Source organism: Vulpes vulpes, chromosome 14 (genome assembly GCF_048418805.1).
Source record: "Vulpes vulpes isolate BD-2025 chromosome 14, VulVul3, whole genome shotgun sequence".
Taxonomy (NCBI): Eukaryota; Metazoa; Chordata; class Mammalia; order Carnivora; family Canidae; genus Vulpes; species Vulpes vulpes.
Window position 1 is genome coordinate 14157405 of NC_132793.1, and position 60948 is coordinate 14218352.

At 53.3% G+C, this 60948-nt stretch overlaps 1 long non-coding RNA gene across 1 annotated transcript; it reads left to right on the plus strand.

Annotated features, from left to right (window-relative positions):
- Positions 1-8014: 8014 nt before the first annotated feature.
- Positions 8015-59289, plus strand: LOC140595345 (uncharacterized). The gene is made up of 3 exons (XR_011996882.1): positions 8015-8382; positions 51110-51197; positions 57046-59289. It is a non-coding gene; the product is annotated as an uncharacterized lncRNA (long non-coding RNA).
- Positions 59290-60948: the final 1659 nt, after the last annotated feature.

The window sequence follows — 60948 nt, forward strand, 5'->3', positions numbered from 1 at the left end:
TTCCCAAAAGGGGAACCCTTCCTTCAACACTCCCTGTGACCCTCTCCTGCTCAAGACTCTCCTTAGCACCATCACCATCTGACGTACTATTTATTTTACTAATTTGACTTGTTTATTGTCTTCCCAACCTGAATGGAAGTCCATGAGGATGAGGGTATCCCCCGGTTCACTGCTATATCCTCTGCGTGACACAGGGCACAAATGTAGGAATAAATGCTCAACAAATATTTGTTGAATAAATGAGGTGGGAGTGGGATGGGAGGGGGCAGATGGGGCCCAAAGAGTGACATGATACCTCACTGTAGCTTATCAGCTTGCGCCACACCCCTGAGAGGCAGGCAAAACCAAGGTGGGAAGGGGGTGGGAAGGTGACTTGCCCAAGGTGACACCATGGGTTAGTGGTAGAATGGAGACTAGGCTCTTCTCTAAAGCAGCTCAGGCCAGGAATATACATCTCACAACAATTCTCCCCGGGGTGTGTGTGGGGGTGGTATTGGAGAAACTGAAACTCAGGGAAGCATTGTGACTTGTCCAAGGTCACACAATCATTTATTCGATGGAATGACTGAGTACCTACTATGTGCCAGGTGCTGCTCTAGGAGGTGAGGTGTCCAGTGACCAGGTCAGAGAAGCCCCTGCCCTTACCAACTTTACAGGCTAGAGGGAGAGTGAGCGATGGACAAGGTAACCAATAAATGTCAGGGGCACCTGGGTGGCTCAGTGGGATGAGTGTCTGCCTTTGGCTCAGGTCACGATCTCGGGTCCTAGGGTCAAGCCCCGCTTTGGTCTAGGGAGACCAAAAGTTCAGTGGGGAGTCTGCTTCTCCTTCTCTCTCTTCCCCTCTCCCTGTTCGTGCTCTCTCTCACTTTCAAATAAATAAAATCTTTGAAAAAAAAAGTCAGTGTCAGGAAGGGACAAGAGCTAAGAATATAAACCAAAATGCAAAGCTAGAGAGTAACGGGAGAGTGGGGTGAGGAGATGCTACTTTACTTGAGTGATCAGGGAAGTCCTCTATAAGGAGGAGCCTGAGCAGAAACCCCTTCCATAAACCTTGTGTGCACAGGGCAGGGCCAGGGTTTCCACTCACATCTGTGCCAAAGTGTGTGTACTTCCCCAAACTGTGTTGTCACTAAGAATGAGCATTCACAGGGGTGCCTGGCTGGCTCAGTTGGAAGAGCATGAGACTCTTGATCTTGGGGTCATGAGTTCTAGCCCCATGTTGGATGTAGACAGTACTTAATAAAAACTTTTTTAAAAATGAAAAAGAGGGCAGCCTGGGTGGCTCAGCAGTTTAGTGCCTCCTTCAGCCCAGGGTGTGATACTGGAGACCTGGGATCGAGTCCCACGTCGGGCTCCCTGCATGGAGCCTGCTTCTCCCTCTGCCTCTCTCTCTGTGTCTCTCATGAATAAATAAATAAAATCTTTTAAAAAGGGGGGGGGTAGGAAAAGAGCGTTCAGGGAGTGAGTGAGCATTCAGGGAGGAGTGAGGTGACAGGGAGAAGTCTGTACAATAAAGCAAGAAACCCTCACTCTGAGTGGGACATCAAAGTTGGAACCTGGCACCTGGGTGGGAAATAACCAGTAACCAGGGATGGAGCAGGGATTTCTCAAATAGGGGAAACCAGAGGAGTAAAAGCCTGGAGGTGGGAGAGTGGGTTTCAGACAGAGGTTAACTGGCTCTGGGAAAAGACTTCAGGGAAGCTCTAATTTGCCGTGTTTGCCAATTTTCATGGTATAAATACTCTGGATATGGCCAAATTCAAGGGCTTGCAAAACTGGCTTGCAAAATTCCTGAAAAACCTAACAATTGGCTTTAATGAGCCAGTATGAGCCAGCTCCAAGCCCAGCACTGTTTCAGGTATCAATAAGGAAGCTGGCCAGGCCGCATCCATGTGGGGGAAGAGCAAGAAATGGCTTGAAAAAGTGTGTGTGCAGCAGAGAATTCTGGACTCTGATAACTGGAAAGGCCCTTAGCCATTGTGAAATTAGCCCCTGCCAGTCCTCTTTTACTTTACAGAACGGAAAACCAAGGCCAAGAGAGAGCCAAGGGCTTGCCCAAAACACAGAGAGAGTTGGGGCCAGAGCCAGGACTGGGAAGAAATCTCAGACTTTTCAGGGTAACCAGTTCCCTTTCCACTGCTTCTTACAGGGATATGATTGGTGACAGCCCAATCGGGGCCTGATAGCCAAGGATTCCACCATCCCTGTGGGGTGGGAAGAAGACAGCAACTCCAGGTGCAAGGGGAGTGCCCAGGTGGGAGAGCCTATGCCAGCTGGTGGGGTGAAGGTTCAGCTGGGTTTTGAAGGATAAATAGGAGTTTTACAGCCAGCCGAAGGAAGAAAAGAGATATCCTAGGGGCAGGAACGGCATTATCAAAGCTCTGAGTGTGTGATAAGAAAAGTAAAAGCCGCTGGCATTACCAGGATGTGAAGTACGAAAAGGAAGGAGTAAGAGGTGAAGCTTGAGAGGCAATGCCCTGCCTCTCATGCCCAAGCAGTAATGGGGGGCTTTCAGGCCACTGCAGAGAAGCTATTTTTAGACGGGTCCCCTTTGTCTCCTCAGAACCAGGGGAATGAGCTGCTATGCGGAGGTCCGCTGCTGCCTCCGGGATGAGGGCCGGCAGGTGAGGGAGGGCTCAGGTTCTCTGGCTTCTGGGCCTTTCCCTACTAGTGCTCAGGCAGTCACCCCACAGCTCCCTGCTGATTCCCCTTCCCCTCCTGCTGGCTGCTCTTCTCCTGGCCAGGAATAGAACCTCACATCTGACAATCCTCAGCGGTGTTTAAATTTAATGGGCCTTCCTGCTTTTTTTCCTCCTCAGCACCTGGGCTGGGCGCTCTGCAGCAGCCCTGGGGAGAGGCAGGTGAATAATTCAGGGAGACTCAGTGTTTGAAGTGTGGGGGTGGGGGTGGGGGTTGTGTGTGGTGGGGCTGTCTCACTTTCCCACCCCAGGGAAGGGGCTTCAGGAGGGATGGTTCAGGTACTCAGGCCCTGTTCTCCCTGAAATGCAGCTTTAGGGCTTTCAGGAAAGCTCAGGGGCGTCCTAGCTCCCTGTCCTCACAGCCACCTGCAGCGCTAGGCCGCAGGACCAGGAGGCTTCCAGGGGCCGGCAGGATGGAGAAGGAGGAGGCCTGCCTTTCCCGGTGGGCTGCCCTGGCTTTGGATCTGGGTCCAGACAGAGAGGAGGGGGATACAGTGTGGAGGGGAAGGCAGAAGGTGGGGGCCTGGTCCCAGGCTGAGGTTCCATGAGCAGGGGCAGGGTGTTGGGGAGCTGTCAGGGCTGGAGGTGCAGCTGGATAACTCCTGGTGTGACACTGGGCTGGGGTGGGGGGCGGGCTGGGGCTGTGTCTGCAGCCCCAGACTTTCGGCAGCTCAGGTCCTAGATGCACAGCTCTCCTGGCCCAGGAGTTCCCTAAGCTCTAGGCTCCTTTTTCCGCCTCAGCCCACTGCGCCCCTGCAAACAGCAGCCTTTCAGTGTTCTGGCTTTGGCACCTTTCCAGTGATTTCCCTCGTCTCTCCCTTCCTCCCTCCTTCATTCACGAACAAGTATTTATTGAACATCTACTATGTGCTGACCCACGGGATACAGCACCAAACAAAACCTACTCAGCCCTTAACCCCCAGAGCTGTGCTGCCTCCTGGTGCCCACCCCCTTGCACAGGGGAGAGAGGAGAGGGACCCCAGGCTTGGTCCTTGCTCGGGGCACTTGTTCTGAGTCCTCTGGCGAGTCACTTCGCCCTCTGAACCTGGGTTTCCCCGGCTGGAGCACCTGGCTGATAATCCCACTTTGCCGACTTGCTGTTATTAATTACAGCAAACACTTACTCTAAGTGTCTTACACGGATCCGCTCCTGCAGTCTTCACCCAGCCCTTTGACTGGGTGGCTGGCGGCTACGAGGACGCTGGGACCTGGAGGGGTGAAGTCACCTGCCCAGAACGTCGGCGCTGCTGAGTGGGTGACGGGATTTGAACCCAGACAACCTGGCTGCGTGGTGCGCGGGAGGAGGTGTCTAAGCGCGGCAGGGGGAGGGGGGGAGGAGGGCTGGGTGCGTGTGGCTGCCCTGCAGTTGTGCACCCCCCTCCCCGCCTCTCGGTGAGTCGCCTCCCCCCCCCCCGCCCCTCCCCGCCCTGCGGGATGGGGGAGGGGGGAGCCAGCTCCGCAGACACGGAATGCGGGGAGCCCCTGGAGGGGGGCGGGAGCCCTCCAACCCCGTCCCGGTCCTCGGCCCTTCCCGGGAGGAGCTGGGGTGCACCCTGACCCCCCCAGCCGTCCCCCCAGCGGGCAGGCGGCCCCAGTCGCCGCGCTGACATTTCTTTGGTTGTTCATGTCACGGCCCTTCAGTCTGCGCAGTTTTACAAATGTGCTGGCGAGATGAAAGGCGCCGGGAACAGCGACTGGAGAGCAAGTTCGGAAAAGCTTTTAACTTCCAGCTCCCACAGACAAAGGGGAGGAGGAGGAGGGAAGGAGGGAGGGAGAGGAGGGGAGAATAGAGGGAGCAGAGTAGAAGGATGGAGCGAGGAAAGGGGAAGGAAAGAGGGAGGGAGGGAAGAGAGGAGGAAAGAGGGAGGAAAGGAGGGAAAGGAGGAAGGGAAGAGGGAAGGGAGGAAGGAAGACAGGAGGGAAGGGAAGAAGGAAGAGAGGAAGGAAGGGAGGAAGGCAAGGAGGAGGAAGAAAGGAGGAAGAAAGGGAGGAGAAAAGGAAGGTGGGAAGGGAGGAGGAAGGAGGGAGGAAGGAAGGGAAAAGGGGAGAAGGGAAGGGAGAAGGGATGAGGGAGGGAAGGAAGGAAGAGTGGGGAGAAGAAGGTAGAATGGGGGAAGGGACGGTGGGAGAGAGCAGGAGGGGAGGGGAGGAGAGGGAGAATGGGGACAGAGTCCCAGTAGGCCAGGCAAAGGGGAGCCAGAGGCTGAGCGCCAGAGGTGACCAGACAAAGGAAAGGGATAGAGAAAGACACACACACACACACACACACACACACACACACACACAGCCTGGGCTAGGGGGAGAGGGGGGAGAGGGGGAGAGGAAGGGGGTGAGAGGGAGAGGGGAAAGCCAGCCTGAGAGAAGAAGACAGGGACAGGCAGAAAGAGACAAATAAGGAGACTGAGAGAAAGAGGCAGAAAGACCCGGAAAGGAAGGCTCACGGAGAGGAGGAAACCGCGACAGCAGTGGAGGGTGTTGAGGAGACAGCGGCCTGTGTGTAAGAGACTACAGACAGATGTAAGGAGATGAACAGGGGGACAGAGACACAGGCTGAGGTGAGGACAGGGAACGGAGCACGTGTAGACAAGGAGGGAAGAGGGAGGGAGAAGGCAGAGCCAGGAGCCTACAGCAGCCTGCCCCCCCCCCATCCAAGCCCTCCCCTGACACCTGGTCCAACTCCCCAGGTGCCCTGGGGCAGGCCCTGCTCTTAGGGCTTCAGACTAGAGCAGTTGTTCTCAACTGGGAGTGATTTTGCCCCCAGGGGACGTTTGACAATGCCAGGACACATTTCTGGTTGTCACAAGGGGGGGCACACTACTGGCATCTAGTGGGTAGAGGCCAGAGATGCCACCGAACTTCCTCCTGGGTATACCACAGCCCCTACAACCAAGACTCCTTCTGACCCCAGATGCTAATGGTGCCGGTTCAGTGCAGACCCTGGCCCCAGCCTGCCTCCATTTGAACCCCAGCTCTGCCACAAACAACTTGTGTGAGCTTGGGCAACTTTTATAGTTTCTCCATGCCTTGGTTTCCCCAACTATCCATGTATAAGTTGGTTGCTATGAGAATCAAATGAAGTAATCAGTGTGAAACACTTGGCACAGGTCTGACACATGGCATGTGCTCTCTAGATGTTAACTACTGCTATTATCGGCTCATTTTCCCTGCACAGCAATGCCGAGGAGGTGACTTGTCCCACATCACACAGCCTGCGTGATGGCTGAGCCCAGTGCTCCTACACAGGCTCTTGCCGCCCCTGTCACACTACAGGAGACGTCCGGGCTCACCGTCTCCCAGCCCAGAGTGTACAACCTGATTTCACTGCTTGTCGGCTGTGTGACCTTAATGTTTCAACACCCTGTGCCTCGGTTTCCTCATTTGTAAAAGGGGGCTCGTCCTAGAATCTGTTGAGAGAACTTAAAAGCAAAATCACAGCCCACAGCAAGTGTTCAATAATGGCTGACGTAGACCTCAACGTGTGCCCAGAGACTAGCATAGTGCCTGGCACAGGGTGGGCACTCAGAGACTTGTGCAGGAAGGAGGAATTAGGGAGAATGGTGGGAGTCTGAGAAGAGGAGCCTCTGAGAGAGGAAAAGCAGTGGGAGATCTAATGAAGAGTCACAGGGAGAAGAGAGGAGAGAGATCCAAGGAAAAGATGTGCGAGTAGTTCATCCTACAAACATTTATTGAGCATCTACTGTATGTATGCAGATGTGAAAGCAGCGGGAGTCCCAGGCCAGAAACACCCGCCACCTGCGGACTGCCCACTAAGTAGGTGTGACTCGGTGTGAACAGCACACACCAGGCAGGGTCCTGGGGAGGAGGAGACAGGGAGGGAGGGCAGCTGGAGCAGATGGCCAGAGCGAGGCCAAAGTGGGTCTGAGGGGAGAGAGAGAATGGAAAGTGAGGAGAAGCTTCTAGAAGGGCCAGCCTCCAGTCTCAGAAAGCCTGAAAGAATGGAGGCTAAGAATAGAGAGGAGAGAGGAGGAGAGAGTAGAGGCGATGGAGGGCCTGACAAAGCAAGGCTGGGAGAGATCAAGGAAGGGGAATAAACCAAGAGACACGGAATGACGCGAGGAAACGAGCTGGCACGATGGAGAAGAAATCTCAAAATAAATAAAAGTGTGATGGAGCTTAGAGGGAGGGGCACCAGGGGACGAGGAGATGACACCAGTCACCGGGGAGGAGAGGGAGGCGGGGAGAGGGACGGGGCTGGGGCTGGAGAGGAAAATTAGAGGGAGCAGGATGGGAGCAGGATGGGAGTGAGGTAGAGCCTGGTGGGGGAGGACCCACAGGGGCCCCAGCAGGTCCTGCTCCCTTTTTGCCCAGAAATTCAGCAGCTGATCAGACCGTGTTGTGTGTCTGGTTGGTGACAGCACAGCAGGACAGAGGTAGATGGTGGTCATGTCCCCTGTTACCCTGCGCCCACCTACCCGACAGCCCTCAGGAATCCCCCCAACTCAAGACATCTATGGAAGTTGCTGGTCCTAGCGGACTTCATGCTGAAACAACCTCCTACAGAGGCCTGGGTGTGTGCATGTGGAGGAGGGGGTCTCCTCGATTAGGCTGCACCCTAGAGAGATGGGACTGAAGAGGAAGCCGGAGTAGCCGGGAGGAAGAAGCTGGGTGGGGCAGGAAAGACCTCCGGCAGCGGCAGCTCCAATTTCAAGAGAATGGGCAATCGGGCCTGCTCGGAGTTCGGGGCAGTGGGGAAGGTGGGGGTGGTTATTGGGAGGCTCAGGGGGCCAAGGGGGCACTAAACTTAGGGCTGTCTTGCCTGCTTACTTCGCTGGTTGCAGGTAGGTCCAGCATGGCCCCCCCGCCCCCCGCCGCAGGAAAAGCCTCAGGGGTCCTCCTGGGAGACCCGACCTAGCACCTCCCTGGGGACCGGCCCCCGGCCTCTGTCCACGTCCAAGCACAGTGGTTGCATCTGAAACTGGCGGCTCTGTGCAGGGGCCTTTCCGGGCGGCCACTGGAGGAGCCTGCCCCCACCCTCCCTGCGCCCCCTCTCTCTGAAGCCGGGCTCCCGGAGCAGTGGGAGGGACATGGGGAACCCTAGACGCAGGGAAGTCAGGTGAGGGGGAAGGGTCGGGTCTCCCACCGGGACCTCCCGGGAGCTGCCTGGCGGGGAGGGAGACGGTCCCCCCTCCTGGGGGCGCTCCCTCCGCGCGGATCCGGCGCCGAACGAGGGAGGGGCGCCGCCCCCCCAGGGGTTTCCTGCGTCTGGGCCGCCCCGGCGCGGGCGAGGCCGGCCCCTCTCGGCGGGGGAGGGGCGCGATCGGGGCGCGGGGGCGCGGGGGGGCGCGGGCGGGGGCCGGGGCTCCCGGGCTGCGGGGTCCGGGCCCGGTGGCCGCCTGCGGCGCGGCGCGGCGCTCCTGCCCGGCGGGCGCTGCATTCTCCGAGTCTCCACCAGAGGCTGCGGGAGGAAGGAAGGGATCCGTCCCTTGCACACTTCCCCCCTAGTCAGACACGCACACTCCCTCGCTCCCGCTCGCTCACTCCCTCGCTCCCTCGCTCTCTCGCTCACACACACGCGCGCACACGCCGCCGCGGCTCCCCCTCTCGCGCCCGCTCTCCCTCCGGCTCCTCCGGGCGGCCGCCGGGCTCCGGACTCGCCCGCCCGCCCGCCGCACGCAGCGTCCCGAGGCGGCAGGACCGGGGCAGCCCCGGGCCGCTCCCCGAGGTAAGGGCGCAGGGGTGCCGCGGGAGGGGCGGCCGGATCGCCGCCCGGGGAGGCTGGCGGGCCGGGAGGGAGCCCCCTGGCCGGCGGGAGCGGCCCGGCAGGCGGCGCAGGGGGCGAGCCTCCCCGCCGCAGGGGGAGCCCGGGTGCCCGCGCCCGGCCCCCGCGCGCCCCCTCCTCTCGGCGGGGCGGGCGGGAGGGAGTTTCCCACGTCCAAACTTTCCCCGGCGCGGAGCCGAGCCGCCTGTCGGCCCGGAGCCCGCGGCCCCCCGCTCCCACCCCCGCCCCGCCCGCCGCGCGCCCGGAGCCGCCGGGACCCCCGCGGGCAGCAGGGGTCGGCGCGGGGGGCCGAGCGCGCGCGTCCGGAGGGGCTGGGGCGGGGGCGCGCGGTCCCCCGGGGCCGGGCCCCAGGCGCTGCCCGCGCCCCCACCCCCTGCGGCCGGGGCTCGGCTGCCGGGCCCCTCCCAGAGGCGGGGTCCGGGGCCGGGAATACCGCACGGCGCGAGCGCGAGCGCGCGGTGTGTGTGTGCGAGGTCGTGCCGCGTCCGGGGCACCCGGAGGCCGACCCGAGGCGCGGCGACACGCACGGCTGCGGCCACCCCGTGGGGCGGGGCGAGCCGGCCCCCCCGCGCGACCCCGCTGCCCTCGGGCCGTCGGACCGGCCGGCGGACCCGCGCTGCCCTCTTCCTCCCTGGGACCCGGCTCGGGGAACGCGCCCCCCTCCTCGGGACACGGATCCGGCCCGACGGCCTCACGTCCAAACGGAGCGCCACTGGGGACTGACCCCCGGGGGCCGGGGCGCTGAAGGGCAGTTGGGGATTTTGTGGGCGCGCTCGATGCCCGGCCACCGGCGATCGGCGCGGCCCGGACCCGAGACTTGACCTCCCCTCGGCCTCCTCTCTGGCACCGTCAGGCCCCTGCCCCAGCCGGGGGCGGCTGGAGACTCCAGGCCGGCCGGGCTGCGACCCGAGGAGCTAACCCGGAGTCCCCCGAGGTCTCCCCGGCTGCAGGGCACCCCCTGGTGGCGGGCAAGGACGCCGCCGTTGAAGCCGCCCGAAGGCTTCCTACCCTCGCGCTGCTGGGAGGGTTCCTGCTTCCCAGTCGGCCCTCCCAGCCCTTTAGGCCTGGCCGGAGGTTGCGCGTGGCAACTCCGTTCTCTTTGGGTCTGATTCCAGCTCTGTCTGGGTCCCTGGGGCTGGCCAAGCTGCACAGGACAGGCCGAGGCCCATTCGAAGGCTCAGCCTGCTGCCAGCCCTCCCGTCGGCCCCTCCAGCCGGGTTCTGGATCTTAGCCGCTTCCCCCTCTAGTCAGTGCTCCTGCCCATATCAGCATGACCATGGCCTTGGAACCCATAGGCTTCCCACTAACCATCGTGCCCCTCCGCTCCTCATTAGTGCTTGTCTGTGAGTGCCCCCAATCCTACTTACTCCTATTCTACAGCCCTATTTAGAATTTGGCCTCTAACACCTACACTGACATCCTTTGGTCCTTGCTCATCTATGACCATATCTCTTCCACTCATCTTCCATCCTGCGTGCCCCAGTTTCTCTCTGTAGCAGTCACCTGTTCCCTAACCCCCTGCCTGCGCCAGCTACTCTCCACTCCACCCCTACTCCTCTTTCTTTTCCGGGTGTCTGGGACGCTCCTCTTCCACTCCTCCTGGCAGGGAAGGCCACTGTCAACATTTGAGCACTGCTTCCTGAGGGTGTCTGTGTGCCCTTCTGGGACCATCTCTGCCAGCGCCTCCGGGGAATGTACTTTGCAAAGCCAACCAGGTCTCTCTCAGCCAAGGGGCAGCTAAAGGGCCCTCTTAGCTGACTCCTGGAGAAGAGAAACCCCTTCTGCCATCACAGTGTGATCCTGCCATCACACTGCGGTTAGGCTGGGAACTTCTTGCTTCCTCATTCTTTGTGACTGTGAGCACCCCCCACCCTGGGCTCTCCTCTTTCCCATTTTAAGGTCTGGCAAACAGAGGCCTGGGTCACACAGTAAGCTCCAATTGGAGCCAGAGTGGGTACCCAGGAGCCTTGACTTCCAGGCCTCACCAGCTCTCATATGTTGGGCAGGTCTGCAGGGCTGGGGTGGGCTGGAGTGCGGGGGAAGTGGGGCAGTTTCTTGCCTTTGAATTGCAAGCAGAACAAGAAGATATCTTGCTTAAAAGCAAGAGGTAAAAAAAAAAAAAAAAAAAGCAAGAGGTATTTAAGTTAGACCCGCAGTGCTCCTGGGCCAGTACCCAGGAAAAGCTGTCAGAGTGCCTTTGGTGGAGAAGCCTAAGGAACAGACATGGAGGACACAGCCCAGCCCCTAAAGATGTGTGTGGCCCTGTGCCAGTCACAGCCTTTCTATAAAGTGTGTGATCTCAAGCGTTTCTGGTGGTCTGGAATAATTGTGCCTAGAGGCAGGACTTCCAATCCCCTAGCCACTTCTTTGCTTTTCCAGAAGCCTCTGCAGGAGCACTGGAATTGCAAAGCTGTCAGAGGGGGGTGGGCAGGGACCCCAGGAGGGCCTATGTCCTCCCAGTAAGCAAAGTTTGGAGCAGCCACTTTATTTAGGAGTCAGCCAATTAAATTTCCTGTCCTCTCTCTGTTCTTTTTTCCCCCCTTTTTTTTTCTTCCATCAGGAAGCTCCATTCGGAAATGCAGCCTCAGGTATTCTGAGAGAGAGAATGATTCCTGTTTATATAACTCGGGCAGCAGCCGGCTCTCTCAGCTCGGCCTGGGAGGGGGTGGGGGCTGAGGATGGAGTCAGGCGCTTCTTGGGGGAAGAGGAGACCCTAAGGAGGTTGTTTGAGCTGGGGGCTTCCCCATCCTGCCTGGGAATTGGCCCAAAGAGGGCGCTAGGGGTCAGGGACGAGCCTGGAAATCCACTCCCATCAGGCTGAAAGAAGACCCAGGCCTCAGGCCAGACGGGAGAGAGAAGCCTTGTGCTCCCAGTGAGGGTGGGCATACCCTCCACCTCCCCGGAGGCCTCAGAGCGCCCTTAAGATGGAGCTCTTGAGTAGAGGCCTCTGCTTCCTGGAACCTTGTGTTTTGATAAAAGCCTCTCTAAAGAAGGCCTTGTGTGGTTTGTTGTTATTTTTCACTGTCCAGACAGTCTCCTGCCTCAACTTTTTCATCAGGGCAGTGGGTATAATCAGACTTTGTCTTTTCTCCTATGGAGGAGGCAAGAACTAACAAGAAGCTTGTCTGTAGAATGGTCCAAGCTCTACATATCTGCCAGAAGGAAGGTTTTCTCATTGAGGATGGTGCAGAGTGGCTGCTGGGAAATGGATACAGGACAGAGTGGTTGGAGGTACAGCTGTCATGTACAGTTGGGCAGGTTGCTGAGTGTCCGAAGGCACTCAAAGCAGGAGGAGAAAAGAGGCTGAAATCCATCGTAAGCTCTACTCAACAAATCAGGGGCTGTAAAGGCAGACTGTGTCCTCCTGGAGAAAGGAACATTTTCCCTAATTTGCAAGGCAGTCTTCATGTACTAACCAGCCATGGGGCTGTAAGGCTACAGGCCTCGCAAGGAAGTTGCCTTTTTTTAATGCCCACTAAGGTGGCCCAGCTGGAGGTTAAGCGCGGCTCACTCCTCTCACACTCAGTGCTCACGGTTCTCCCACGGTGGGGACACACCTTTCTCAATGTGTGAGTCTGGGTCGGAACATTTGCAGGGCAGGGACCTGGGCAAATTCCTTTACCCGCTCTGTTCCTTTCATGCCTGGCCAGCAGGCCCCTTCGTGCCATCACAATGGGGTTAGGCTGGGAACTTCTTGTTTCCTCATCAGACTCACAAGCCTTCGTCATCCATTGGCTACCAGCTCCCTCTGTGTGTATATAAATAACTGACTGAGAACATGGCCTTGGGAATCAGGCCAGCCTGGATTGGTGACTTTCTGGCTGTGTGACTTCAGGTAAATTACTTTGCCTCTCTGAGCCTGTTCCTTCCCTGTGAAATGGAAGGGGGGGGGAAACAATGCCTGTCTCATTGGGTTGTGTGAAGAGTAAATGTGCAGGAGTATGTCTGGTGCCTAGTGTAGTGCCTGGCACACAGCATTCTCCAGATGAAGCAGTATTGTCACTATCATCCCTCCATTTGTATCCCTTGGTTCCCATGGGGCCTACCGGTGATGTTCCTCTGGTTTTGTGTGTGACTTTGGCCGCCTGCACCCCTGCGGGAGAGTGCAGTTCTGTCAAAATCACCAGGATCTGTCTCTGACCTCAGGATCCTTTAAGGGACTGCCTGGTCCTTTCGTGCAGCTGAGGTATCCGGATGGGGGCTAGATTCCCATAGATCCGTTGCACCCCGGTCTCTCCCTTCTCTCCCCTTCGGTCCGTCCCATGATCCTTGCTCTGACTCAGACCTCACTGACTTTGCCTAAACCGCGGTGGCAGCCTCCTCCCTGGCCTCCCCGCCTCTGATCTGCAATCCCTGCTGCAGCCAGAGCGATCTTTCTCTAACGCAGGTGGGATCGTGTCACTTGTTTGATTAAAACCCTTCCATGGCTCCCCATCGCCTACTGAATTAAGTCCAGCCTCTGCACCGTGACATTCAAGGTCCTTGTAATCCGTCTGCATCCTCCTTTATCTCCCACTGTGCCTCCAATCCGACACCACTCCCGCTTTCAGCCACACCTGCCCTTCTACCTGGACGCCCTTCCCTTGAAGATCTTTCAAAGCATTAAAAACCCAACTCAAACAGGACCTATTCTTTGCATCTACTTACCCGGCTGCCTGTCTGCCGTCCATCCATTCATTATCCAGTTAAAAATATATATTTGCACATACATGCTAGGTGTTTACTGTGTGCTAAGCATTGTACTAAAGCCTAGAGCTACAATGGTGAGCAAGGAGACAGGATCCCAGCTAACAGGAGCCCAGTGATACCAGAAGGGAGACTGATAAACAATTCCCAGAAGCCACCATAAGAGCCAGTTGTGGCTCCCGGGGGTTGGGGGGGGGTGAACAGCTGATGCTTCCAGGAGGAAGCGGTGTTTAAGCAAGGACCTGCCTGTGTGTTAGCAGCTATCTAGGCAATGAAGGCCTGGAGAGAGGATGGAGGCAGGGAAAGTGGGCTGTGGGGCCAAGAGATGAGAGGTACCAAGGCCCAGAGGTGAGGGGGATAGCGGAAGAATGGCAAGTTCAGTTGCTAAAGAGGAACAGAGTTTTGGGTGCAGGTGTGGGAGTTACAGGAGATGAGACCATCAAGGTGGACAGCAGCCCGGTCCTCTGGGTATTGGAAACTACAGGGGAGACTGGACTTCATCTGGGAGCAGTGGGTGCACTGGCGGGTTTTCAGCAGGGGAGTGGCCCAACGGGCTTTGCCTTCGCCCTTCGGAAGCCTCGCCCTGCGGTTGGGCTGGGCCTGGGGAGCACAGCAGAGCCTGCAAGGGCTGGTGGAGTAGAATGGGCAGGGCTTGGAGACTTCCTGGATGTTAGGGAGCCGGGGAGCCCTTGTTTTGGATTTGAGAGGCTGTGTGGGTCCTGGGAGGAGGGGCTTTCAAGAAGAGGCAGAGGCCACGCAGCTGGGATGCTCAGTGGGGATCCCGATGGACACTGGTGCGGAAAAGACAGCGCCCATCCTGGGAGCTCTAGGCCGGGTGTAGATCTTTATTTTTTTATTTTATTTTTTTCGGGTGTAGATCTTTAAACCCACAGGATGGATGAGATCACACAGGATAGGTCCATAGAATGACAAGAACCTCGAGGGACCCTCACATTTCAAGGGCAGGTGCACCCCGGGAAGCCTTTCTGACCCATCCGGGCACGCGTGACTGCCATCTATACTGAGCCCCGTAGCAATTCCTTTAGATTTTCTTTTGCTCCCTCCTTTGTATTACCCACTAGATCTGTGGTTCTTGACCAGGGGCAATTTTGCCTCCTACGGGACATTTGGTAATGTCTAGAGACATTTCTGTTTGTCACAGCTGGATAGGAGGCTTCGACTAGCATCTAGTGGGTGGAGACCAGGGATGCTGCTAAACGTCCTGCAACACACAGGACAGCCCCCGCAGCAAAGAATTGTGCAGCCAAAAATGTTGAGGTTGAAAAACCCAGCCTTAGATGAAAAGATCCTGAAGGTGGGCACTGGGCTTTTCCATTTGGGTCTACCAAGCGTCTAGCACGGTTTATGGCACAAGGCAAGCACTCCCTACCCTCACTGATTTAAATGGGGGCTTGGGGAGGGGGGCCTCTGGCCACACAGCATGGCAGTCTGCAATACTTAAAGCCCAATCCTACCCTGGGATGCTCGCTCGTTCCCTCCCCAGCAGGCTGCACCGGCCCAAGATTCAGGCACTTGTAGAAGAGGGAAGGATAGGCCAATGGAGAAAGCCTGCCAAAAAGCTGCAGAAGACCCCAGAGGTTGAGGACCCGCTGCTGTGAAGGGTTTTCTTTCCTTGTCTTGTTAACTTCTGTCATTTCTTTACCATCCAAGTAAATATATGTTCTTTAAAAAAAAAAACACAACAGGCAAGTTCACAGATAAACAAAATGAGAAAACATGACAACCTACTGATAGGAGCATGGACTCTGGAATCAGAGGAAGCCAAGTTTAAATCCTGACTCGGCCACTTACTAGCTGAGTGAGCCTCTGTTGCTTCATCTGTAAAATGGCTTTAATAAACCTACCTCACAGGACTGCAGGGAAGAGTAGAAGAGGTGATAAGACAAAGACTCAGTGCAATGCGGGGCTGCTAGTTGTCAGTACAGAGTGACTACATATGCATGTGTCAACTCTGTGTGTGTGTGTGTGTCTTTTTATATAAGAAAGCATTTTTAATTAGCCATAATCCCACCACCACTTGGCTAACATTTCAGTGCATATCCTCCTTGACATATATAGATTTTTAAAAAATAAAAATGGCATCTTGCTTTACACATATGCCTTTGTAACCTGCTTTTTTCACTCTATAATATATTGTGAATGTCTTGCCATTTCGATAAATATACATCTACATCATCATTTTTTAAGAGCTGCATGGTTCTCCATTGTGTGGCTGGCCCATAATTCATTTAACCAGCCCCCACTGTTGGACACTTGGGTTGTTTCCAACACTTTGCCATTACAAACAATTCTGCGATGAACATCCTTGTACACACATCTTCACGTTCTTGTCCAGTGATTTCCTTGGGGACCACTTGGACATTTTTGGCAGAAGGCATGTGGCCCTGACCAGATTCCACAAGTAGAAGTCCTTGGGCCTGGTGAGGAGAGAGTTGGGGATCCTCGGGGAAGGGAGAGGATGCTGGATGGCAGTGAGAGACTGGACTTCTCCGTGAGCAAAGAAAGAGGTGCTCCACCCTACCTCTCTGTTGTTGCTGTGGTGCTTGCAGTGTAGGGAATGGGGGGTGGAGAGGTGGACTCTGTGTGTGTGTGTGTGTGTGTGTGTGTGTGTATGTGTGTGTGTGTGATGGGCAGAGTGACAGACACCAGGCAGGCAGAGAACATGAGGTGGATGGGCCCAGGCAGGCTGATGGATGGGGAGCCGAGGCAGATGGATCCAGGTCAGTGGGCAGACAGGATGATGGGCAGTGATGAGCTGGACAGATTCAGGTGACCACGTGGAGGACTGTAGCCTCCCAGTGGGGCCCACGGGAACCCGGGGCTGCAGTGGCGTATTCAGGGAAAACAGGGGAGTTCAGGGACATGTAGCCAGGCCCTGAGGCCAAGAGGCTCTCAGGGCTTCTATCTTCTGTCAGCCAAGCAGCTGTATTTAGGATTATACATTTGAGAGGTGAAAGGGCCTTTAGGAGTGGATGGGCCCAACCCCATTAGGTAGATTGGAAATGAGGCCCAGAGGAAATGGGGACTTGCCCAGGGTCCTACAGTGTCGCAGTGGCAGACTGAGTCCTTGCCCCCTCATTTCATCTACCATCATTTTCATTTTTTTCACATGAGCCCTCACCTGGGCTTGCAGGGCTGGGGACTAGGGCAGCAGGGGAGAAGATGACAGTGGGGAGAGGGACTGGGAAGTCAGAGTGCCCCCATCATGAATGTCTGTCCAACCCCCTGCCAGAGTTCCCTGTGTATCACACTGCTGTGCCCTGGTGGGAGCACCTACCCAGGAGTGGGACCGCCCCATCCCATCCTTCCTCTGCCACGTACTAGTGGCCTGACCTTAGAAAAATTGACCAACCATGGGCCTCAGTTTCCTCATCTGTACCTACCTCTTAGGTTCATTAAGAGCACCGAATGAATTACTGGAAGTAAAGCCCTTAGAATAGTGCCTAGCGCATAGTGAGCGCTCTATATCCATTAACTACTAATATGATGCTATTTTAACTTTTTTTCTCCCTTTGAATTCTGTATGGGTTTGTGTGCACCTGCATGCTCAGAAGCAGGCTGTATCTCCTTGAGGGCAAAGATTGTATCTTTCTCATCCTGCATCCTCCCCCTCCCTCATTAGGGGCCCTTAAACCAGTTGAGCACATAGTAGATGCTCCACAAATGTGTCTTGATGAAGTGGCTGGTTTCATTGTATCTGGTTGAAGGGATTGGGGAAGGTTTCATTGGGGAGGCAGCACTTGAGCTGTGTGTTGAAGTCTAAGATGGCATCACCACAGGTGGAGGTGGCAGGGAGGGTACTCCACGTGGTAGTGACAGCATGAGCAAAGGAGGGGAAGCTTGGTGAATGTTCGGGTCACAGCCAGGCTACATAATACAGAGGACATAAGGGAGAGGGATGAGAGGGGGCCCAAAAGGGGAGGTCCAGCTGAATTCGGAAGTGTGGAGCTCCAGGCAGTGGGAGTCATTGAAGTTTGTTGACTGGAGTTGAGCTGTAGAAGATCATGCCGATGGTATTGTCTCAGGGTCAGCTTGAAGGAACGAGAAAGGAAGTGCAGGGCACAGGCTGCTGAAGTTGTCCAGGAGATAAGTTGGGGGCTTAAATGAGGTCACAGAGAACTAGGGCCAACGGGAAAAGGAAATAGGACCCAACCAGATCTGCTTGGTTGTGGGAGATGACAGAGAAGTGAAATATGACTAGGTCTCAGGCCTGGGTGTCTGAGAGAACTGGGACTCCTTAATCAAGTTAAGGAGTCTATACTTGGGAGATATGGGGAAAAGTTGAGATGCCAACTGAGATTATTCATCCATCCAACATCCTGTCTAAGCCATCCTTTCTTCCATTTATCCATCCCATTCTTCCTTCCACCCACCCATCTGTCCATCCATCCATCCATCCATCCACCCACCTGTTTATCCATCCATCCATCCATCCACCTGTTTATCCATCCATCCATCCATCCTTCCACTCACCTGCCATCCATCCATCCATCCATCCAACCATCATCCTTTTGCCCACCCACCTCCATTTAAACATCCATCTGTCCATAGGTCATCCACCTCCACCCTGCATCTATCTACCTGTCATCCACCGCCACTACTAACACTTGTCTTTGTTATTCATCCATCAATCCACCAAGTCATTCATCCATCCAAGATATGCTTCTTGTGAGCCTCCAGTATGCCAGGCTGGTAAAACCCTGCCACAAGCACTTGGAGATTCCTGGTAATAAATATAGTAATCAGAAAGGCCAATGGAGGGACTGGGATTCGTTTACCTAAAGGAGAGAAATTTGAGAGGAGACTTTACATCTCTGAAGCTATGACAGATGCCCTGATAAAAGGTGGCCTGCAGATCAGCTGTATTCTATTCCTAGAACAGAACAGAGGAAATTGGCGGCACTTGCAGCTGGAGGGATTAAAGTTAGCTTGGAGGGAGAACTACCTTACTGATCATTGCTGGTGTCTGAAGTGCCTACTGATAATGTGCAGGGGCTGCAGCACGGTACGAAATCCATATGGGTGAGTTAGAGGGAATAGGTGCCAGCTGGGCATTTAGGGCATAGTGAAGAAGGACTCAGGGCTCAACCTGGTGGGTGTGTGGAGAAGCAGAGGACCAAGGTGAGGGGGCTTTTGGGGAAGGGGCCTGTATGGGCCAAGGAGACAATTGGAGCTAGGATGAGCCCGGATAGAATAGGGTACTTAGCTGTTGGGTTGGGAGGAAAGAGTTGCACTTAATTCCCCAAACACCACTCAGAAGGGCGGGTGTGTGGGGGGGGAAGGACTCAGCCTCCTCTCCTGGCCCCCAGCCCTTCCTATGCTAACATTTCTCTTGGGGGCCAGATTCTCTTACGCAGTCCCGATACCTCCCAGTGCCTCTGCTCCATTGATTTAGCCCTAGGTCCTCTCGCTGAACCCATGTCATCTCTTCTGAGTGTCGGTCCCAGTCCCAGGGGACCCCCGTCACTGTCCTCACAAATCCCAGGGCCCCCTGCTGAGCCCCTGGCCGGAATTCCCTCCTCCAGTGTCCCCATCTTTTCTCTGAGCCGCATCTCCTTGTGGAGACTCTCTCCTCCCAAATTGCCAGCAGAGCTCATGCTCCCCTTTACAACCCCACGCCCCACCTGGAGCCCCCAATCCTCTCCCTGAGCACCGTGCCCTCCTGAAGACCCAAGTCCCTCTCTGAGCACCCCGCCACTTAACTTAGCTGCTGGCCCCTGTTCCTAACAAGATTCTGGCTCTTTTTTGAACCCTCATCTTCTTCCTGAGCCCTGTTTCCTCAGGGGGCCCTCCGCCCCCTTTGCAGAGCCCTGGTGCCACCCCCATCCCAGGACCCAGACCTCCTTTCAGGCACTGCCAGTGGCACGTAGTGACTCCTGCTCTGAAGTCACCCCTGGGGCTCTACACCAACCCCGTCAGCCGTCAAGACCCTCCCACAGCCTCCTCGGTACCCTGGGGGGCTTTGGGGAGGGAGGGGCTCGTAGGACCCCCAGTGGGCTGGACTGGGGTGGGGGCGGAGACCAGCAGCTTTGGCAGCCAGGCTCTGCTTGTGGGCCCAGAGAATCTGGAGACTCGCAGCGACTCACTCTCACAGCTTCTGGGTTAGGAAAACAATCACAAATTAGAGAAAATGCTCTGGGAAATTGCTCTGCTGCGCGAGAGGGAGGCCGCCTCGGGAGGGAGGCAAAGAGGCTCCTAAGCCAGCAATGGCTCCCTGTGGCCTCACCCATCCACTCCAAACCATCTGCTTGGCATTTGAGGCCCCATCCCATCATCCGACATGGTCACCCGCCGAGCCCTGACACACCTGCTCCAGCTAAGCCACAGCTCCAAGGTCCCAATCCCACCTGCGGGCCTTTGTTCACCTGGGCCGAGCTCTGCCTTCTCTCCAGTCTGAATGCCCCCTTCCAGCCCTTCACGAGCCCTTGTCCCTTGTCTCTCTGATAGTCCCTCGAGGACAGGAACTATCACTTGCACTAGAGGCAGACAGAGCTGGGCACCAGTCCTCACCTGATACACATTAGCTGGGTGCCTTTGAGCAAGTCTCTTTTGATGTTCTGAGCCTCGGTTTCTTCATCTATAAAATGGGGAGAGTGAGACCTCCCTTGCCGGACTGTGATGGGAGTCTGTGAGGTCACAGGTACTGCTTACAGTGGGTACCAAGGTAATGAAGGTGCCCTGAATCCAGCGCCTGTCAGGTCAGATCTTTGGGCCAGCATTTAGCTATGAATGTCCACGTATCAACATCCCTAATCGTCTGCTCGGACTCAGCTGCCTTCCATTCCCCTACTGAGAAGATACAAAAAGAGGGCTCATGAGCTTCAGGACTGCCAAGTGGGGTGGGGGGGGGGGAGGTTCCTGATAGAAGACGAAGCAGTAAAAAAAAAAAAAAAAAAAAAGACGAAGCAGTAAATGTTGAACAGTTACGAGACTTCTGGCCATTGGGCAAGACTCAAGGTCAGGCCATCTTCAATCAGGAGGAATTAGGACGGTAGCTGAGAGCATGGATTCTCAAACCAGACTGTCTGGGTTTGGGTCCCTTCACTGCCCACCCTAGCGGCCAGACCTTGCACGAGTGACTTAACCTCCTCAGGTTCCCCATCTGGAAAATGGGGACAGTAATCACAGTACCTGCTTCACAGGATTCTGGTGAAGAGTAAATGAACTAGTATTTGTACAACACTTACAACACTGCCGGGCATCTCAGTAAGGCCTATAACGCGATTCGTTTAATAAAAATGATGCAGGGGATGCAGGGACATAGGAGTGGGCAGCAGGGGAGCTTAAGCCAGATAGGAAATGGGCTTTCAGACTTCAGTTTTTGCAGAGCTAGAGCCCAGCCAGCTGCCTGTCAGATTGGGCTCTCTTTCTGAGTAAGGAGAGCATGGGCTGTTCTCGAAGGAGCAAGGCTTTTTCTGGAGACCACTCAGGTGCCTCATTTGGAGCAGCATGGGCCCAGGGACACTGCACACAGAGGCAGGCTCTGCAGAGGGCAGCAGGGAATGGGGCTGAGGCCCTTGGCTGTACCTCTGAGCCCCCCTAGAATTCACCTGCCCTTTCTTCTGGCCTGATGCTGGTTCCTGACCGGACTACCCTTGTCAGTGAAACGTGAGGCCCACTGCTGTCTCTCCTTGATGAAGGGAGACCAAGACACTCTGCCAGCAGCTCTCAGAGAAGCTCCCCCTGCTGCCTCCGCTGTCTGGCTGAGCCAGGACTGGAGGGGTGTCCTAGAGCCCCCTCCTCCATTATAGCCCAGTCCAGAGCATCTGCTCTGGGCCAGGCCTGTGCTGGGCTCTGAGGGGGCGGGGGGCCACCATGGGCCACCATGGGCCAAACCCAGTCCTCATCCTTGAGGAATTTGGGAGAAGCAGCCAACTCCTGGGCTTCCTCTTCTTGGCCTCAGTTTCCTTATTGAACTTTTTCCTTTTTGCAGAGTGGTCTCCTCTCTTTCCATCCTTCTTCCAAGGCTCCTCCCCAAGCAGAGGAGGGAAGGGCCCCGTGGAGGAGAGAGAGTTTGTACAACTGGGGGCATGGCTGGAACTTCTGATTGGCTGGCCAGGCCCATTCTTTTTCCCTAGTTGCCATGGCAGCCATTTCCTGGGGTTGTCAGTGATGAAACTCATAATATTGTTTTCAAATAATCCGTGTAATTGAAATAACAATTGAGCTGTTAACTCGTCTCTCACACCCGGGCTAGGACACAGCCGCCTCTCCTACACCCTCCTCCCCAGTCCAGGAAGCTCCTGCCCCTCCCCACCTCTTCGCTGAGGCTTCAGCCCCTTCCCAGGGAAGGAGGAAAGAGGAGGTCGCTTCCCCCTGGAACCCTAGAAACTCAGGCCCCCAGCGCTGAACTGGAACCCAGACATCAGAAACACACTCCCTTTGTCCCCACCCCCACCCCCACCCAGGGACAGACGAGGTAGGGACTGTGACCAGGGTCACACAGGAAGGAAGCAGCCAAATCAGGACACGAAGTTCTGTTTTTCAGCGGAAGTTGGCCTTGATTGATGGGTGGCTTTGAGGGACTGGCATAAAACCACAGAGCTGTCCCTTCTAAGGACTTGATCTGGTATGAACATCCTTACCCCATTTTCCAGGTGAACAAACTGAGCCCTGCGAAGTTAAGCTTAATACAGGTGTTCTAGTAACTTCTCAGAAAATACCTATTGAATGGATGGATCCCAAAGGGCACCTGCCATGTCTCTCCCTCTGTCAGCCCCTGCTCCCCCCCAACCAGGAACAGACACATGCTTTCTTCAGTCAGAGAACTTCCTGGAAGAGGGTGTTGAGGCAATCTGGGGACAAGTGTCTTAGAGGAAGAGGAGGAGAGATTCCTGGAGGAGAGAAGGGAGGGAGGGAATTACTGCCCCCACCCCCCCATCCTCCCTCCCCACCCCCACCCCCCACCCCCACCCCCAGCTTAGGTCTGACGCTGTGTCCTCAGAGCATAAATGTGAAGAATGCAGGTCCCTGCCTCGTCCTCAGCCTGGAATGGACCAAAAAGTAGAAGCAAAGCTTTTTCTAGGATCACTGTGCACACACGGGATACAGGTCTGCACAGCCAGCTCCCTGTCGCAGCAGCTCCACTGAGGATAAAAGCATTTTTTAAATAGCGTCTGGTCGCTGTCCAAGGCCCTTGCTGGGTCCGCAGACTGTGGGGGTGGCGGGGGCGGCAGGCACTTGCTGGGAGTGGGGGTGGGGGCAGTCTTCTGAACGTGAGACTGGGTGACAGCAAGAGGTTGGCTTCCTTCCCTGGATTCTAGTGTTGGAACCGCGAAGGGTCTTGGCAACCATCTACTCCTGCCATTCATTCATTCTTATTTATTCAACATTTAGTGAGCACCTACTCTGTGCCAGGCACTGTGTGGGCCATGAGGATATAAGGATTAGGGACACCCAGTCTCTATTTTCAAGGACTCTTTCATTCTAGAAGGGAATACACACACACACTCACACACACTCGCATGCACGCACCCCTAACAGCTGCCAGTGCCCCAGAGGGTTAGCAGGGGGTAAGTACTAAGGAGGTAGCACTCTGCTTGCAAAAATAAGAAAGATCTCTTGGAGCAAATGACTTGGGCTCAGTCTTTTTTTTTTTTTTTAAGTCTTTATTTGTTTATTTGAGAGAACATGCACGAACGGGAGGGAGGGGCAGGGGGAGAAGCAGGCTCCCCATGGAGCAGGGAGCCCGACTTGGGGGCTCAATCCCACGACTCCAGGATCATGACCTGACCCCAAGGCAGACCCTTCACTGACTGAGCCACCCAGGCACCCCTCAGTCTTGAAGGATGAGTAGGGGTTCTCCAGGTGGATAGTGGGGTGAACAGTATTTCAGCGGAGACAGCATAAGCAAAGGCAAGGAAGTATTCACAGTTGGGAGAAGTTCTGTTGGCTCAACTCTTGGCTGCCTTTGAGGAAACTGGATTCTGAAGAGGGGCAGTGACTTGCCCCAAGGGCCACCTTGCTTTGGGGCACAGCAAAGACTAAAACACAGCATACTTTACTTTGTCAGAAAACCCAAACATCAGAGCTAGGTGGGGCTTTGAAAGACTAGTTCAAACTTCCCATTTTTCAGATGGGGAAACAGGCATCAGGGATGTCCCAGAGTAAGGATGTGACCAAGCTGGGACGTGAAAGCTGGTCTATCTGATATCAAAGGCGGAGCAATCTTTCCCGAACCAAAGCTGGAAGCATGGCAAGTGCCATCTCAGTTCAGCTAGATGGCAGAGGGCTCGGACAAGGACAGGCTGCCCCCGTGGGACGTGTGCAAGAGGCAAGACAGGCAGCCTGTGCCGGCTTCCGTCCCACTGTTGGCACCAACACTTGCACAGGAGGAGCGGGAGTCCAGCAGGAGAGCTTGGCTGCAAGACCTTTCTCTTGGCTGAGTGGACCTGAGCCTGCTTGCAGTCCTGCCCCTGATTCTCTGAGTGACCTTGCATAAGACATCACCCCTCTCCAGGTCTTCAGTTTCCATGCTCATCTGTGTCAGAGGAGGATCCTCCTTGCCTACTCCCTGGGGCAGTTGTCCTTAATAGTAGTGGTGGGGGTGGGGTGGGGTTGGAGGGGAACCCCGGGGGACATTTGGCAGTGTCTGGACACAGTTTGGGTTGTCATAGCTGAGGGACAAGGATGCTACTGGCATCTAGTGGGTAGAAGCCAGGGATGCCGCTGAGCATCCTAGAAAGTGCAGGACAGACCTCACCACAGAGAATTATCCAGTCCAAAATGTCAGTACTGCCGAGGTGGAGAAGCCCTGCAGCTTGAGCCTTGTTCGTGAATATCAGATGAGGCCACGAGAGAGGGCACTGAGGGCTGTGCAGGGCTGCACCCCAAGCTGTAACGCAGAGAAGCAGAAGTGGCCTTGATGTCAGGCAGACCTGGCTGTGTTGAGAGGTACTTAACCTCTCCAGAGCTTCACCAAGGGCTTCATCACTGGAACAGGGGCAGTGATAATGGTACCTATCCCAGGAGGCAGTTGAGAGGGTGCAATGAGGTCACATATGCAGATGGCAGAGGAAGACAGCAACGCAGCAAGTCAGGGGGCCCCTCACCCCTAGCCCCTCCACTGCAACACAAGCCCTGAGCCTCTGAGCACAAACTCCAGAGCCAGCCCTGCCACTCAGAGCTGTGGGATCTTAGGCACCGTCACCTCTCTGTGCTTCAACTTCTCATCTGTGCAATGGGGATTACAGCAGTAGCTACCATACAGCCTCGGAGGGCAGATGAAAAGCGAATTAACAGACAGAAGGCGCTTCGAGTGGCACAGAGGAAGCGCTATGCAGTGTCAGCCACCATTGCACCTATTTCTGTTGTTGCTGTTACACGGGTTCTGTCTGGAACAAGGAAGGCGCTGGTATGAGCTGCAGGACCCGGCTGAGGGCCTGTGCCACCCTGCCTGGCTGCAGACCCCCCTCCCAACAGCTCCCACCTTGCTTGTGCATGATTTCCAGGATCCTGTCTCCACCCCCAGAGCTGGGCAGAGCTGAGAGAAGCTGCATCCACGGGGAGGGGCACATGTGGGCACCTGTACCTCCCTCTGAACTCAGGCCCATCACACCAGCCGTCAGCCTGAACACTCACACCTGAGCCTTGGCTCCTGCCCTGCCCCGCCCCCCAACCGCCGCCCACTACCCCCCATTCAGAGCCTGGCCAGCCCTTCAGAGAACAGACAAACTCTCTCAACAGGCTTCCTCTGCTTCAGCACTATTGACATGTGGGGCTGGATTGTCCTTTGTTGCAGGGACAACTCTGTGCATTGCAGGATATTTAACAGCATCCCTGGTCTCCACTCGTCAAATACCAATAGCTCCCTTCCTCCTCCAGTCGCAAAAATGAGTGCAGGCATTGCCAAGTGTCCCCCGGGGTGGCCAGATCACCCCTGGTGGAAAACCACTGTTCTAGAGCTTTGCCATAAAATAAGAGTTCTGTCTTATAGTGTCCTGGCAGAGAAAACTTCTAATACCTAATGAATGTCCTCAATTTGGGTCCCTGATGCCACCTTCAGCTTTATCCCATTTTCTGACCAAACTTCCAATCCTTGACCCATTCCCCAAACCAGCTGGTGACAAGCAGCAGCTCTAACTCCCATATTCTCAGCCCTACCCAGAATCCTTGAATCTTAACCTCAAATCTAAAACTTCAACTTGTTCCCAACCTCAAACCTTAACTCAGATCCTAATCCTAAACCTTTGACCTGTTTCAAAACTTGAGATTCCTAAACCTCAAACAGAATTCTCAATCCAAAAGTTAACCTCAATAGGAAACCCGCACTTCCAGATCCTTCTAGAACCAGCTCCTAATCTGGTCCCTGTCCCTCTGGCACCTAGAGGGTCTCTGGCTCAAGCTTCTAGCCTCCTCTCTCCAAAGTAGCCCTAGGTCCTGGGGGAGAGGCAGGATGGGCTACAGGAATAAGAGGCTCCAGGAGGCAACTCTGCCTGTCTCACAATGCCTCCCTTAAAGCACCCCAGGCAACCCATCTGGAAATTCTATTATTTATCCATTGGTTTATTCAGACATTCAATGGGCACCCACTCTGGGCAGGCTCTGCCTTGGACACCAGAAAAAACATGGCAAAATTTTTTTTGCTGCCTACTGTTTACTGGGGGAAACAGAGAAGTAGACAAGCAAGTAGACAGATAGTTAAAAGCAATGATTCCAGCATCATTGGAGAAATAGCCACTGAGCACCTGTGCTATGCCAAGCACTGTCCTAAGCACTGGTGATACAGCACTGAGCACAAAAGGCCAAGCCTCTACACATAGAGCTCTTGAAGGGCAAGGAGGCAGAGCAGATATAAGGAAAGTGTAAAATACCAAATAGCATTAAGTTCTTGGTGGAGGAAAGCAGGGTGAGGGGATGGGAAAGACAAGGGATGGAAGAGCTGTTCTATCTCAGGGTGTCAGGGAAAGCCTCACAGGACTCAGCCAACTGAGCCGACCTTTGAAGGAAGGCGGAGAGAGAGCCAGGCAGATATCAGGAGCAAGGGTGTTCCAGGTAAGAGGACCAGCAGGTGCAAAGGCCCTGAGGTGGGAACATGCCTGCTATATTCAGAGAACAGCCAGCTCCGGTGTGGCCGGAGTAGGGGGCAGGGATGGTAGGAGGGAGTTAGAGAAGCCACAAGAGGCCCAATCATGTCAGATCTTATGGACCATTTTACTCTGAGTAAGACAAGAAGTCGAATTTAAGAGGAGGAGTGTTATGATCTGATTTATGTGATGACACCATGACCGAGAACAGTCTGTAAGGGGCCAAGGCAGAAGCAGGCAGACCAGGGAAGTGGCAGTCGCACAACTCAGGTGAGAGATAGGTGATGGTGGCTTGGACCAGGCTGTTAACAGTGAAGGTGATGAGAATGGCCAGATTCTGGATCTATTTTGAGGGAGAGCTGGCGGGATTTGCTGATGGATTGGATGCTGGGTGTGAGATGGTGTGAAGTCAGGAAGGACTCCCAGGCTTTTGGCAGAGGCAGCCAGAATAATGGAGTTGCCAGATACCGAAAAGGGGGAAGCTGGACAAGGAGCCGTTTGGAATTTATTTTATCTCATTACTATTTGTGTGTATGTCGGGGGTAGAAATTTTGGACTCCATGAGTTTGAAGTGCATCCGGCAGGTGGAGGTAGGAGTGGGCTTGCGGGGAGCGACCGCGGTTGGACCCACTCTCTCGGAAGCCAACAGCAGACTGATGGCCTTTCAAGGCATGGGGTTGCCTGCAGTCCCCTTGGGAGCGGGTGTGGACAGAAAAGAGGAGTGACCCAACGCCTCAGCTCTGCAACCCTCCAACATATGGAGAGAGACCAGGTGGAGGTGGTCAAGGTGAAGGAGCCCCGAGGTCAGTGCAGCGCAGGGAGCTGGGAGCACTGTGTGAGGTACCTTACCTTGGCTGTCTTTGTCACACTTTTTTTTTTTTTAAGATTTTATTTATTTATTCATGAGAGACAGAGAGAAAGAGGCAGAGACACAGGCAGAGGGAGAAGCAGGCTCATGCAGGGAGCCCGACGTGGAACTTGATCCCGGGTCTCCAGGATCAGACCTTGGGCCGAAGGCGGTGCTAAACCGCTGAGCCACCCGGGCTGCCCTGTCACACTTCTTCATGAAGTTGTGCGCTCGTACAGAGAAGGGAGAGGCCGAATCTGGGATAGCCAGGGAAGGCTTCTTGTATTGGAAGTGAGGTCAGGACCCAGCTGTGAGTGATTAATTAAAAATCCCCCATTGGGAAACGTCTGGGTGGCTCAGTTGGTTGAGTGTCTGCCTCCAGGTCAGTTTGGGACCCCATGACCCCAGTGTCCTGGGATGGAGCCCGGTGGCTGGTGGTGGGCTCCCTGCTCGGTGGGGAGCCTGCTTCTCCTTCTCCCTCTGCCCCTTACCCTGTTTGTACTCACTCTTTCTCTAATGAATTAAAAAAAAAAAAAAATCCCGCATCAGACATGACTGGGAAAGCGCATTCCAGGGAGAAGGAACAGCATGTGCAAAAGCAGAGGCCTACAGCCACCAGGACGTGCAAACTGAGCTCGTGGTCCCTGACCCTCCAAACTTGCTCTCTTTGTGCCCCCACATCAACAATGGGCCGCCTTGGAGGCCTCCCTGACAGGTGCCTTCTCACGGTGTCCTGGGGATTCAGCCTCATGTATGTCTCCAGGGGCAGCTTCCCCTCTCTCACACTCACTGCCCCCACCCTGGTCCGGGCTACCATGATCACTCATTTGGACAGTGGCCTCTTCTCCTGTCTCCCTGTTTCCTTCTTGGCCACCCCAGAGGGGCCCTCACTGGGTGAGGTGGGGGGCAGCCCGAACAGCATCCTGGTTGAGTTTGAAAACAGACAAAGGTTCATGCCAGTCTTCTGCTTCAGGAGCTTTTCATCACTTATCATTGCTCTCAGGACAAAACATAAAGTGTACCTCGGCCCAAGAGGTCCTACGTGCTGTGACCCCCCCCACCCCCGCCCGCCAACCTACTTCTCCTGACCCACCACCTCCTGCTGCCTGTCGACTTTCTCACCTGGGCATCCAGGCAGCCTCAGCCCATGGGCCCATTCCGACTCCTCCACCTGACCTGACCCCTTGCTGTTCCCTCCACCTCCCCTCCCCACGCCCACTCCACTGCTTCAATTAGCACCCACTCATCCCTCCAATCTGAGAGAGTTGGGCTTCTGCACAGAGCTTGTTTGATGCCCCCTTTGCTTCCTGTACCTTTCTTTTGTACCCATCACTGTGTAGTTTACTGAAGTCGTGAATTAATGATAATAATAGCTAATGGTTATTGAGTACTTCATGCTCAACGATAAGTGATAGTAAGTATATTACGTGTTTTCATATAGTTTTAGCTCTCTAATTCCTCGCACAACCCTCCAAGGTAGCTCCTATTATTATTCCCATCCTACAGAGGAGGAAACCGAGGTTCAGAAGGGGTTCTGTGTGCAAAGTCACAGATAGGAGAGAGTCGAACTGGGATGTGGACCTAGATGGCCTGGCTGCAGAGTCCACGAATGTCTGTCTTTTCTGCTTGATGTTCAGCCCCGCAAGATGAGGAGCCGTGTCTGTCTTGTTCATAGCTTCGTCCCCTGCGTCCTTCAGAGGGCTCAGTGAATGTTGAATGAATGAATGAATGAATGAATGAGTAGGAGTTTGAGCAGACTGGGTTGGTGGTGTGGGGATGCGAGCAAAGAGGCTGGAGCAGGAGATAGGATGAGATGAGAGCAACCCGGAATGGCAGCCAGATGAGTCCAGAGCTGGCCTGGGGCCACAGGACCCACGGGGCTTTCTGGAGCAGAGGAGGGCGGAGCTCAGTTAAGTGTGTTAGAAAGACCCCGCTGCTGGCTGTTGTGCAGGAGGGCCAGAGGTGGGGTCCTTCTCTGCCCAGCAGCCAGGCGAGATTGGCACCTGCCCCCTCCCACTTGGCCCTATTAGCATTCTGAGTGTGGCTTGGGCTCCACAATTAACACAAAGGTACAGTCATTCATTCTGACTGGCGGACTCGGGGGATCAGCCGATCGGGGGCTGGCTGCGCGGGGCTTCTGCTGGGAAGGCATGTCACAGCACAGCGGCCACCGAAATGAAAAGCTATTAATAATGATCCTGGAACTTCACTCCCATCAGCTGTTTGTTTAAAGGTGTTCGGTACTTGGAGCCGCCTGATTTATGTGGGCAATAACGCGCCCCGGTCGGTCCGCACTTTTTAAAGCAGCGCTAATGGGGTGAGACCGAGACCTCGGGGGGATGCTGGGGAATAAGGCTTGAAGGCCAGGCCTGGTCAGGCTCAGACCTCGACAGGGCCCAGCACTACCTCAAAAGGCCCTGCAGATGGCAAAAGGGAGAGAACCAAAAGAGTGCGCGGGGGGTGGGGGTGGGGGATTTGGGTTCAGATCCAGCAGCCCCTCGGTTTCCCCATCTGCACTTTGAGTGAAAGAACACCTGCCTTGCAGGGGTGATAGGAGGATCCAGGAGAAGCACACAGTAAGTGCTAAAGAATACCTCCAGTTTCTCCCCTCTCTCTTCTAATAGAAAACTGTCCCCACCACCTGCCCGGGCCTCTCCAGAAAGGAGAAACATTCAGTCCACTTACATGTTTATCAAGGGTCCACAGGTGTATTTGACATTGAGATTTCACACAGCCTCACAACAACGGAGGAAGAGACACAGTGTTGTGCCCATGTTAGCAATGAGAAAACTGAGGGAATGAGACAAATCTAAGGTGACCCAGCTCAGAGTCCACTATACTGTGAGTTCCATGTGGGCAGAGATTTTATGTTTTGTCCAGCACCTTGCAAATGCCTGGCACATAGTAGGAGCACAATATACGCTTGTTGTATTGAAAACAGAAAGTGTCGGAAGCCTGAATCTTTGACTTGGAGGCTTCCTGGCCTTTCTACCGTTTAATCTCATGTGTAGACGTAGTCAGAGGAGCTGGGTCCTATCTTCCCCTCTTGGGTAAATTACTTAATGGGGCCACTGGATCAAATGACTCTGGGGAGGAGTTTCCCAATCTTGGCACTGTTGACATCCTGGGTTGGATGATCCTCTGTTATGGGGCCGTCCTGTGCACTGTAGGATGGTTAGCAGCATCTCTGGCCTCCACCCACTGGATGCTAGTAGCATCACCCTAGTTGGATAAGCAAACATGTGTCTAGACCTTGCAAATGTCCTGTGAGGGGCAAGATCACCCCTGCTTGACAACCACTGCTCTAGGAGTTCTCTCGAAACGAGGCACAAATTCTGAACAGCAGAGGTTTACGTTATGGTTAGAAGTACAAAGAGGAGACAAGACTTGAATGCACGACCTAGCCCATGACTGGAGGAGAAATGTCATATTGACATTTTCACAAAGTCATATCTTCCCACTTGGCCTGTGAAAGAGCAGTCTTCTTGCCAGAGCCAATCACCAGGCTGTTTCTGTCGATGGCGCTGACCTGGTCCACACACAGGTCACTGGATATGTAAGGTTAAGCTTCCCAGAATGCACTGCAGCTAGAAGTGGGGCCACTGGGTCCCTCCTAGGCTCAAAGGTGAGGGAGAAAGCTGAGGCTCTTGGAAATGAAGGGCCAGGAGCCATCAGGCTGGAGTCCAGGGAGAGAGACAAGGGGAAGCTGGCAGCAGGTCAGGGGACAGCCACAGCCTAACAGAGACGAGGAGGCCGACAGGAGTGGCAGAGGGGAGTGAGGGGAAAAATTAGCCGGTGCCCATTCTAGAAGGACAGACACCAGGCCAGCCTTCCTTCTCCAGTAGGCCCCCTCCCACCGTCCCACCTGGGAAAGCCACCCCTGTTCTGCAGGGGACACTGTTTCTTCTGGCTCCAAGTCATCCCTTCTGAGAAGGGGACCCACCCAGGACTCATTACACAGCGGGGTAGACGCGGTGTGTGCCTCAGTGGGGGACACCGTGGGTTCCACTTGCAGATTGGAGCACACAGCCCTGTGGCCTTGGCCAAGTCACATGACCAAAGGCACTATTCAAAGGATTTCACGGCCGTGACAGCACAGACACTAACCAGGCAGAGCAGAATCCCTGGAAACAGCCAGGAGGATGGCTGAGCGTCCTCAGCTCTGCCTCTGAGCCTCCCGTCTCCACCCGTTCGTACACCACGATGACACCCGACCCTGGCATCCACCCCCTGGGGCTCTGGGAGGAGATGGAGATAAAGCACCCAGCGAAGCAACTTGCACACAGCAGGCAATCAATGAATGTTCCTTAGCTTCCCTAGAGGATCTAGAAGGTGCTGAGGTTTGAATTCCCTGCAGTGGGCCCTGGATCCTGGCAGTGCTTCTTCTGTCTTTCCAGGTGTTCAGGGAAGTTTTCTGATGAGTGCCCTGCCCCCCCCACCTCCTCCTCCCCCCAAACCCCCCTGCTCTGGGCCAGGGCCAGGGACCACAGAGGCTGATGGAGATGTGCCAGGTCCGAACACGGCAGCTGCAACCAGCGTACACTGAGCACCTACTCTGGAGAAGCCCCAAGCTGAGGCTGCCAGGGGTCTTCGTCCTGCCTTGGGGCGGGGCGGGGGAGGAGGGTGTGCACCTGGGACACCTGGCTGCCACCACGCATCCCAGACAGATCTGGATCTGTCACTCCAGCCCGGCCCGGCCAGCCCCCTGTTGGTGCGTTCAGGCAGCTTGTCATTACCAGATCCATTTTCTTATCTCCTACCATATCTATTTTTCTGATTCTTACTTAACGAGCTCCCCTGAAAATAAGAAAATCATTGGAACAATTTCCTTAAGTGTGAAAGATTAGTCTGAAATCGGCATTAAGGGGACTAATTACCTTCATTCTCCCACCTTTCCGAGAGCCGTTTGTTAACTGCTTGGACTCATTCATCTGCTGCTCAGGGAAGTCAGACAACAGTTGCCGTGGAGGGCTTCTCCACTCAGCTTTCACTCACAGGGCGTGTGTGCGTGTGTGCGTGTGCATGTGTGTGAGAGAGAGACAGAAAAATGGGGAGCAGGGGTGGGAGGGGAGGAGTCCAGCTCAGCATTGGCGCAAGTGGAGTAGGGGGCGCATGAGCCAGCAGCACAGGGCCTGACAATCTCCCAGAGACCTAGGTTCTTTGCCAATAATTCACAGAATGCCTTTGGGGAATTCACTTTGTTTCTTCGGGCCTCAGTTTCCTCATCTGTAAAAATGAGTGTAATTTCTTGTCCTCCAGTAACAGCAATGTCTGGCTTTCACTGGCCAGGCACTGCTCAGGGGACCCCTCCCGATCTTAATCCTCACTGTGGCCCTGAGGGTAGCTGTTCTCATCAGCACAGTGTACCCAGCAGAAAGTGGAGGACCAGAGAGGTTAGGTAACCTGCCCTTAATCACACAGACAGTGAGTTCAGAGCTGGAATTGGAACCTGAGTCTATCTGATTCTGGAGCTTGTGCCCTGTTGACTCTACCCAGATCCCAGACCTCCATCTGCTCCCAGAATCACACTCCCAGTGAAGTCTGAAGACCTGGGCTCCAACCTCAAACTCACACCAGCGGTGTGACTGCAGGCACATCCAAGCCTCTCTCTGAACCTCAGTCTTCTGCTCCGTAAAATGGGCATGCTTATCACACTCCCTGCCACAGAAGGATGTGGTGTGCACTCTGTAAACTGAAATGTGTGGCAAAAAAAGTAAAAGACGGCAATGGAGAGGCTCATTTGAGGAAGGAGGACCCAGAGAGGGGCAAAGACTTGCCCAAGAGCATGCTCAGAGTATGTGGAAGGTGGGGTCAAGAACCCAGGTCTCTGGACTCCCAGCTCCCCTATCCTGGGTCAGCTGCTCCTGCTCCTGTTCCCAGAGCTGAGAGGCCTCCTTCCAGAGCAGCATGAAGGCTTGTGACCAGGGAGCAAGTGGGCAAGTGGCGACACCCAGGGAGAGGCAGGGCTCCAGGGCCTGGGGTCCAGGCCGGTGCCTGGCGTGGGGGAGGGGCCACCCCCCTCCCGGGAGAGCTCATTGGGGGAGGCGGATAAGCTCTGAGAAGACGACGGGAACATCTTCCATTTTCCATTTAACCACCCGATATTGAATTATAAATAATTCATACACCTGCCAAACATTTGATTAAAAGAACCCAATTCGCACTGCATTTGTCAAGGGGTAAGAATTGCATTTGGTGTTTTTATTTTAATCTGTCCTTTAACTCTTTTACGAATATTTATTTATACTTGGCTGTCAGGTTTTATTCTATTTGCCCTGATTTTATTCTGGCTGTAGCTGGCATTTTTTCCTTTCCCTTTTTATTTTGTCACGTCTGCCTGGTAGTCATGCATCTGAGAGCCCAGAGGTAATAAATAAGGAAGCGAGACTCCTTCCCTGCTCCCTCCGTGCTCTCCTGCCCCGCCCCTTCCCCGCCCACCCTTTACAGACCCCTGTCTCCCCAGAACTCTTCCCCACCTGGCCAGGGTGGAACCTGGCAAACCCAGGGTGTCTTGGGCGCGTCACACACACATCCAATCTCTTGTCTCCCAACCTCTGCCCATGCCCTCCTCCTGCCATCCTCCTTCCTCATTGCCAAACATAGAGTAGGTGCTCAATAATTATTTTTTAAATGAATAAATGAAGCGACATCATTAAAATCATCAGCATCCGTGTCTTTGGGGAACAAAAAGAAAGTATTGTTATTCATCAAGTCTAATGATAAGAGCAAGCTGTCACAGTGGACCTCAGAGCTCCACGAGCTCTAGACCCCAGCTCTGCCACCTAAGCAGCTGTGTGAATTTGGGTAGGATACTTCGATTGCCTAGGTCTGCAACCCTACCCCCACCCCCGGGTCTGTAAACGGCACATATATAAACAGCACCCACATCGAGATAGTGCGTGTGCCCAGCACATAGGACGCATTCGAAAGGTGGCAGGTGCTGTTTTTGCTGTACAGTCTCCCTCCCCCACGCGGTCCATATTCCCACCGGCCTTTTCATGCTTTTCCCTTGAATCTGAAGTTTCGGGCCTGTGTGATATTATCCTGAATGCCGGGTGTAGGTCAACAGACGTGTCTGTGACAAACAAGAGAAAGGAAGCTGGCCATTCCCTTTCGCTGGCTACCGCCTTTCGCAATAATGTGCTGTATTTGTTGGAGGGCTTACATGGGTCGGTTTTGTGAGTTGACATAAAAACTTGTTTCTGCCAAGTGATTCAGGTGAGCTGGGAATTTGCTTGAGACCTGCGTTGATGCTCCCTGAATACAAAGGGGCAGGGATGTTGTATGCCTAAGAAAAGGCTGTGACCATGACAATGAGATCAGGGTGTGTGTATGTGATTTTTTTTTTTTTTTTTGGTTTACAGAACACATTCTCATATACATCACGTGTTTTCTCTCAGTCTCCTTAAAATCTCAGCCTCTTTCAAAATCTAGTCCAGCCACCCACTCTTTCCTGGCTTCCCCCTGTCCCCCAGGTATTTCATAGGATGAGAAGGGACCTCAGGGCTCCTTCTGTTACCTGAACTGTTCACTGCAGCCTCGTCTCTGCCTCTGCGCTTGTCCATTCCAAAGCCACACTGCATACTGCGTGTTCTTTCTGAGATCAATCTCACCATGTCACTCTCTTGATTAAACCTTCAAAGGTTCCCCATTTTCCTCAAGGTAGAGTTCAAAATGGCCCTAGTAATCTAATCCCAGCAATCAGCTAGGGTCCCCTTGCTTATGAGGACCAGTTAGATTGTGGTGACTTCCCCGGTTGTCACGGATAATCTAATCCCAGGAGAAGCCAAACCACAGGCTTCCCTGGGCACCTACTCATATGGAACACTGTGCCTGACACAGGGTTCCAGGGTGAATCAGGCCTCTCCCTGCTTAGAGCCGGGGAGGCCATGGGAAGAAGAAAAGAGCAGGAACTAACATTAGTGAGTGCTTATTACTATGTACACTTTGCACACAGCAGCCTAAAAACTCAGTATTACTTTGAAAGCAAGGAAGTGGCTGGCTCAAGAGCCAGGGTTCAAATCCAGGTCTCTCTGAGACCAATATCCAAGACCTTTCCTTAGTACCATACTGCCTCCCAGAAACTTGTGGGTAAGGGTCTCAAGAGAGAGAGGGTGGGCTCCTAACCATGTGGCTGAGGTCTTTGGGGCCGGCCCAGGTGGGGCTATAGGACTTTTGCCTGGAGGCTACAGGGATTTTGTCCCTGAGAGGGAACTTAAAGGTGGGATGTACCCCCACCTTCGTTATCCTAATGACCACAGTGGCCTGGAGACCATTGAAAAGGCATTTTCACCCCAGAGCCTGGAGCAGTAGATAGCTGGGCCAACCTATAGAACCAGACAGCCTCAGGCTTGAATCCTCGCTCTGGCCCCACTCCACAGGTGCGAACTGGGACAAATGCTTCACCTCCCTGTGCCCCCCTTTCGTCCTCAATAGAGCAGGAATTATAATCCATCCATCTCAAGTCTTGTTGAGACGATGGAGTAAGGTCACGTGGGCCAAAATGCTCTGTCAACTAGAAAATGAATTACACATTCTCTGTGCACATATAATACGATCCTCCAAACAATTTAGTGAAATAGGCAGGCAGGGATTTTTTAAAATTTCTTTTCAAAAATTAATTTTAGTTTTACAAGAAATGCACGAACCCATTCTCTTAGATATCAGGGTCTTGCTGACGAAGCCGAGGACCCCTTTACCGCCACCTCCAACCTGGTCTCCTTCCCACCTTCTCGGGGGTCACTGCTATGATAAGCTTGGTGTGTAGCACTGCATCCTGTCTTGGTGCTTTAGTGTCCATGATCCGCACCCACAGAAAATAAGTAGCATTGTTTTGTATTTTTTAATATAAATGGATTCATACTAGATGTATCATCACTCTGCAACCTGCTTTTTTCTCTTCTACAATGTTTTTGAAAGCTATCAATGTTGATATATATAGCTCTGGCTTATCCCATTTAAGTGGCTATATTCCTTCGTATGAATATACTCCATTTTTATTTGTCCACTCCCTTACCAAGAGACATGTAGAATGTTTTCCCTTTTTCCCTTATCAGGAGCAATGTGTACATAGTCACCCCATGCTGGTGTGTCTCTAGTATAGACTTCTGGGTTATGGGTTTCACACATTTTCAATTTTTATAGATCAAGGTGCAGCTTTTTTAAACAATAGTCCTCAGATAGTGAGCTTTTGCTATATTTTAGGATCTTCACGTGCATTGTCTTATTTAACCCTTGAAGTAAAACCACGTGGGAGCAACAATCACGTCCACTTCTCAGATGAGAAGGCTGAGACCCAGAGCCCTGTGGGATTTACTGACCGCTGTGGAGCCGGGTGGGACAGAGTGTGGACCAGGACCTGGCTGTCTTAGGGCAGGAGTATCTGGAAAAACAAAGCAGGCCATTCTGGAGCCAGAACCCACAAAACTCCAAGTGGCGGGCATCTTTTGGTGATATTCGAAGTGTCCAGGTCATCCCTGGGCCAGGAGGCTCATCTTGTCAGCTGGGAGAACCACCTTGCCCTTCATGAGGTTTCCTGAATGCAGATGTTGGAGTTGAGGCATCAGGGACAGATACCAACCAGCAAGCACACGGAGCCATGCAATCCTAGGATGCAGGAGCTGGACAGGCCCTTGAGGAGAAACTGAGGCCCAGTGGTGGGGGTGAGGAGGACTTGCTCTAGGTCATACTGCAAGCCAGGGGGTGAGCACCGTCAGGAGGCTGCCTTGTCCAGTGGCCAGAGCAGTTGACCAAAGAGGCCTGGAAGCGTGGCTTGGTGGTCAACACAAGAAGCAAGCTGGACACTGTCCCCAGAAAGCCACAACCAGATGGGAGAGAGCAGGAGGGGTGGCCTCAGGTTGCTGAGGCCTGGCTTCTGCTCCTGGCTTTGCTCTCCCCTCCATAGGCCACCTGGGACGGCAGAGGCACGTCGTCTCTCAGCCTGGGCTCGAGACACCTTGCCTCCTGCAACTGTCCTTAGTCTTCAGTACCCTGTCTCTACCTCCAGCAGCACTTAATATGCTCCATGCTCCCTCTCTTGAAAGCCCCCCTCTCACCACACAGGCCTCCCCAGCTGGCCCTGGTCCAGCCCTCCCTCTCAGCCTCCCCGCTGCAGCCTGTTTCTCCCACTTGTTCCAGCCATGCCAATCATACACCTCTCACGGGGTCCCCGCAGGAGATTGCTATACTGTGCTGCAGCCCCCATCCCTTCACCACGCTGAGCCTCTTATGAACTTGAGACATCCAGCCGGACCTCCTCCCAAATCTCTCTCCTCTGATCTCACCCCACCCCACTCTGTCGGGATTTTCTTCCCACCTGTCTCATGGCTCCTTTTTATTTATTTATTTATTTATTTATTTATTTATTTATTTATTTATAATTTTTTATTTGAGAGAAAAAGAGCACACAGAAGGAGAGGGAGAAGCAGACTCCCTGCCCAGCAGAGACCCCCATGTGGGGCTCCATCCCAGGAGCCTGGGATCATGACCCAAGCTGAAGGTAGATGCTTAACCAACTGAGCCCCCCAGGTGCCCCTGGTGGCTCCTTTTGAGTCACCTTTGACATCACCTCATCCACCTGGTCCCTCCTTTGTTAAAAACACTTACCATTATGTTTTTTAAAAAATACAAAGAAGTATCTAGAGAAAAAAACATGCAGAAATGACTTTAAATCTCACCAACCGCTTATTCCCCCATTGGTGCTTTTTGAGAAATAGATGTGGCACATGTATCACAGGTCTGGGAACATGTGTAGGATGGGAGTTCCTCCCCTACCCTGCCAGCTGCTCCCCAGAGGTAAACCCTGTTCACACTTTCTCCGAATTCCTCCTAGAAAAACGTTTTGTTCATGCTGGAGTATGAACAATATTCACATATGTTTGAATATTATTTATTTACTGTGAAGGGATCATGCTACCACTGTTTTCTCCTCCTGCCACCCTTGAAATCTTGGGGCTTACCTGGCCTTTTGTCACTCCTCACTCTGGTCAGCAGCTGTCTCAGCTGCCATCAGTTGGTGTCTTTGTGGGCATAACACCCAAATCACTCCCTGCCATCTTTAAATTTCTTCTCTGAGGGGCACCTGGGTGGCTCAGTGGTAGGGAGCCTGCTTCTCTCTGTGTGTGTCTCACAAACAAATAAATAACATCATTTTTTTAAAGATTTTATTTATTTATTTATTATAGACACAGAGAGATTGAGAGAGAGAGGCAGAGACACAGGCAGAGGGAGAAGCAGGCTCCATGCCGGGAGCCCAACATAGGGCCCGACGTGGGACTCAATCCCAGGTCTCCAGGATCACGCCCTGGGCTGAAGGTGGCGCTAAACCGCTGAACCACCCAGGGATCCCTAAATAACATCTTTTAAGAAAAATAATTTCTTCTCTGGATTCCAACCCATATATTCAGCAATCCTGTTGGCATCTCCACTTGGCTGGTCCCCAGAACCTCACACTTTTTTGTGGGTGTAGCATCTTCTGTCACAAATCGGCTTCCCTCTTTCTTCCCCAGCCTCCACCCCTGTCTCCCCAAATGGCTCTACTTCTCATCCAAGCCAACAACCTGGAGACCACTCTGGAAAGCCTAATATCATCTGTGGAGTCTGAATCCCGGATGCACCATGTAGGTCACTGAGACTCCCCGTGGTTCAATGTCTCACGTACTGTGTGGATTAAGAGATAGTACCGGTCAGGGGCTCAGAGCCTTCCCTGGCACACAGTATCTGCTCAGCAAATGCTGGCTGTGGCAATTACTATTATCCATGACCCCTCCCTTTCCTGGCCACCTATGTTCACTAAGTCACCCTCAACAGGACTGGCACAAAGCCTCCTGCCCAGCCTCCGGTTCCTCCAATCTGTTCTGCCCTTGGCAGCTGGAGTGATCCTTTCAGAAGTGTCACTGTCACTCTCCTGCTTAAACCCTCCAGTGATCCCTAACACATCTGAACCCCCAGGCTCTCTCTTGAGAGCATAAAGCACAGCACAGATTCCTCTGGAATGTCCCAGCTGTTTATGATCAGGGTCTTTTCCAATTGGCCCTGCTGAACTGACTGTTCCATATTGTGACACCAGCGCACCTCCCCAGCCCCATTTCTCCCAGTTACAGATTATGTTTTCAACTGAAGCAAACTTCTCTCTCGCGTCTCCAAACAGGACACACCTTCTCTCTGGCCTCTGAGCTTTTTCACACATGCTGAAATCCTCTTCCCTGGGCCCTGAAATCCTCTTTCCCTCCTCCCCAATTGGCCCATTCATACTTCTCCATTGGGTCCCTTGCCAAGAAGACCTGCCCTCATCCTGCCCCCAAAACAGCCTTTATTAAGTTTATCATATTCATGATTTCTTGGTGATGGGGCTAGGAGTTTCCTTCCATTAGTGGTTTAAAATATTTTCTTGCCTCTGGTCTCTCTGCCACTAAAATGCAAGCCACCTAGGGCAGAGAGATTTGTTCCTCCAATGCACTGCTGTATGTTCAGCTCCTGGCACGGAGAGGGCATTCAGAAATCACGTATTAATTCATTTACTTGACAAATATTTATTGACCACCTTTCTGTGCCAGGTATTGTTCTATGCCCTAAGGGTACATCAGTGAATCAAACCAACAAGAATTCCTGTCCCAGTGAAGCATATATGCTAGGGAAGAGAGAGAGACAAACAATAAGCATAATAAATAAGTAAATTATAGGTTAGAAGGTGATAGAGCTATGAAAAAATAAGGGAAGCGTGCTTGGCAGAGCCTTAGTGAGAGGCTACAATTTTAGACGGAGAGCTTGGGTTACTTTCCACTGGAAAGATCATATTTGAACAAAGATATTAAAATGGTGAAGGAGGAAGCCCTGCAACTATCTAGAGGGGAACATGCCAGGCAGAGGGAACAGCCAGTGCAAAGGCTATCAGGTGGGAGCATGTCTGTCCCAAGGACAACCCAGAAGGCCCTCGGGCTTGAGCTGGGGGGGAGGGGACGGGATGGGTAGGTCCCAGTGGCTGCAGGTACAGATCGTATAGGACCTTGTAGAAACTTTGGCTTTTGTTCCCAGAGAGATGGGAGCCATTTTTTCCAACAGCTTTCTCGAAGCATAATTTACACACTATCACATTCACTCATGGTAAGTGTTCAATCTAGTGAGTTTTGGAAAATTACAGAGTTGCACAACTCTTACTATCCAGTTTTCCATTTCTTTTACCCCAGCAAGACCCTTCATGCCCATCTGCAGTCAGTCTCCATCCCCACTGCCAGCCCCAGGCAACCACAGCTCTGTTTTCTGTCTCTATAGATTCGCCTTTGCAGGACATTTCACGTAAACAAAGTCATGCGATATGTGGATTTTTTGCATCTGGCTTCTTTCATTGAGCATAATGGTTTTGAGATGCTTCCGTCCGTATTGTAGTATATACATACCCACAGTTTGTTCCTTTTTTGTTGCTTAATAGTGTTCCTTTGTGTGGATATACCGCCCAGTTGTTCATCCATTCATCAGTTGGTAGGTTTTTTTTTTTTAATTTTATTTATTTATTCGCGAGAGACACAGAGAGAGAGGCAGAGACACAGGCAGAGGGAGAAGCAGGCTCCATGCAGGGAGTACGACGTGGGACTTGATCCCGGGTCTCCAGGATCATGCCCTGGGCTGAAGGCAGCACTAAACCCACTGAGCCACCTGGGCTGCCCAGTTGGTAGGTTTTTAATTGTTTGCACTTTTTGGCTACTTTGAATCATGTTGCTATGAATATTTGCTTACAAGTCTTTGCGTGGACATTTATTTTCATTTCTCTTTAGGTAGATACCTAGGAGTGAAATTGCTGGATTGTATGGTAATTTATGTTTAACTTTTAAGAAACTACCAAATTATTCTCCAAATGGGCTGCTGATGAAGCATAGTCTACAGTAAAGCAAGGATGGAAGCCAAGAGACCGGTTGTTTAATTAACGTAATTAATTAAATAAACCCACTGGGTTTGAGGAGAAAGGAGTTCAGACTGTCATTGGGTTGGCGCCAAAGACCCTCATGGAGGACCCAGGCCAAGAAACCGTTGACTGCAAACCCAGCCTTCCCAAACACAGAAAGGCACAAGAAGACCTGTCCCACCCCTGCCCATCCCTCCGCGCTGCCCAATCCCCAGACACCTTCCACGCACCCAAAGCGTGGAAATCTCCAGTTTGGAGAGAGAATCAGCATCAGGCATGACTTTTCAAAGCTACAGAGCCCTCTCCCCCCAGGGAGATGACAAATTTTCTTTGCAATTAAAATTCCTTTGAAACTGGGACCAAGGAAAATTCAGAGGAGAGAGCTTTTTTAAACTGGGGGAGATACTCTTCTCAGCAATTACCATGTGTGCATTTTCACAAAAGCTGTTTCTCCTCCCTCCTTCTGCCAGGGCTCTGCTTCTGCTTTCACTTCGGGCCCAGGGGCTCTGCTTGGCCTTCACGACTTTCTCCTGGCTGGCCCATGCTTCTCTGCCCCTTCTTGGTTGCTGAATCCCTTACACATTCCAGCCTTCGCTTCAGGCCTTTACTTACAGTGCCACCTCCTGTGGGTCCTCCTTTCCTAAGCCAATGGCTAATCTACCATCAAGTTACACTTTGATGCTCACCCTGGTCCTATCCTCTACCCCCTGCCATTGTCCTTCCTGATCCCACAGAGATCCTTCCCCTCCTTGGAGCTCATAGCCCTGCCTCTTTGCACAGCTCACTGAGCTCTGACCATAGTGCTCTGTTGGTATCTTGTCCTGGGAGTGTGATGTCCTGTGCATTGGAAGAAGCAGGGATGTTGGAGACCTGGGTCCACTTCATCCACTCAATCAATACATATTCATTGAGCCACTACAATGTGCCATGCACAGTGCTAAGCCCTAAAGATTAGCTTTTCTGAGTTTAGAAATAGGAGGCTAGGTTTTTTTTTTGACCAACCCTTCAGCTGAAAAGAGCTAAGAATGATAGATAAAATAGAAAAAGCATCTTATTAAAGCATCAAAGCACTGACAAGTAAGCTCTTTGTAAGGAATTACCAGGAATTATTAGGTCAAAACTGAAGGGAAAACAGAAACCCAGAGAAGTTAGGAAGCATAGAATCTGCTTTTGTCCTGAGGGCATTTGCTGATCTCGGAAATTTTGAATTTGTTTTTTGATGATCTCACAGCATAAAGGGAATTGGAATTGAAATCAAAAGTCCATGGCCTGCATAAGGTAGGCAGTCAAGTAGGTGATCCTTACGGAAATAAGCTGGGACTCCGGAGGGCTTCACCCTTGGGGTAAGGGTGAACCAAAGGTAGCCCAGCCTTGAGTCATGGATTGGCAGCCTCATCCAAACTACTTGGGTATTCCAGGGAACTTCAAGCCTTGGATTTTTGTTTAAAGCAATCCCAGAATGGTTGCACCACAGCCAAATGTAAATCCTTTTTAGAAAAAAAAAAAAAATCTTCATCCTGAATTTGAAATTCTTCCTAAAGAAAAAAAAAAATCCAATTACGATGGCCAACACACAGTCAAAGATAACCAGACATGCCAGAAAACAATGCTAATGAGCTAAGCACTAGAGGTACAACATGAGCAAACAAATGATATTTCCTGCCTTGTGGGGCTTATAGTCCAGCAAAACAGACAGACTTCAGGACTCTTTTCAAGGCCACTAACGCCCTCTGAATTGCCCAGGGGAGTCTGTCACTTCTCCAACCTCAGTTTACCTTGCCTCTCAGCAGGCTTTCAACATGCTGATCTTTAGTTCTACTCTTGGTTTCCATGACACCACGTGCTCTTGGATGGCCTCCAACCTCAATGGCAGATACTTCTCAGTCTTTGTGCCTCCTTTCCTATCTCATCTCTGATCTTGGAGTGCCCCAGGGATCACTTCTGGGCCTACTTCCTGTCTCTCCCCGAGTGATTTCATTCATTTCCTCAGCATTAAATATCACTACATGCTGATGATCTCAGATTTATGTCCCCTCTCCTTGGAGCTCCAGACTTCTGCATCCAGCTGCCAGCTACACATCTCCACTTGCAGGTCTCATGAATGTATCAAACATACCTAAAAAGGAATCCTTATTTCCTTCCCCAACTTCCTCTCCCCTCAGTTGCTCCATCCTTGTCAGTGTCATACCATCCAGTGTCAAGCCAAAAATCTAAGAATCATCCTGAATCCCTGGTTTGAATTAGGGTGGTGATGGAGATGATTGCAAAGTGGTCAGCTTGAGGAGTTATTTAAGATATAAAGTGAACCAGACTTCTTTTTTTAAGATTTATTTATTTATTTATTTATTTATTTATTTATTTATTCATTCATTCATTCATTCATTCATTCATGAGAGAGAGACATAGGTAGAGGGAGAAGCAGACTCCCTGTAGGAACCCAATGTGGAATTCAATCCCAGGACTGTAGGATCACGCCCTGAGCCAAAGGGAGACACTCAACCACTGAGCCATCCAGGCATCTCTAAAGTGAACCAGACTTAATGATTGAGTGCCATTGGGGTTGCAGAGATGACAGTTGTCAAGCTCATGACTTCCAGCCTTCTGGCTTGGACCACATGACAGAGATGGGTGCCATTTGTGCAATGGGGCACCCAGGCAAAGGGCCAGTATTTAGGAAGAACACATGTTTGGCTTTTGATATAGTGGGTTTGAGGTTTCTCAGAGGCATCTAAGTGGAGGTGTTGAATGGGCAGTTGTATTTTTATCTGTAGACTTCAGATGGGAGGTTACGCCTAAGTTGGAAGTCACAGAGCATTGATGGTAATTGGAGTCATTGGCATGGCTGAGGTTGTACAAAGACTGGGGAATCTAAAGGTGGGATATAGGAAAATAATCCTGCAAAGGAGAGGCAGAGACATATTTAGAGAAGTAGAAAGAAACCCAGTTGTCTAGTTTGATGTCTCAAATACTGCTAACAGGTCCAGTGAAATGAAGAGTGGAAAACATCCATTGGATTTAGTAAGATGGAGGCCATTGGTGACCTCTGTGAGCCATCCTAATGCAGCAATGAGGATTGGAGCTAGGTGGACAGTGGGTTGAGAAGTGAGTAGGAGGTGAGTAAAGGAGACAGTGAGTAAGTACGACCAGCCTTCAGAGAAGTTTGATTGGTAAAGGAAGGGCTGGGAGATGTCCGGTGTGTGCTTCTTTTTTGTTGCTATTGTTTTTAAGATTTAATCTACTTGAGCACATGTTATGCCAGGAGCCCATCAGACAGGGGTAAAGATAGGGCAAGAGAAGGGATAATCCATAGTGTACAGCTTCTCAGATGCCAGGGAGGTGTGAATGGACTCCAGAACCCAGACCAGGGAACTGGACTCTGCCAAGAGAGACATTTACTCCACTGCAAAGGGCAGTAAAGATGGGGATAACCATGCTCCCTCATCTCTGAGATGGGGATATAGCAGAGCCCGCCTCGTGGGGCATTGGAGTGGGCACTCTCTGAATGGATTTTTATAACGGGCCCACACTAGGGAGATATGGCAGGTGGTAAAAGCTCTACAAAGAGCCACTATTATTATCTTTCAGTCTCATGACTCTGAGAGATTTATTATTGCTCTTGCAAGTGGATAATAATAATCAAGCCTCACCTGCACTCAACTCTTTCCAGAGGATTACTTTTGTATTCATCATCTATTGGAGCCTCCCAACAAACCCGGAAAGATTTATTTTCCCCGTCTTACAGAGGAGAACACTGAGGCTCAGAGAGGTGAAGTAACTTGCCTGACGTCACACAGCTGGTAGCAGCAGAGTCAGGAGTGCAGGTCCAGCTCCTGCATTCTCCGTAAAGATGATGCAGACTTTAGGCCTCCCCACCCCCTTTGCGTCCCTGACAGTACAGCCCTGTGTGTCAGCTCCATTTTCTTCCATACTTGCTCTGTTCCCTGGAGATGGGGAATCCCTGACTAGAATCTGTAGCTTGAAACTCAGGAAGGAGAGGATTAAGTTCTGAACCAGGCGCTGGGCTTAACGGGCTCAACTTGCTTCCTTGTGGCAACCTGAGACGAGAGATTAGGGACAATGACCCTCTATCTGTCAGCTGCATCACTTGTCAGGAGAGAGAATAAAGTAAAATCTGCCTGAGCCCCGGCATCAGTGCTGGCCTCTCTGTCACCCCAAACGAGGTCCTGTGCATGCTCTTGGGGGTGGTGATTTGGTCAAATGGTTTGCAGACTGTAGCCCCAGCAGCCCCAACCTGGGAATGTAGAACCTGTGAGAAATATTCTTTCCCCATCCGTCCCAGGCACAAGTCATAAAGAGTGTTCTCACCCACAAGTTAAGACCCAGCTCTTTACCAACATGCTCAGCCTGGTCTCAATTTACCTTTCCATCCTCTTCACCACCACCACCCTACTCCCCTTCACACTCTGAATATTGCTTCCTCCAAGACTTTGCTCAAGCAGGTCCCTCTGCCTGCCATCAGCTTTCCCCCTTAGCCTATGTGGTGAACCCATACTTATCCTTCCAGGAGCAGTTCAAATGTCACCTGTTGCGGGAAGCCCTACTTGAGTCCCTTAGATAAAAGCAAGCTTTTCTGGAGCACCTGCTATGTGCTGGTCCTGAGTTAGGCTCTGGGATACAGAGATGCATCAGATCCTGGCCCTGCCACCAGTAGGAAGAAGTGATGATGCAGAAGGCCCCTGGGACATGAATGGGGAGTTGCAGAGGAAGTGGGAAGTGACAACCTCTAATGCACAGGCTTGGGACAGGGGGAGTGTTGACTTTAGGCCCCAGGCCCAAGAACCTGAGTGACAGGCAGTTTTCCTGGCAGATAAGCCATCCTTGCTTCTCGCCAGTATGCTGGCCTCTTCTGGGCACTTGTGTCTGCTCCCCCATTCACCAACAAGCCATGTGGAGTGGGGAGAGGCAGCGTGGAGCAGGGGAAGCACCTGGTTAGGAGCGTGGCTCTGACGTCAGGGTGCTTTGGGGACATTAGGCAAGTCACCTGACTTCTCCATGCTTCATCCTTCCGCAAAATGGCAATAGAATAGTATCTGCCTCATAGCGTCGTTCAAGAATTAAGTGGATTATACATGTGAGATGCTCAGAATGGTGGTATCAAGCACTCAGTGGATGTTAGCTATTTTATTACTAGTTGTCATTTTAATTGGCAGAAGATTCGGGCCCATCATCAGCTCCCCCTGTGCATTAGGGAAATTCATCCCCTCTTTGAGCCTCTCTCCAGCAGGAAAAGGAGGAAGGACTGGGTTGCCAGCTCTGATATTCTGGGGTAGGAATAAAGGGAGGTAGCGATTGTAAGGCGGGGGGTGGTATAAGAAGAGACCCAGGGGCAGAGCTGAGGACTGAGCAGCCGGGGAGATCCCTAGGCAGTCTACAGTGTTGGTGAGCCACAAAAGATAAGTTAGCAGAAGGGAGTTAGCAGCTGGATCACGGAAGACCATAAATGCCAAAACAATGCTTCTGAGGGGTGACAGGCTTGATCAATTATTTGGAGACTGTGTCTAGTCATTAGAGAGATAATGGGCCCTCCAGAGAGGCAGTGATCTCCCCATCCCTGGAGGAAATGAGCAGGGACTGAGATCTAAGAGAATCAGACATCAGGTGGAGAAGCCAAGGTCTTAGAGGACCTGAAACCCCCTAAGAGACTCTACACCCCTCCAGGAGCAGCAGTTAGGGGAAGAGGCGGTGCCCCAGCCCTGGACTCGACCGCTTCCTTGGTGTGTGACCTTGGATACTGACCTCATGCTCGCTGGCCCCAGTTTGCCCGTCTATAAAATGGGGGGATGATAGCGTCTGCATCATGGTGGTGTGAGGATGTGCAGTGACAGCATCCATGTGCCTGTCACGGCTGAGGTGACTATGACCTCTCTGCCTCAGTCTCCGGAAGCCCCTTCCCACTATCTTGGCTTCTCCTCTCTCCATCCTAGGAGGAAGCGGCCGCACTGGAGTCTGGGGCTGACGAGGCTCCAGCCTGAAGCCTCCCTAAGGAGCTTGCCATGGTTACCAGCTGCCTGCAAGGAGAGGCCATAAATCCTGCGCCCGGGGTGGTGGGAGGGAGGGCCCCACGTGTGGGGCAGGAAGGGGGGCAGCTAAGTGGAATTGAATCTTGTTTAAGGAGGAGGCCCACGCCTCCCCGGGCCTGTAATTTACTGCGAGGTTGACAAGATGAAAGCGGAATTTTCAGTGGCATAATCGCCGGGACCTCGGGGAACCACGGGAGATGAGCCACCAGGCAGGAGGTGGCGGCCAGGCTGTGAGCGAGCTCCAGGGCTCTGATCCCGCCGTGAACACGGCAGGAGGTGTACGCAAGGTAGCGGGGCTCAGAGCTGGGCCAAGGCCAGCTGGCTAAGCCCAGGGCTCAGGCCACGTTGTGTCTGCTGTCATCTCCAGAGCTGAGGCCAGGCCCCAGGTTTTTCAGCAGATTTGATGTAGCAGAACGTGCTGCCCCGGACGGCGGTGCCAGCAGCTACTGACAGCCCTCAGCTTAAGCCTCTTCCCGGGACTGCCCTCAGCCAAAGGGAGCTGTCTTGCTCAAGGTCACACCCTCTGGAGGGGTGGGCAGCCCATGTCCAGTGTCTGGTAGATGCATGGAATCTGGTAGATGCATGGAATCGGAGCCCGGCCCCTTCTCTCGACTGGGAGCATCGCTGCTCAGCGAGCCCGTGGATCGTGGATCGTGGATCGGGCTGGGACCTCCGCTGGGACGACCTCATGATTCAACTTCCTCCTCACCACCAGCACCTCCCTCCTGCAGTGTTCCCCCCAACTCTCCACAGTATACCTCCTGCAGGCCGATCTCTGCCCTGGAGCCTGTTTCCAGGGAGCCAGACCTGAGGCCTTCTGTCATGAGAAGGAAGCTTGTTTTATTTTATTTTATTTTATTTTATTTTATTTTATTTTATTTTATTTTATTTTATTTTATTTTATTATTTATTTTATTTTTAAGATTTATTTATTTGAGAGAGAGAGAGAGAGTGCATGCAAGCGATGGTGGTGGGTGGGAAGGGTAGGCAGAGGGAGAGAAGCAGCCTCCCCGCTGAGCATGGAACCCAATAACATATGGGGCTCAATCCCATGACCCTGAGATCATGACCTGAGCCCAAGAGTCAGATGCTTAACAGTCTGAACTCCCCAGGAGGCTTGTTTCAAAGCAGCATCTGTGTGTAGTGTTGGGATAGAGTCACAGAGACTTCTTTTCCAGATGGGGAAACTGAGGCCAGAGAAGAAAGAAACCTACCTGGGAACACTTGGTGTTAGGGGCAGAAGCTAGGACACTAGACTCCAAGCCCAGGAGTCCAGCACCTCCATTTCACAGCAGGGAAGACTGAGGCCCAGAAGGTTGGAGGGTGTGACTCCCCATCTGTTACCAGGCGCAGGGGAGGGGCGGGGCAGGTAATCGAAGCAGTGTGCACGGCTTCGGAGTTGAACCCTTAGCCACGTGGTCGGGAGTACCACCTCTTCTTGTGCCTCTGTATTTCCATCAGTGACAGGAGAAGCTAAAGCCGGGCTCAGGAGGGTGGTGTGAGGATGGTCGAATGAATTAGCCATAGAGCTCGCGCTGGTTGTGTGTCGGGGGGTGAGGGGTGCCTTCACACACGTCTTGATGACTCACTGTGAAGATGGTAGGTGCACCGTGCTTGATCTCCGTGGTGCCACTTCCTGGCCACCCGGCCCCGGGCTCCCAGGTCAGTGCCAGAATCTGCTGGGGAGCTATCCCAGACCAAGGACAGGCTCAGACTTTCCTTGTTCAGGGCCCAGCTCCCCCACTTCCTGGCTGTCACCCAGAGCCAGCTACTTCACCTCTCGGCGCCCCAGCTTCTTCATCTGTAAAATAATAATCAGACCGTGGCACAGAGGAAACAAGGTAACTCGTGTAAAGTACTTAGCACAGTGGTCAGTCAGCCCAGCTTCTTCACATCTAGCTCATCAAATATTCAAGTCCTGGCACTCAGAAAGTGCCCTCAAATGTTGCCTATTAGTATTATTATCATTGCTACTGCACCAGACGCTCTGGGGACCCAGGGATGTATTTTGAGCAAGTCCCCCTTGTTACACTGCCAGCATGACCCTTGCCTTCTGACGACCCCTGGAAATCACAGTTTGACTTTTCGTTGTAAAGAAGCCCAGAGAGGGCGGAGACTTGCCCAAAATCAGCTAGCGTGGCCGGATCAAAGCCAAGTTCCAGCCTGTCCACTCGCCTTCCCAGTCTAGAGAGCTTTCTCTTGTACTGCAAAGGGACGGATTCCTTAATGTCATCTGCGGGTTGCAATAAAAATTAACTACCCTGAATATGTCATCATCAAAGCAGCTCCAGGACAGAGAAGGGATTAAGGGAGACAAACGAAATGTGTCAGATGTGCTCCTGGGGTACGGAAGTGGGCTCTGTAGTGGCTCTTTGGAGGGCCCCCTACCCTACTGGGCACACACACACACACACACACACACACACCCGGTCTGCTGGTCGCTTCTGCTGTGGGGGTGAGACTCACTACGAGCCATAGGATGGGCACTACCTGAGACTGTGAGCTAGCAGAGCTGACGATGGGGCTTGGCCCTCGTCCGGCCCAGGCTCTCTCTCCCTGCCACTCTTCATACATCCCACTGACAGCTGCAGAGCCACGTGGGGCCAACTCAGTTCTCACCCCAGACCAGAGGGTAGTGCTTTACCATCTGGATAGGGGCAAGAGGTGAGTCCTTCTCTACCAAGGCTGCTAACCCGGAGCAGCTGGATGCATCAGGGCAAAGGCTCTGGTACAGAGCCTGGTCTCTGCCCATAGGGATCCTCTGCAACAAATAAATGGTCATAGGCTCAGGTCTGGGGGACCCTCCCTCCAGCTGGAGCCCATATCCCAGGCACTGTGTGCATGTGTGTGTGTGTGGGGGGGGCAGACCCAGAGGGAGCATCAAGCTGCTGCTCGGATGGCAGAGCTGGGATCAGGTGTGTGCATGATGTGAGCAAATGCAGACCATCAGGGTCATGCAGACGGACCATCAGGGAGGTAGAACAGGGGAGAAGGAAGTGGAAAGGAAAGGAGTTGCTGACCAGGAAGAGGGCAGGAGAAAGGAGGAAGGAAGAGGAAGAAGGAGCATGGCTGGAATGGAGGTAGGGAACAGGGTACGGCCATGCCGTGGAGTACTATACAGCCGTGAAAAGGGCAGGCTCGAGAACAAAGACAAATCTCAAAAACATAATGCTGAGAAAAAGAAGCAAAACACAAAAAGAGTAGGATTCCATCTACATCCAGCTCAGGCACAAGCAAAACTAAGCTGAGACTTTAGGAGGGCATAGGTGGGTGATAAACTCTACAGAAAGACAAAGAGCCAGGATAGAGGGACACAGGGGGTGGCCGCTAGGAAGGGACACAGCAGAGGCTCCTAAGGAGGGGGCTATATTCAGTGTTTTGATGGATGGGTGGATCCACAGGGCTCATTTTCTATTATTGATCACTTATTGACCACTGTGCTAAGTACTTTGAATGAGTTACTTTATTTGTTAAACTCCGCATTTATGATTAGTATACTTTTTTGGTAGAAATGTTGAATTTCACAATTTTCGCTGAAGACAAAAAGCTGACAAAGAGGAGGAGGGAGAGAGGAGGAGCGAACGGAGGAGGCGGCTCCGGCATGAGAGGGAGAAGGGGTTCCTGGGGCCATGCTTGGCTGGCACCACAGCGGGGCCCTGTCCCCCATCCGGCCGCGTTTGTAAAATGGAATAAATATTGACACGGCCAGGATGGTATTCAATTTGTCCTGATCACTGGGCTGCGGTGAGTTCTGACAGGGCTCGGTGTAAAACAGCAGCTCGGGATGTAATTTCTACTGTCAACATGATGTACAGCGGACTCTGCCCGCGGCACCAGCAGGCGGGCAGGGCGGGGGCAGGGCAGGGAGGCAGGTGCAGGCCGGGGGCATCTGGGGTGGAAGGTTCTGGGCAGGCCAGCCCTGGGCAGGCGAGCAGTGGCAGCCAAGGGGCATGTGTGTGTGTGCGTGTGTATGCATACGCGTGTGTGTTCGTCACTTGCGTGGGAGGTCGGGCCTTGAGAAGAGACCCAGGCAGAGGGTGAACAGCATCAAGAGGCGTTGTCGGGAGGGACATGGTTCGTGCTTAGAGCCAAAGGCAAGCCTGTCCTTCCGGGCACTCACCCAGCACCCTACCACGGCCTGTTTGGATTCCAGATCCACCACCAACGAGCTGTGTGACCTTGGACAAGTCCCTCAACCTCTCTGAACCACTGTCCCTTCTTCTGAAATTTTAAAGACAGCGGTGAGTTGTGAGAATTCAATCAGTCCGCTGACATAAAGTGCTCTGCATAGAACTAAGTGTTACCTCTTATTATTAGCTAATTGGATGGCACCACGCCTGGCACACAGTAAAAGCTCTATAAATGTTATCTATCATTATTCTCACTGACTCAGAATCGGCTCAATATATGCAACCTGCCTTTCTTTCTCCCTTCTCTTCCTTATATCCGCCAAGCCTGTTCCACCAAAGGAGCAAGGCTTGGGACAAAGCCTACTGGGTCCCCCTGCCCCCGCATCCTTACCAGAGGGAAGTGAGATTGTGAAGGGGTAACAGTAACTTACTGTATGGAGCTACTGTGAGCAGTAAGTGGGGTGGAGCCCAAAGCCTTAGTAGGTGCTCGGCGGATGTCAGCTAAAACAAAACAAAAGCTAAGAGTTATTCTTGATGTCGCCCCCCCCCCCCCCCCCCCGGCTGCCACTTCATTCGCTACATCTGATCCATCTGGTCTGGTCCCTTTGCTTCCTTAATATTTCATATCTGCCACTTCTTCTCCACCCCAAGGTGGCCTCCCTGGTCTGAGCCATCACCACCGACTCTGGCCACGCTGCCACTGCCTTGCTCACTGGTTCCCCTGCTTCCTGTCCTGCACACCAGCAGTTTGGTCTTTAAGCGGCAAACTCGGTGATCTTAAAAATACAAATTTGATCACATCTTCTGTGTTCTATGCCTTCCTGTTGCTCTTGAGCCAGAATCTAAACTCCTTAAGCTGCTGGTAAGCTGCCTCGCTCCCGACGCTGTGCTCTGGCCCCTGAGCTCTGAGGCCCTGGCTTTTTGCTGGTTCTGTTACCTGCAGCTTGTTCACTTGCCCCTCCTCTTTGTTTCAGCTCAAAACCCCTTTCTCGGGGGATTGCCCGTCACCAGCCCATCTGCCCCTAATGAGAGTGTGTCTCCTGTGAAGTGTGGGGGTCTTTGTACTTTCTGGTTGTGGAACATTGTACATGTACCCATGAGATTATTGGGTTAACAAACATCTCCCCTTATACACACACACGCAACAGAAGGCCATGGCCATGGGCCTCTGATTCACCCACGACTACATCCTTAGCCTCCAACACAGCCTGGCCTATAGTAGGTGCTTGATAAATATTTGATGACTCAATAAACAGAAGCAGCAGAAGGAAACGGTGCCACCTGTCCTTCTGTTCATCTGTCCATTCGCTCATTCTTTTATCCATGCCCACACAGAGCAATAGTGGAGGCGCCCACAGCCAGCAGGTCAATCAAGGGAGAATTTGGTTCTGAGCCACGGCTCAGACGAACGAGCTCACAGGGGTCTGGGGGAGGAGGCACAGAGCAGAGGCCAACTGGGCTGGGTGTGGAGGGGTGGGCCAGGGTTGCAGGGTTGCACATAGGGCAACAAGGGAGAGGGCATTCCTAGCACAGGGAACAGCAGGAGCAAAGGGCCTGAGGCATGCAGGTTGGAAATAGTGGGTGGAGCCCTCTGCTTGAGAGATAGACATAGGAAAAGAGGCAATGGCCATGAGGTAGGGTGGGCAGGTCCAGATCTCCCAGGGCCTTGAGCAGCCACGTGTGTGGTGGCAGACAGTACAGGCTTTGGAGCTAACAGCCCGGGGTTCAAATCCCAGCTCCCCAACATACCAGACAACCTCTTTATGCCTCTGTTGGCTCATCTGCAAAATGAGGGCAAGTAACAGTACGTACCTGAAAGGATTGTGTGCAGCTTCATTGAGCATGAGAAACCCTTTGTTACTCCGGATGGTACCTAATGAATGGTAACTAACTCACTTTGTCTCAGGGAAGGTTTCAAACGGGGAACCTTCTAGACTGAACTGGGCTTCATGAGGGCATATTTGTGCTCCGCATAGACTGGGGGACAGACTGGGGGCCCTTGGAATAGCCTTTGCAGATGGGGTGACCATGTGAATGGGATGTGTATGGCCTCGGCTCTGCTCATTCCCTCTCCCCTCACCTCCCACCTCTGCCTCCCTAGGTAATGGGCCAGCTACCTGGCCCAGAAGCTTTGGTAGATCCTGACCCCCCCACACACAAACACACTCAGAGATGTAACCCCCACCCCACACCGGCAATACACTGCTGAGTTTAGAGGACATGGCATCACACCCACCCACAGCCCCAGAAATAGCCGATGGGTTCAGCCCACACACAGCAGACTCGCATCCAGTCCCTCCCTGCACACTCACTGCACCTCCAATGTACAGGGAGTTGTTCAAGGGTTGTTCTGGCCTGAAGGGAGAGCACTGAGCTGGTAGAAATAATTTCCCCCCAGGGAGAAGACAGCAGCCAAGCACAGAGAGCTCTGGGCTCAGGATCCAGTGGGCAGAGTGCCGCGGGGACTCGGAGAGGGCAGACAGGAGCCAGGCTGCCGGGCACGGCCCCCACTGGCAAATCCCCCCTCCTCCCGGGCACCAGCCTTGTGCTACAGCAGGAGGCACCACCCTTACCCCGTACACACCTCACTCTTCTTGGAATGAGGTGTGCTCGTGGGCTCCAGGGCAGTTGTTAAGTGCATGAATGAATAAATCAACAAGGAGATAAATATCTATGAACCCCTTTTACCTACTTGGTGCAAAACAGGGGTCCGGTAGTAGTTGTCAGGTGACCAGAAATAAGAACAACAGCCAGTATTCTCACATCAGCTAATATTTATTACCAAACACCATAGATCCCACCATGTGCATCATCCCATTGATTCTTCACATTGACCCTAGCCCCATTTCTCAGATGAGAAAACTGGGAGAGAAATGGAGCAAATTTACCAAGGTCAAACATACAGGAATGGATGCAACTCAGACCCCTGACTTTGGACCCCATCATCTTAGTTTCCCTGAATCCCCAGAGATAGGGGCTAGGAAGATTATCAGGAGCTTTAGGGAGGAGGCAGAGATGAGGAGCTCCAGGCTACTCCATGAAGTCTCCCCCACTTTGTGGTGCGTGGGGGTCACTATGCCCAGCCCCTCTTCTTGGTCTTGGCAGAGAGAGAGGGTAGGAAATGAATGTGGGATGGGTAGATAGGAAGCCCTTCCTCTGTCCCCAGGGAGACAGCCAGATGACAAAGGAGAGCCTGGAGCCACTGAGCTGGCAGTCATACAGCCTTGGCAGCAATGATACCAAGGCATTGAGAAATCAAGAAAGGACATGCCGGCCACTCAGCCTAGACACTGGAAGGACACAGTGTGGGCAGTGGCAGTGATGCCCAGAGCATAGACAAGGCCACAGCAAATCAGCAAGGCTGGCAGGTCCTCACTGAGAGGAAAAGAATGTTGCCCAAGCAAATTCTGAGGCAAGACTCTCCAGGGTCCCTCCCAGGGCCAGCTCTTTCGTGGCTCTGCCAGGAATGTGTGGGAAGGAATGGGGAGGGATGGAAGAAGCAATAGTCATGGTTTCTGTCCTCCAGAAGCTTGCCGTCACTGCTGACACCAAACCCCAGAGACGACTCAGCCAGACAGGTCCAAGGGAGTTCAGAGGAGAGAGAATGAGAGTCTGGAGGAAATAGGGGCTGGATCCTCAAGGCCCAAAGTGGGTAGAGCCAGTCGTTCAACATCACCAAAGCCACAGATTGTACCATCTTTCTTAGTAAGTCCCTAGAGCTTCTTGGAGGCTGGCTTCCTTCATTGTCCCAAAGTGGCTGCTGTAGCTCCAGCCATCACCTCCTCACACAAGCAGAAAATGAAAAGTTTCTCCTCAAGGCCTCTCTTTTTAAGGAGCAAAAAACAATTCCCAGAAGCTCTCCAGCAGGTATCCCTTTAGATCTCACTAGCCAGAGTTGTGTCACATGATACTTTCTAAAACAATCATTGGTGGGGACAGGGGAATGGTTCTCACTGGTTTAGACTAATCACTGTTCACAGGGGCTGGCTGAGCACATGGCCAAGCTTGGGAGCGAACACTGAAACAGAATTGAAACAAGAAAGAAGGACTAGGAAACGAATTGGCTATTAGCAGCAGGCCTATCTGTTTCCCATCCTTCTCTTTTATATATCATGAAACCCAGCAGGCTGTGGGGTCGGGCTAGGGGCTAGGAAAGCAGGCAAAAGGAACCTTCAAAAAAACCCCAGAAGGGCTGTCACCCACCCCCACCTGTGTCTCTGCCGACCTGCCTCCCAATCTCTCCTGAACCCACTCCATTCGAGCCTGCGCGCCCACCATGCCACCAAACTAGCTTTGATCAAGGCTTCCAATGACCTCCATGTTGCTAAAGCCAGTGGGGAGTTCAAGGTCCACATCTGACTTGACCTGGCAGTAGGGTGACCATGTAATTCATCCTCTAGACTGGGAGTAAAGAGGGGAGGGGGGACAGGGGTGCTTGGGTGGCTCAGTTGGTTAAGCATCTGCCTTGGGCTCAGGTCATGATCCCAGAGTCCTGGGATGGAGCTCCCTGCTCAGTGGGGAGCCTGCTTCTCTGTCTCCCTCTGCTGCTCCCCCTGCAAGTCCTCTCTCTCTCTCTCTCTTTCTCTCGCTCTCTGTGTGTCAAATAAATAAAATCTTTTTAAAAATGTTTTTTTTAAAAAGGGGGGGACACTCTTAGCAGTGGTGCCAGGACAACAGATGTAAAGCAGGACTGTCAGAGGCCAAGCTGGACAGAGGTCACTCCCAGACAGCGCAGCCTGCACAGTTGATGACCCATTCCTCCTCACGCACTGTCCTCAGTGGGCTTTCAGGATAACTCCTCCCTCTTTGCCTCCCCTCCCCTGCCCTCCTCTTCCCTCCAGCTCAGGCTCCTTCATGGGCCCTCCTCATCTCCCGGATTTCTGCAATGAAGATGCTGGGCCTCTCCACCCAGGAGTGTGCTCACTCCTTCGTGGGCTCGTCCGGTCTCAGCCCTAAATACCATCCAAGTGCCCAGCTTCACACCTGCAGCGGGGCCCCCCCGCGGGCGAGCCCCTGGCGGTAGGGGCGCTGGTCTGCTCCCCATGCTACCGGGTGTCCAACAGGCTTTGAATATAACACGCGCAAGACTGCGTTCCCGCCCTCCCCACACCTGCTCTGCCCGAAGCTGCCTTCAGCTCGGTGAGAGGGAGCCCCGCCAGTCCCCTTACTGAGGTGGCCCGAAGGTCACGCTTGGGTCCTCTTCCCCTGGCAGCCCATCTGGGACCCACACTGTACCTGCGGCACGGCTCCACTTCTCGGGCTCCTCTACTGCTCCCCTATGGTCCAAGCCTCCTTTGCTTCTCCCCTGCATTGTTGAGCCAGTCCCCCCAGACCCCCTCCAGGCCCAGCTTCCCTCTATTTTGAGCACAATAGCCACTGAGATCTTTTAAAATGTAAATTAGATCATGTCAATTCTGCTCAAACCCTCCCAGGGTAGGGGTCCCATCTCACAGTAAAAACCCAGAGGAGACGCTGCAGGCTCTGATGCCCACCTCTGTATTTTCTCTGACTCCGTCTCCCGCTGCTGACACCCCATCACTCCACTTCAGCAACTAGGGATTTCTTGCTAGTCCTCCTGCACACCAAACATGCACTGACCTCAGGACCTTTGTGCTTGCTGTTCCCGCAGCCTGGAATGCTCTTCTCCCAGCTATGTGCACAGCCCTGCCTCCTGCCCTCGCTTTGGATCTCTGTTCAAATGTCACCTTAGCCGTGAAGCCTTCCCTGACCACCTTGTATAAATTATCATTTATAGTAGATGATTGGGAAACAGAGAGAGCGAGCTAATCCCCACCCCTACCAACCCCACACACACGCTCTAGCACTTCCTATGCCCATTATCCCGCTTTGTTTTTCTCAACAGCATTTACCATGAAATGTCATGTTCTGTGTTTATTGTCTGTCCCCCACTAGACTTGCAAGGACAAGGACTCTACCCATTTCTTTTCATTGTGCCTAGAACAACACAGAGTGGAAATTCGCAAATATCTCTGGAATGAATGAATGTGCATGAGATACACGCATACACGACGACATCCATGATGGCAGATGCAGGCCCTCATGCACATAGGAATCACATGCGAGTACGTGGGAGAGCACACGGATCACAGGAGCTGAGGCTGAAGAGTGGAGAGGCCAAAGCCAACATTTATTGAGCCAGACGAGGGCTTGACTTTTAATTCCATTTGGGATGGAACAGCTGTGCAGTAGGTTGAGACCTGGGGCTCAGAGAAAGCCACCAACACACTCAAGATCTCATGGGAAGGCCTGGCAGATTCGAATGCAGGCCCGAGGCTCCACAGCCGCCTCCCCTGAAGGCCTGGATGGGGTCCCATGGTTACACCCGCTCAGAAGACACAGCTGGAGCAGGAAAGGGAGGAAGGTGGGGGAGAGAGGAGGCCGGAGTGTCTGCAGCAGTCCTGGCAGGGCCACGCGGAGTGGTGAATTGGCAGGTGGCCAGGAAACCTGGCCAAAGCGTCCGCGAGTGGCCCCGGGAGGGTGATACGGAGGCCTGGGGAGGAGGGAGAGGTGGGGGCTCTGAGGGCCGCGCCCCTCAAACTGTAGCGCAGGATGTGCCCTGCACCAGGGTGCCTGGCCAAGGGACAGGCCCGGGGCTGAGCCACAGCCACCCTTGTTCCGCCAAGTGCGCCCCCTGGCACGAAGTTACATCCACTGAGAGGGGCGACTTTTCCTGTTCCTTCAAAGATGCACTACACCAAGGGCAGTCCTGGGTTCGAGACCACACTGCCACTTTGGTCGATACCCTTGACTCTGCTTTGCTCCTCTCTAAAGTGGGACTTGACCTCTGGCCTTTGTTCCAAGCAGTCCTTCCAGGGAGAGCTCCTTCTGCTCCTGCACACCCCCAATTCCACAAGTCCAGATCCTTCTTGCGCTTTAACTTCCAAGGCCACCTTCTCTACGATGCCGTCCCTCCTCTGCGCCCCACTGTGCTGCGCTTGGCTCTCTGGCGTTGAAGGACTTCCATCATAAAATTCCCTTATGGCCGGAGACCATTTCGGTCTCCTGTGGCTTTTATTGTATTAAATTCCTCTCAGTACTTCTCTGCACACACAGAATAAAATGGAAACTGCTTTCCCTGCTCCCAGTCCTGCTTGATCTGGCCCGTGCGCCCCAGTGCTGACTCATCTTTAAGCCACCTTCTTGCTCTGCACCAGCCACAGTGGCCTCCTTACTGTTCCTCAGCTTAATCCGGCCTCTGGACCTTTGTGTGTACTGTTCACTCTGCGTGGAAACCTTTCCTGCCAGGATCCTTCTCACCTTTCCAGATCAGCCAAATGTCACCTCCTCTGAGAGGCCCTCCCTGATAGCACATCTCTAATAAGACACCCACTCCAGCCCTTCCATCATGCTCTTCCTCCCCCTTTTCTTGTCTTATATTCCTTCTTAACACATATCACCCCCAGAAATTCTCTGGTAGGTTTCTTTCCTTTATAACTAGAAGGTCAACCTCACAAGGACCAGGACTATTTTGCTTTGTTCGCAGTGCCCAGCACAGGGGCTGGCACTGGGGAGGTGTGGTAAATACTGGTTGAAAGAGTAAACGAATAACCATAAGAAATGTATCTCTCTCCTGATATAGAGCCGAGGAACTGATTGTATCTTGCTGTCTTCACAGAAAAACAATGTTGAAAGTATGCAGATTGAATGAATGAATGAATGCATTTCTGGCTCCCCACTTGTAGTAGATGCTAAGGTTTGACGAATGAATGAATGACAGAATCACTGAAAAGGTGGTGTAAAGAAAGAAAGGGAAGGAGGGAGAGGGGAGGAAACAGAGCAGCAATGGGGTGCCTGCAAACACTGGGGATCGCCCACCCCCGCACCCCCACAGCTCTCCCCAGAGGTGGTCCCAGCCTCCCCCCAGTCTCACCCTCCCGCGGGCCCCTCCCCTTTGCATCCCTGCAGGGCTGTGATGGGTCCTGGAACTGCCTGATGGAGTCAGGGGAACAGTTCCTGCCGAGCCCGCAGGGAAGTCATAAGCTCCAGGAAATGAAGGCTGCGGAGCGATGCCTCCTCCTCACCCATAACTCCAGCCTCATTACGACCAGCCCAGGCTGTAACGGGGGAGATCAGAGGGAGATCCCCAGAGGCAGCGGCACAGCTCCAGGATCGCAGAGCAGGGCCACAAGGGGAGCGGGGGAGGGGGGGTGTCCTCATCCCTTGGCTCTACTTTCATGCCTAGGCCCCACAGGGTGGGGGTGAGGAAGGGGTGAGACAGGGGTTGGGGGGGTGCTGGGGATGCTCGTGCCAGGGTCACCACATGACCTCCTGACCTCCATTAGTTCAGGCTTGGGACCTGATGGGAAAGAGGGAACAGCACGTTCACCTGTTTGGGACTCCTCCCTCCTCTCTTCCTGAGGGGCTGTGAGGTCTTCTCCTTCTCACTGCCCTGAGATGCAACTTTAACCTCCTCACCGTCCCCTCCTCCAACAGGTGACTCCCCACCCTGAACCCCTTCCGTAAGGAAGCTCCTTTGCCTGTGCAGGGAAAGAACAGTGGGGAACCAAGCATGTGCAGAAGGAGTATAAAATAGCAACCTTCACAGTTGCTAGGACATACAAGTCAGTTAAAGGCCATGCTGTGGAGCTGGGCCACAGGAGGTGGTCTGCATTTCTTCTGCCCCAAAGATTCCAGCCACCTTTGTTCCACAGGAGGACCTGGACGGGGCCGGGTCAATCCTTCTCGGATCCTCTGCCCAGCCACACACCTCATGTTTCCCTCCGGACTACCCCAACCAGCCAGACACCCCCCTGGACTGCCTGCACACTCCTTTGCCACCATGCCCATCCCTTTCTCCCCTTGGGCTCAGAAGCCCCGCCTCCAAGAACAGCCTGGATTCCCTCCTACCACCTTCCCCTTCCAGACACCGGTGCCCACTCTCTTCCCTGAACCCTTCCTGGAGCCCTGCTCACACACCACCTGGCACCAATGTTGCCCACCCCACTAAACTGTGAGCTTATTTATTCTTTGTCCTAGCATCCCGATCAGACCGCCCAAGCCAATGATGCTCAGTGGAATTGAGCTGTGGAACTGAGCTGAAGTGGGCCTGGGGAGAGGGGAGGGGACTGAGCCCCTCACCTCTAGTCACTCTTGTCAGCGCCTGAAATTCCTCCATTAAAGCAGCAGTGCTGTCCCCTGTAAACACCCACATTAAGCCATTATTCATCATTATGGCTTGAGTAGGAGTTAGTCCCTCAGATCCTTTCTTGCTGAAAGCAGGATCTGATGGAGGTGAGGGAAGGAGAGATGGATTCATCTGGGGACGGCAGTGCTGGGCCAGGACGGCGAGAAGTGTCTCCCAGACTCTGCAAAAGGAGGGTTTTCCAGGGCAATGTGGAGGCACTACAGCAAGCTCAGAGGGGTTGTGGCCCCGCCCAAAGTCACTCAGGGCGCCTCCAAGCAAGGCCCCCTGGGACTCAGATGCCCCCCCCCCCCACAGGGGCTGAGATCAGAGGGCCTTCCCTAGGCTCTATTTTTGATGGAATGACCTTTCACCTGCTTTCAGAAGGCAGGAATGTGGGTGGCAGGCTGGATGCCGGACTCTGTGCAGCAGGAGGCCTGGGTCCTGGGAGCCCCTGAAGACCTCTTCTAGAAGTGCCTGCTCCCTCTCCGAGGTGGAGAATTTCCAGGGGGTGGGCTGGGCGGGACCGATTGTCAGCCAGCATCAGGGGTAGCAGCTGATAAAGACTGGGCTCCCCTGGGCACCAGGGAGAAGGAGCTGGGCCAGGGGCCGTGAGAAAGTGGGGGAGGCGGGGGGGGGGGGGGGGGGGGGACAGGTGCGTGATGGGAGCTGAAAGAAAGGATCCAGGGCTGGGGCTGGGGGTGGGGGTGGGGGTGGGGG